The sequence below is a fragment of the Arabidopsis lyrata genome (genome assembly GCF_000004255.2).
Source record: "Arabidopsis lyrata subsp. lyrata unplaced genomic scaffold ARALYscaffold_2, whole genome shotgun sequence".
NCBI lineage: Eukaryota > Viridiplantae > Streptophyta > Magnoliopsida > Brassicales > Brassicaceae > Arabidopsis > Arabidopsis lyrata.
In genome coordinates this window covers 11,283,244-11,340,813 of record NW_003302554.1, presented here as the reverse complement: position 1 = coordinate 11,340,813, position 57,570 = coordinate 11,283,244, and the positions used below count along the sequence as shown (strand labels likewise).

The window sequence follows — 57,570 nt, the reverse complement described above, 5'->3', positions numbered from 1 at the left end:
AATGAACTCGAAGAGTTATTATCTCGAGGGGGAGAATTAAAGGAATCCCATATCGACAATAAGTCGATAAATTTTGGTGAGTTTGACATCCCAGAGCGAAATAACTTTGGTGAAGTCATATCCTAAAATTTATCACTTTTTGAAAAAGTGGAACATCTAAAAATGATGTTCACTCTCAAAATGAGCTTTTAAGCGAATCATTCATAGCGCAAATCTAAGAGATTTCAAAACGATTCATGGTGATTTAATCTCTATGTTTTAACATGGAGCATGTAGTTTTGCATGTATTAATAATTTTATATAAGGCCAATGAGTTATAAAAAGTATTTCTCCAATGTTATATATACATGATTGGAGATCAAATATTTCTCTGAATTTTATGGGTTTGAGATATATATAAATGCTCATCTACACCGCATAAAAATTAACATCCTAAAAGGATGAAATATATAGACGCTAGAGATGAGTCTCTGCTCTATAATATTGAGCCATCTTATGAGAGATGTGCCTATTGCAAGATTTACATATCATCTTGTTGATGATAAAAGTTTTCCATTATTATGGGAGAATCATTGAATAATTAAGATCTTTGAACAAATGACTATAATAAATATGAACTTAAGAGTTCAAAGTTCAAATAGATCACTATTCATAATAAATTGCAAATCAAATGCAAAAAGCTGATGGATGAGATTTCATAAATTATTGATCATCGTATAAATACATATGAACTTAAAGTTCATAGGAAATCTCTTGTCCTAGCTAAAAATGCTCTACAAAATTATGTCTCTGGCGGATAACATATTATTGTCTATAACACGATAAAAACGTGATAGACAACTTTGGTTCCAAATATAAAGAAAATCCTTGAATATAAAAAAGAGCATGTTAATACTAAAAAGAGGATTATACTCTTAAAAGAGGAGCATATAGACTTCTAAAGAGGTTCATAGAGACTCCTAAAGAGGAGTAAAAAGACCGATTGGCATGGTTGAAAACGAAATCAGATACGATTAAGAGATCTCGATTAACCATGTCATTACGGCAAATTTGGAACCAAAGACAACATAATGTCGACAAGAAAAATGATCTAGCGCGCAAATAAAATTAATGAGGATCATAAATCTCTGCCCTGTGAGCGTAAAAAGATATATATTGGCCAATAAAAAAAGACGCAGCCAAGTCTATATTAATCTCGTATAAGAAACGAGTAAATCCTGGACACATGGTCCAAGCATCAAAAGAGTATTATGATACTTAAGACAAGACAGTGTGTCGTGCCGGATTTTGTCAAAATCACTCGATATTGAGTTGATGAATAATTGACTTGAATTGCGTCTCATGGGATGTCTGTAGGACTAATCCCTGAACGATATATGATATCATAGTTATATTCCCGGGAACTTATAAGCATGATGTTTTTGAACATCATCAAAACTCTTAAAGAGTTATTTGGAATAAAAGATCTTGGAAAGACAAAAGTGTCTCCAGATATTCCAACTAAACATCTAAAGCAACAGATGTTATATTAGTCACTCCTAACGGAAGTCGACTCTATATATTTGATCATGAAGCACTATATATAAATGCTGACGAGTATTTATATATTTTGTGAATTGTAGCTAGCATATATAAATGCTGACGAGCATTTATATATCTAGTGAATATATTGTACCTAGTAGTTGCTACTGATCTACTTGCAGGATTAATTGATCTTCTCCGACTAGACCTTGAATGAGTTCAAATGTGTCTTCCACTATCTGCAAGCCATACCAAAACTGTTGAGAATCTGTATGCCTCAGATTGATGCTTTCAACATATACAAGTAGCAAGAAATATATGCACCAGTGAAGAGCCAACAACAAGACGTTGTTACATATGTTACCCAACTCAAAGGAAGATATGTCAAAAGCGAGATGACAAGACATATTTCTCCAATATTCTTCTCATGCACTCAAGAATCTGAGAAGAAGCAAGAAGTTGATGTTCAGTACATCCGGCCAAGAAACAATGTAGCAATATCAGTTCAAAGGCGCTTCCTGCTGCAACATTAAGAAAGCATCTTCACAGATCGAAATGCATCCTTTGAAGATGATGCTTTCAGGGGGAGACATATGATGGTGAGCGTGGCTGCACTCTTTTTCCCTTATCATGGTTTTTATCCCACTGAGTTTTTCCATGACAAGGTTTTTAACGAGGCAGCAAATAACACGCAAAAGATAGACATCAAAGTGAAGGTCTATCTCTCTTCAAAAATCTTTGTCATATATTGACGAGATCAGAAGAAGCAAAAAGAATACTCGAGATGTATCATTTACGAAAGCTATGAGGAGAACAAGATTCGTCTGTTCCAGGGGAAGTTTGTGTCACTGTACTTTTTTCCTTTATCATGGTTTTTATCCTATATGGTTTTTCCATGATAAAGTTTTTAACGAGGCAGTACGCAATAATGGATAATTAAGGGGGAGTGTTGAAAAATAATGGATAATTATCCAATATTACTTACTCCCCACGTAGTTGAAATTGCTTTCTCCCCAAGTAGAAATCCTCCTATATATATGTTTCATCGTTTCATTGTAAGAGAGAGAAATAATAATAAGAGTTCTACTTTATGTTGTTTTCCTCTCCACTGGTCTGCTCCTTCTCTCTATAGTTCTCTTATTTCTTTCTATAAAATATTATCTTTCCATTATACACTTATATTCACATATAAAAGTTTATTCCGTTATAATTTTGTAACACTTTCGACGTTTCATGATTCATTTTATAATACAATATTAAATAATATAGATGAATCCATGTGAAAGCCAAATATTCATTAATTTGACGTTCGTGAATCGTGAAGTTAGTCTTTTTATGCACAAGATCTTACCAGTTACGTTACCAAACTGATACATATATAACCTACGATGCACGGAATCGCCGGTGAAGCTCCGATTCCCGCTCCGGAATCGGAATCGGAAACGGAAGCGGTCGGAATCGCTTGGAATCGCAAGGGAAGTGCGGTTCCCACAAAAAGGCGATTGGAAACGATTTAGAATCGTGCGGTTCTGTATTGGAAGCGTGATTAATTTATATCGGAATCGTAGTCAGTTTCGTCTCGTTGCGGTGGTTTTATAAAAGTAGATCCAAAGGTAGAAGACTACTAATTCTCATCCACGTGCGTTTTTTAATTTTCCATGTTTTGGGCCAATTTATGTTTGGTCAGAGAAGCCCAATTTTTGCTTCCACTCAATTATGTTTTAAACACCTAATTTTCTTTCTAACTTATTTTCTTGAATACAAAATATAACTTTTTAATTTATTTTTTAAAATCATAAGACTTTTGTTTTACCTTCTATAATAATTGTGATTCCACTTTTGTATATTGTAATTTAAATACTTCAAATTTTATATTTTAGATTAATATATTTTTGTGTCATATATTTAAGACTAATATATAATATTAAACATATGTTATATATTACATATATATAATGCTAAGTTTATAAAAACTCAAAGAATTTCTTCTTTGCTTTAAGCCTTTAACGCCTATTTTTTTAGGTTTTGAAATTTCGTTTTTAACTAATTTATTATTATATGATTATTATCATGATTATAATCTAATTTATTCTAAATGATTTTATGTTTGGTATTTTATGATATATATATATATATATATATATATATTAATACATATATGTATACGCTTCCAACACGTACCCGATTCCTAAATATTTTTAAAAACTCGCTTCTACGATTCCAAACGCTTCCGCTTCCGCGTACCCGCTTCCGATTCCATGCAGCTTAGTATATAACACAAATTATTTTTAGTGTATTAAACAATCGTTTGAATTAAGATAGCTTAGCACATTATGTTTAAAAATTCTTTTTTTAATTTTACTCTAGTTCTTATGATAATGAATATTATTTTAAGAAATTTGTTATATATGAATTGCTGCGTTTATTAAAAAGGAAAGAGAAAAAGAAAAACTTTGGTTATCGTATCTCTAAGTCTAAGCAGCTCCACCTATCTGATGAATTATGATAAACAATGAAATCATCGAACATGACAGAAATAAACGATTTTTGTCTACTTTGCCATTGTTTAGGAAATTGTTTTGAAAATGCCAATTTTTTACTAAAATTTTACGGATTTTTCATTTTCTAACACTTCAATATATATGTACTTACTATTTTTTTTTGTAAAAATACGTATTTAATATCAAATATTAAACCATATAAACAAATAAAACCGACTAAATCCAAACATAACAGATAAAACGCATGTTAAATCACATTTTTGTAATTTGGAAAAAAACAAAATTCATGAACTATTCAAAAAATTGCAAAATCTATAAATACCATTAAAATGGCAAATCCGTGATTGATTTCAGAAATAACACTTTGGTTAGTTTAATAAAAGAAAAACTAACCAAGAATAAACGATTGCATAAAACGTCCACGACGCGAGACGAAAAAAGACAATGCAAAAAATCAATAAAATAAGTTGGGTGATTTAGGTGAATAACCAAAAAAAAGAAAAATTAGTTTTTTAGAAAGAAGGTAGAGAGAGATAGGAAGAGAAAGAGAGTGAATAGGGGGGTTAGAGGTTAGTTTCTTAATTATAGTATTTTTGTTGGTTAGTTTTGCTAATTTCCCAAATAAGTTTTACATAAAATATATGAAAAAAAAATCATTAATTAGATATAAAATATTGCCTATATAGCTATATTCTATAACGACTTAACGTAACGAGTGAGACACGGCACATATACACACACAAATTGGCTATTTTTATTCGGCCCACTTTTAATTGCCCAGAACGAGTGACGATCCTATAATAATATTTGAGAAGTACATTCTAAGCATCATAACGTTGATTTTGTAAGAAATTACAATATATGCCACTAAAGAATTCTAATCACAATCATTTTATTCCATGTCACTAATATATATTAAAGGGTCAACGAGTCAAACGGGTTTAAAGATATTAAAAGATTTTGTTTATATAATTCATATAATTCAAAAAATATTTCTTCAAAAGATTACACAATTAATATAATTCGAAAATATTATATACTAATCAATTCGAAAATGTTACAAAAATAGTATAAATGTTATATACTAATCTATTATTCGAAAATGCGATCGCAAATGTTAATGAAAATGTTATATAGTAATCCATTATTCGAACATGTTATCAAAAATGTTATTGAAAATGTTAATGAAAATGATATATCATTGAAAACATTTTATATCAATCGAATTTATAAAAAATGTTATTTTGAATTATAATACTCATATAGTTCAAAAATGTTATTGAAAATATTATATACTAATCCATTATTCAAAAATGTTATTAAAAATTGAAAATGTTATATCACTGAAAAAATATTATATTCTTCGAATTTATCAAGAAACTACTATTTTCACGACTATAGTTAGCCAAAAGATATTATTCGAATTATAATTAAACAAAAGTTATTATTCGATTTAGTGCATTACTACAATTCGTAATCTTTGAGAATATTTTCAGTTTCCTTAAAATCTTTTATCATCAATTATTGATTTCGTTTGTTATATTCTGTTTCTTATAATTTAAAAACGCAAAATCAAATCCCCTGTATTAAGCAACTACAACAAACACCAGTAAAAAAGTCAACAAAATATTCGAATTTTCCTAAAATATATTTATCATTAACTATAAAATCTAAAATCTTTCAAAAATTGTTGACCACGTAAAGATTTTGTAGTTAAGGAAACAAAAATTTATTTTTGAACATAATTTTGATTTTAAAAAATATAAATCGTAATGTTTCTTGCAACTTAGGATTCCGTATATTATGGGAATCAAAGATTTTTCTTTTTCAATCATAAATTGGGTTATATATAAGGATAGTTTTTAAAATTTAATAATAAAATCACCATATTTGTTAAGATCTTAGTAGTTAAATATATTTAGATTAGTCGGCTAAACCTAAATTATGTACAAACTATATATCTCTCTATAAATAAAGGCATTTCAAGCTAACTCGGTTTGATTTAAGGTTTTGTTGTCAAAATAAAGTTAATAATATTTTTTTGGTTTTGTCACTGCAGATAAAAACTCCAGTACTTATCTACACTTATGGCATTGATGTGATGCGTAAAACATCTAAAAGGGAGATTGTGGTGATTCATGAAGACGCCTGTTTCTGTTGATGGCTAAGAGCCTAAGCCAACGATTGGAAACTGTTTAATGATCCGTTTAAAGGTAAAACCAAAGACATGTGTTTTTTATGAGAGAATTTGATACCAAAAATGTGTGAAACATAATTGTGAAAGATTCAGTGCGTTTATTTTACAGTGCAACGAATGCAACATGGTCTATGTGTGATGTATTGGTATACACGTACGTAATAGTATTGTTCTAATCCTCTTAATTGAATATTTTATTTTTCAGATGTAAAGATCTGGTCTTCAACCCGATGTAAAAGCACATGAAAAGAGCTTGACGAGAGAAAAAAGCCTTAATTCGAAATAGTATATTATTGTTTATTTACCAATTTTTCTACATAATTGTAGGAACCATACCTATTAAGAAAAAAAATTCTATATCTAAATACACATTTTAATGATGAGAGATATTTTCTTTATACTTAAATCGTTTATAGATTAATTTTTTTTGTATAAATATTGCTTCTATTGACAAGTCGATTTTTCTAATTAATTTATATAGATGAATTTGAATACCTTTTATTTTGTTTATTTTCACATGTCTTGACTTGATGGTTTGTTTCAGATCTTCATCCAAAGAGTCTCATCCAAAGAGTCTGATTCAATGAGCCTGTGTATTGGGAATCTGGAAGCAAAAAAGAAATTCAAGGTGAAACAATTTAGAAGGTTTGTGTGTTAGTTATATCTTTTTTTTCTACTTAAGGAGATATATAAAATTGAAGTCACTATGAAACATGATTATGTCACCTACTGAGAATTGAAGATTAAGATGGAAGGTTATGCTAATTTCATGCTTATATATATGAGTATTATCGTTTCTCTAATACGAAACAACACTTAAATTTATAAAGTTGTTTTCCTTTACAGGTCAACAGATCACTATAAACACAAGGAAACAAAGAGACATCATGGATCAAGGAATATTGAAGAACTCATTGACAGCGTAAGTCTTATCTTTTGATTTATAAATTTATATTGCATCTAGGTCCAGATCCTGTGAAATAACACAGTTCACATTATGTAGAAAATTTGAAAAAAAAATTAGCAGATGAATATGTAAGTAGACAATAAATATTTTCGAGTCTCAATCTAAGAACTTCCCTATAATTGCACGAAAAAGAAGCATTTGTACCTTATGATTTTTCGAGTCTCTCTATATTTGGTATCACCAAGGCAAGTATTGTCAAATGTCAAACGGTATTATGATCATCTTAGTAAGAACGATGATCTAAATTTCGGATTCGGAGGTCACATTGAATCTGCATGTCTCGATGATGTCCTTGATGTTGAAGATGACTTCTCCCCTCCCCGATTAAGCTTTCTTCTTTGGGTCTAAATGATAAATGGGCTTTTTAAGACCTCAAACTACAATATGTTTGGTTCTAAATTATGTGTTTAATGGGTTTCAATTTGAATTTAGCCTTCTTTTGTTCTTTTTTCGTTTCCAACAATTTAAAATCATTTGACTCATTCGAGATTCGACTCTTCATATATCCAACTAGATTATATGTGTGAATACTTGCAAATTTAGCACATTGATATTATATATATCTACCAATTCTGTTGCTATTTACTTTCGACCTCATAGTCAGGGTTATTACATTCGATGTCTTACATCGTATTTGTTTTTAATTTATTGTACAATGATTAAGAATAAAAACATTTTCATATTATTTTATGCAAGCATCCTATACATAACCTATAAATTAAACTCAATTTATACGAAGAAAAAAAAAACAGATTGTTTAGTAATGAACTAAATTCAATAACAATCTCATGAACCTGAATTTATAAATTGAAATCATAGTTACAACTCAACAAGTATTATGTACGCCACAATCTTTCTTATAAATAAACTATAATTAAATGATATAACAGAAAAGTGATTTAATACTTGAAATTCAAATCCGGTTTACATTCAGTCATGGTCTGACCGCTGGGTCAATCCTAGTTTCAAGATACACATAAAACTATTATCATTTTTAACATTCATAAACAGGATTAAACCTAGACCGAATACTAAACTGAATACCAAACCAATATGTATACAGATTATAAATGTTACACCAAATTAAATGTTTATAAACATAACTTCGCACGAACGGAATATGAATTACGGATAATAAGAAAGTATCAGATATTTTGGGTAGCTAAATTCAGTTCTTAATATCTCACTAATTTGGATATTATCAACTTCGGGCCGGGTAAAGGTCTATTTTGGGATGAAAGTTTCGAAAAATTCGAGTGTTTTTTTAAGATATAATTGAGAAATATATATAAAGAACATGTGGATCATTTTAACTAATTTTGTAAAACTTAAATATCCAAACAAAAAATACAAGAAATACACGTATCTCATACGAATCCTAGACCTATTCTCTTACCCGTTGAACTGAAATATAAAATTTCAAACGTGTAAATTATTTAAAAAGAAACGGTTATAAGATGGAATAATTCTGACAGATTTGGGTTGAGAAGGGTTTTCCGTTCCGAAATGGAATTTCCTACTTTTTCTCATTTTTTTTTTATATAATTGCGTTTACTGATAACAAAAACAATTCCAATACTCCTTCTCTCTAAATTGAATCGAAACCGGTATGTATGCACGTTATAAGTGCTACATCAAATTAAATCTTAACAAACATATCTTCGCACGAACGGGCGATAATTACGGTAATATGAAGGTAACATAAATTCAGGGTAGCTGAGTTCAATTATTTAACTCTCACTAATTTAGATATCTATCAATTTTGGTACGGGTAAAATTAAATACTCAAATGGAAAATACAAAAAATATAATACATGTATCCCATCCGAATCCTAGACCTATTCCCTTACCCGCTGGACTAAAATTTGAGGACCAAAATGCATGTGTTAAAATAAATTCTATAACCGCATAATAATTTCATATTCCAAAATAGAAGTATTTGTTTAATAAAAAAAGAATGGGCTGCCTATAGCGTTACACCTATACTATAGCGTTTCAACTCCTATCCACCTGTACTTTCGACCTCTGCCCAATTCACCCTATACTTGTTTTAAACTTCCTAATTCCACCTAAACTATTAAATTCTCCATAATTAACCAAAATCAAGAATTCTCTATAATTGCGATTAAAAATCGTTCAAATCGCGTTTACTGTAGACCAACCCGAGTCAGATCCGACCAACTTCGAAGACTTCTTTCACCATAAGGGTTTGACTCGTGTTCATTTGTTTTGTCGGGTCAACCTCGGATTCATATAAACACGGATCAAAATATTTTTTGATAACCCAGTATCCAGACCACACAGTGATCTGACTAGCCCACTGGGCCTAAGCCCGCGTCACAGGGATTTTTAAGCCTCCACTTAAGGGCCCCCTGATAAACTGGTGGTCTGGGGCGCCTGAGCAAGTCCGCAGGTAAATTCCCAGGTGGCCACAGGAGTGAGAGAGCGAAACTGCGTCTGGGGAGGATCGATCCCTGACCTAGACCAACAGGGCGATCCTTCCAACCAAACGAGAACCACTCGCCCACCACCATGTGGTTACGGATCAAAATATGTTTTTTTTTCCTTTCTTTTAGCAAATTATTTCGTCAGCACTTAAGGAAAGGAAGATCAAATGACTTAATGTCGACAAGGACTTAAACAACATGTCGATGTCTTTTAACAAAAAGAAAGAAAGAAAAAAAAAGTCTTTGGGGGTTAACGGGACTACGGTACAAGTGTTGTTTACGAGTGTTTGAAGATAAAATGCTTATCTTGATCATTCACCGAAAACTTCAAATAAAAGTAGTTGTGATGAAAATATTAAAATAAATACTTTGACTCACTTTCGGGTAAATGCTAAAATAAATTATTGAATACGTCATTTCGAACGTACATGTGTGGCTTTCTAATAGTGGTTGATTTTTATTTTATTTTAAGTGCATAAAACAAAAACATACATGGCTGTAAACAAACAAAAAAACAAAAAAGTACATGTTAATTTTGTTGACAAATACAAGACTATTTTTCTATATTATACACACATTTTGGATTAAACTATTAAATTATTTTAGAAGCTACAAAATGATATATACAGACATTAATAATGTTGTTATAATAATTCTAATGAAAATTTAGAAACTAAATAAAAAAAAGCATGTTAGAAAAAAAAAAACATATAGTAATTTTAATATATTTATTATAAAATACCTTTCTATAATTTTTGTTAAGTACTTTCTTCCATTAGTGAGTGTCGACATACAAAACCTTCTTTGTTTTATTATTCTGGAAGTTTTCCTATGTTTCATCCTGTTTTTTTTTTAATTATTTTTTTGATGAATATTATTTGTAAAACGGATTAATCATAGTAAAATTATGGAGAACCGCATTTTCGTCTAAAGAAAAAATCGTGTATAAAGTACAAAATAGTGTTTTAGTCCCCAAAATCTTCTGTACAAAAACAACAATACGTACACGTTCATTTCATATTTTTAAAATAAAAATCCTAAGAGAATTCAATGATACCTCATATATTAATTAAACTATTTCTTTAAGATCTTCTAAGATGTATAAATGACTAGATAAACCTTGGATGAAATACTCATATGAATCTATGCATATTGAGTATTGACATCAAGTATAGTGTGTAGATTAAAAATTGATGTACACATCACTAAAAGCTCGTTTAAAAATATGTATATTTTTCTACTAGTATGTGATTATTATATGGTGTTCAAGAATAAGTCCGTCGTGTGTTCTTTGTGGACTTGTGAAATATCAATAATTATATCGGCGAGGATTGATGGGGCCAAGTCGGCCAGTTTCAATTCTCTCTCCACCGAAAAATTGTGGTTTCCACATAATAAAAGTAATAAACGTAAGACCGAAAATCTAATGTGAACAAGAATTTTTGTCTTATAAAAGACATAACTAGACTGAAGCACAAATTATAGTTCAAACCAAACACCTCAAACACAAGAAATGGTTTCCAACATTGATCACAAGGCTATGGAAGCACTCCTCCGTGGACAAGGATGCGCTAACAGCCTCAAGATTCTCCTCGAAAACGGCGAAATAAGCTCAGTTTCAACAGAACCACTCATCAACACCATTCTCGATTCTTTCTCGCTTGCTCTGTCTTTTGTGGATTCTCCTAATCCTCCACCATACTATGAGTATTCTTCTTAAAAATTAGCAAGTCCTATGCCATGGAGATCATCTAAGGCGTAAGTTACCAGCAAAAATTTAAACTCAAATTGCATATGTTAGTTCTATGCAAAGTTTCATGAGATTTTAATTCCAAAATGAAGTGAAGTAGCACATTTTTCTATATGTTACTTTATCATATCTTCTATAACTTAATTTTGAGTTTAAATGCAAGTGTCTTCTATATTTTCGATAATTTCTATAGTGCAACATCGCAGAAAACTTTGTGGAGCACAAGGTTTAGTGAATTACAGAGATGATTCCCCGATTCCGTGTCCCAATGATGGCTTTGCCTGGAGGAAATATGGACAAAAAACCATCAAAACCTCACCGCACCAAAGGTTAGTCAATTAGGTTAACTAGAAAAACAGAGCAAATGCTCTGTTCTTACAAAAACGAAAGTGAATTCTCTTCTTTGTTCTATGAAGGACATGTAAATAGAGTAGCGGTTATTTCTTTATTTTAAACGGCGATAGATAAAAGTGCTATATTTACAGGTGTTACTATCGGTGTACCTATGCAAAAGACCAAAATTGCAATGCTACAAAGCGGGTGCAGAAGATCAAAGACAACCCTCCAGTGTACAGAACCACGTATATGGGAAAACATGTGTGTACTGCTTCTGTAGGTCATGATGATACACACAGTTCCAAAATGATCCAGTTCGACCAAGTTGTTTCTGAATTGGTTATGCCTCAGCTCACAACGATTGACCACCAAGTAATTACCATGGAGGACAAAGTCACACACTATATCATGAACCAAGAATGTGATATCGATATTAATGATTATTTGGTGGGTTATGACCAAATTTGGGTGAATGAATTTCCCCCATTTCCATCAGACGACACAATGTTTTTGGACAACATCGCTGCTTTTGATTAGAACCCTATCTAGGTTTGAACAACATATCTATCAAGCTTTTTATGTTTTCATGGTGGAGATTGATTGATTCTTCACTTCTTTTAATTTCAGGTTCATGTTTTGTAATTTAGATTCATATGCTTTAAATTTACAGTGTCTTTTTGTGTAAAGAAGTTTCATCTATCATGTACTTTTGCGTTTATTCAAAAAATAAAGAAAGGAAGAAGTAATATCTAACAAATGATTCGTTTATCACTAATACTTCAATGTTTTGGGCAAAAAAGAAGTTAAATTTTCATGAGGAAAGTAAAGCATTTTTAATTTGATTTCTGCCTATCATGCGATTACTAGTGCAGTATATTCGGTAAAATTATTTTGTAACATCATCACTTCTGTGGACAATTCCGATTGCTTGAGCAATAGCTGGAAGAACTTTATCTATGCCATTATGACCAGTTTATTCAACCGAGTGACTAATCCTGCTAAATTATCAGGAAATGGAAACTTGTCTTACATCATCAATACATGATCTTCGTGGGATGAAGAAAGAGACGAAAATAGTACAAAAAATCTATCATTTTTCAGCCGAGAACCTCTTCATTATTAAAAAGAAAACAATGGATCATTTTTATGTCATATCCTTATTTATACTCTCTCTCTCCATTTTAATAAGTTTCAAATATTTTAGTTTGTTGTTTGTTACACTAGTATATATTATGTTTTAAATATTTAGTGTAAAGTAATGTTGTATTTCCTAATTTATCTACACCACTAATATTCAACAAAATAGAAATTAAATTTAAATTTCTTATTTTGGAATGAAGTGAGTAGGCGATACTTTTCTTGAATTGGCCTTTACACATCAACGACCAACCTCAAGAACAGAATAGCAAAACTTAACTTTTTTCTTTCCCGTTAGCACTTATATTATATATTAGATAGATAATAAAAATAATGTATACGTTTAATCTTTGAACAGAGTGTGTTTACAAAAATGATATATTTTAAATTCAGTTGATATATATTCAGTTGATATATAACCAGTAAGTATGAGCAAATGAACCGGATCTGATAATTTATGTTGGAATAAAGCCCAATCCAGTAATTGATTCATGTTTTAATAGACTATATGCAATAACGGGAGGATGTTGGAGACTTTGCAAAAATACCATTAGTTTGTGCATTGTTTGCAAAATTACTACAAAATTTTCCTCTAATTTTAAAATACCAGTGTTTTAAGTATAAACTTGCCAACTTTACTTCATAACTAATTGATAAAACTATTTTGAAAATTAAATGAAAGAAGTGTTGATTAAAAATACATCAACAAGGAATTTTTTTTTTTTTTTAAACCTCAATTTCTTTCTCAAATAGTCAAAACTCAAAAGTTCTGTTAAGATGGTATTTGCATGCAAGTGGGTATCGACAGGAGCGGACCCATTTACAAGAAAGGTGGGTCACCTGACCTGGGTTAACTAATCAAATATATTTTAGTGTATGTAAGCAACAAAAGTTCCAACAGCATAGTTGGTATTTTCCAAGTTGTTGACACATCTAAACCCGAATTCAAGCATCCCAAATGACATATTTGGTCTTTTTTTTTTTCCATTTTAACTTAAATGCATATCTTTTTGTCTTATATACTTTAAAAAATTAAAAAATAACAGCAGTTTATATACTCTTTTTTTATTTGCTTATGAAATTTTTTTTTTTTAATATTGACCCGGGTAAAATTTATTTCTGGGTCCGCCATTGGGTATCGAGAACATTCGAAGTCGGCAGAGTGCCTGATTTGGATAACGAAAACTTTGCATATTGTTGTAAGAAATAGAAATTGACTTGGTCCAAATACTTGAGTTTGGTTTCTTACACGTGCTTTCCTTCTTTCTTCACGTGCTTTATGACAAACTTTCTCCGCATCACGGTGACATACATGTAATGACGTTGTAATTCTTTTGATCATAACCAAACCAAATGATTTTAATAGTTTTGCCTTTAAGCCTTCAAAGATTTGCTCTGCGTTAGTTAATTAAACTATTATATTTGTTAAACATGCATGTTGTTAGACTTTAAACGTTGGTGGGCGTGTTGTATGGACTTTTAACAAATTCTTTGGAAGCAAAGGAAAAAAGACTATGAAAATAATATAAATTATATATATATATATATATATATATATATATATGTTATGATTCTTAAATATTTAATAACAAAAAAAAAATGAATTCTTTAATATTCTGTAAATTGATCAACGAACACGGCTCTGCTTACTTTATTGAAAGAGACATAGATAGTAATATAGTATCATAGTAAGTTTAGTAGACTTTCTTTATATCCACTAAACAAAAAGAAGAAGATTAAAAACTCCAACTTCTAGAAACTCTCCATCTCTCATTCCTTTAAAGCCTTTACCATCTCTCATTCATCAAACTAACCAAATTCAAACACAAAAAAAATGTCCTCCAACATCGCTCAAAAGGCTGTAGCTGTACTCCTCCGTGGCCAAGGATGCGCTAACAGTCTCAAGACGCTCCTCCAAAACAACAAATCAAGCTCAGTTTCAACCGAGCAGCTCATCAACACCATTCTCAATTCTTTCTCACTTGCTCTCTCTTTTGTGGATTCTCCTAATCATCTACCACACAATGAGTCTTCTCTACAAAACATGACAAGTCATGTTCCCCAGAGACCATCAAAGAAGTAAGTCACCAACGAAAAGCTAAATACTCATTGCATATGTTATATACAAAGTTCATGAGTTTTTAACTCAAAATCAAGTGAAGTAGCATTTGTTTTTTCTTGTTAATTTACGTCTCGTATAATGTTTGATATGCAATTATGTCTTCTATATTTTTAATCATTGCGCTAATACATCATTGTAGAAAAAATTATGGAGCAGAAGGTTTAGTGTTTTACAGAGACGAATCCCCGACTCCACGGGATGATGGCTTCACCTGGAGGAAATATGGACAAAAAACCATCAAAACCTCTCCGCACCAAAGGTTAGTTAATTACATACCTAGTAAAACAGAGCCAATCCTCTGTTCTTACAAAAACAAAGTGAATGTTTCCTCTGTTCTATGAAAGACATGTAAATAGCAGAGCTCTCTTTTATTTATTTCAAGTGGCGATAACTTCAAGTGCGGTATTTTCAGGTCGTACTATATATGCAGAGCCGGCCCTAGCCACAAGCTAGGGAGGCATGTGCTTGTGGCCCCAGATGTAGTTATTAATATATCGGCCCTCTTTTTTCTAAAATTCTCTTATAGCTCAACTGGTTAAATGCTGGCCAGAAAGAAGTGCAAGGTTGAGGGTTCGAGTCTCACACTTGCTGTAATGCTTTTAACAATTTTTTTGAGAAGAAATTAGGCCTCTCTTTTTTTCTAAGCTTGTGGCCTTCAAAATGTTAGAGCCGGCTCTGTATATATGTGCCTATGCAAAAGACCAAAACTGCAATGCTAAAAAGCGGGTGCAGATGATCCAAGACAGTCCTCCAGTTTACAGAACCACTTATGTGGGAAAGCATGTGTGTAAAGATTTTGCAGTTCATGATGATACATACGGTTCTGAAATGATAAAATTCGACCAAGTTGTATCGAAATCGGTTATGCCTCAACTCGCAACGATTGAGGAACAAGAAATTACCATGGAGGACGAAGCCACAGACCATATCATGAACCAAGAGGGTGATATTAATGATTTTTTGGTGGATGATGACCAATTTTGGGCTACTCAATTTCCTCCATTTTCATTGGAAGACCTGATGTTTTTTTGACAAGATTGCTAATCTTGATTAGAATCCTTTCCAAGTTTTTGAACAATAAATCTATCAACTTTTTTAATAATGTTCCCATGGGGGAGATTCATATTTACCGCCTTTTTTTGTTGTTGTTGCAAGAAGCTATTGTTCTAAGCATTTTCAAGCCAACGTAACAAGGTTAATATATTGTAATAGAAAACATTTGTGATGATATGGTATTCATTATGATATTAGTAGCATCTTTCCATTTTCTTCAATAAATATCGATTTAGCTTCTACATCATCTTGATATTGATAAAAAAGCTTATGTAAGACAGCATCATATGCAAGAATTATTTTTTTGGATCTTGATAAAAATGACAAAAAAAAATTAACAATCAAAATCCAAGATTTGAATATGACGAAAGTTTATCGATAACGTTTCTCGAGGATTCTTGCATGTATCATTGAGTTTAAGTGAGTTTTATTTTTCATATTTAACTAACTATTACAAAATTTTGTTTCATTAATAATATTTTTGATACAATCAATATTAGTAAAGGCATTAAACATTTGTTAACAAATCGCTGGAGAAGAAACTTATTTATCTACCCAATATTCATTCATAGGTTCACTACAATTTTATGGCGAGTGGATTGATATCTCTGATTGATAACCATCTAAAACGGTCTTTTCCATGTCGAGACACAATTCCTTTGCTTAGAAATCGTTTGTATTTGTTTTTTTTTTCTTTTTGAAGAGAAATAGTTTGTATTTGGGAAAATCATGGATCATTTTGAATCTTTCAAAATTTTGAGAGTGAGAAAATAATCGGGAAAAAATCACAAAAGTATCAAATGCATTTCCGTTGAGAAAAAACCCTCAAGTTTTGTATCTGGTGAAATAAATAACTAGTTTCTTGTTAATTTTTTTTTATTAAATCTTCTATTCTTGTTGAATTTACTAATTTAGGCACATCATAAAGTCTCAATAAACGAGGTTATGTTTTCATTATTAAGGTTCCATTAATTAGCAAAACAACGTAGTATAAAAATAAATCTAGAATTTTTATTTGGAACTTTTGGAGGAATATAAATCGATGTGGTTGGGGACTTTGTACTATTTTATATAACATCATTTTGCTTATAAATGAAAGCTCATTAACAGAATCGAAACATGATTTGTTTGTTCCGTTTCATCACTTTATGTTGTCCCTAAATTGGCAAAGTCAACAAAACTTTACGATGTATTGGAGAAGTCGATAGAAGTTGGTTATTTATTTCACCGGATAAAAATTAGAGGTGTTTTCACCGAAAATGTAAAGTTAAGACTTTTTCTAAAAAAATTCCCACAAATAATTAGAATAAAAAAAAAATTATTATTTCCAAATATCTTAAGATTTTAAATGAATATTGTATTCGTTTATCAAATAAAACCTTTTTCCAAATAAAAACTTTGAATATATCATATGTATCAAGAATTCAAGACTTCTACAACGGTTACCATTCTAAAACCTTGTTGTAAATTAAAGTAAACAAGGAACTAAATACAACGAAAGTTACAGAAAATAAAATAAAATCAAGGCTTATCCACTTCAATTTGCCTACGACAACAAGTCAACATATGGTTGCGTAGCTTTTTAAGGACCCAATCAGATTGTATATGAAAAGATCATGCCTCTTTTAGAGGTATCACAAAATGGGAACATTTGTTGATTTGATTTACCCTATCATCTATGTACCTTTTCTTGTCTATATCGGTCCTCTGATGGTCATCTATATGTCAAGAAACTAAATTTTTTTTATCGCATCATTCGTTTATGAATGAAATCAGGAAATTAAAGTAACCTCAAACCTGGTCCACTAACACCATATTTTTCGTCGCTAATGTTTGATGAGATCTCGAGTTGAATTGAAGACAAGACAATCTAATAAAAAATTTGAATTCCGGAAAAGAATTTTTTTTGGCTATAATGCTCAATTACATTCACACTTACATTTTTTTATTTTTCATAATAAACAAGTTTTTAGCCGAAACCCATACATTCTTTTAAATTCGAAACATTTTTTAATTATTTATTTGTACCAATTAACACTTAATTCTATAAAATTTGGAATTACTTTACGCTATTTTTCCAGTAGAATTATCTGCATCTGGTTATACATTTACATTTACCAACTTACTAAACAATATAATTTTGAAGATGAAAAAGCTAGCCCGACTATTTGTGCATACGATCGACATGTTGGATATTTAAGTGTACGTGATATTGAAGTGTACGTACATCGTCGGTTATTCACGAATGTTGGATATTTAACTGTACGTACATCGACGGTTAGTGTACGTACATCGACGGTTATTCACCAACCATCGCACCTTTTGGTACAAACGGTTATTATATTAAATGTACGGTTGCAAACGTACGTGAAGACCGTTGATCACTATAAAACTCGGTTTCTCTTGTGTCAAACAGATAGAAAAACACAGAGCACGAGAGTTTCACAAGATCAAAGATTGAAAGAATCTTTGGTGATAAACACATAAACAAAACACATAATCTCTATTTGTTTCTCTTGAATCTTAGCCTAGAACAAGAGAGAACTTTGATTGTCTTATCCTACAAGGGATTTCGTGTAACCCAAGGCTTGATAAGGGTCGAAATACTCTTTAAGGAAAGTGCTCACGTGCGCGATTCAATCATTATCCAAGTTCACATTCGTTACTTCCCGGAGTTACAAATCCAATTTCTACAACATGACATCTTATCCACTTGAATTTGGCTATATAACAAGAAGTCAAATATAGGTTGCGCAACATTTCATGGGCCTACACAAAAGGAACATATCAGAGTGAGTTTAATGGTTCTTTTAGAAACATCACGAATTCACGAAATAATAACATGTGCAATAGATTTGTAACAAAAATGACGACTTTCCGATTTCATCTTTCTGTCTTTTTCGGTCGTGTGATGGTCCTTGGCCTGGGTCCGCCTGTCTTTTGTGATCAGCACATAAAATATAAAATAAAATGACACTCACGAAAGTGACATAATGTGAAACGGTTCCGAAATTTTCTACCATTTAGGTTGTGGGATGAAAAAAACAAGATAAATCCTTCCCGAGAAAATCGGCTAAATCATACCCCCACAGTTTTACTATGTTCAATTCATTCCCGACTATTTGACCTTGCTAAATCATACCTTCACTTTATAAATTTTTGAATTTAATACCTGATTTTTTTGTTTTTGCGCTAAGTCATACATACCGACTAACATTGTTACGGTGCCGTGAAATAGTGATGACATGAAATACACGTGGCAATAACGTCGTTTTAGACTAAAACCGAGAATAAATGATTTATCTTCTTTTTTTTTCTCTCTCTTTTTATATTTAGAATGTAACTGGTAATTAACACTAATTAAATAAAAGGAGAAAAAAAATAATTTTTTCTTTACATACCAATAATAGTTAAATTTATAGATAAATTTTTTTTTCCAACATGCAAGTTTAATTTCAGTTTATAAATATTTATTTATTTTTGATATTATAGTAAATATTTCTTTGTCTTAAGTTCAAAAGATAACCTAAAATATAAATAGGTGCACCAAATAATTTGTCCTTCTAAATAGTTTCACAATTTATCAGTTTATATAAATATGTATTTTTAAATATCATTAAAATTTATTTGACTTAAGAAAAATTTAATTTAAACCCTGAGTGTACTTGTAAAACATAATATACAAAATAAATTCAAATATAACATATTAAAAAATAACTAAAATTTATTGAATGGATGCATTAAAACTAAAGGTAACTAGGGTATCCAAAACAAAATGGGTTGAATAAAGTGAGAGTGGTGTTGGTAAAAATGATTGTTATATCTATACATAGTGTTTTGACACTAATAATATTTCCACACTTTGAGTTTTGATAAAAGTAACTCAAATTTTATGACCAAAGTGAAGTATTATCATCAATGCAATTTTAAGTCTATCATGTAAATTTCCATGCAATTTAATTGGTCTTTATATATAAGAGATATTTTTCATACCATTTTATCATCATCGATTATATAGACAATTCCAATTGCTCGAGCCATGAGCAATAGCCAATATGACCAGTTTGTTTATTCAAGTCTCCTCTTATCTTTTTGTTGAAAAGTTATCTTATAACGCCAACTACAGATCTTGGCAGTGAATGGCGCCACAAATGGTGATGGTGGAAATCACTTGATAAGCTTAACCATGGATATACGCACCATGGGTTGATCGCTTGGATGAACACACCAAGAAATCGATAAGTTTCCGAAGGAAAAAAAGTGAGAATCATTTTGAAAGGGTTTCAAAAATAAAAAGAAAGTATTATTCTTCTCCAATGCACTTATGTGATGATTTTGGTGATGAGTCGGGTCTCATTGTTTATGTCCCTTTGTTCAGTTAGACATTTTTCAATCTCATTGTTTATGTCCTTTTGCTTAATGGTATTTCATTCTGATTTTAATTACACTAGCTGAAGCATGATGAGTGATGAACCTGAAAATCAGTAAGCAATTTTAGAACCACCAGAGACATATGCGTATGTAAGGAACCATGCTTTACGTTTGTTTCATCTCCATTAGCACCTCTAGATGCAAGTTTTATCTGTTGCTCATGGGTCATGAAATTCGAATATGTTTCTATCTTTGTCACTGTAGTTTTCTTGTTTACCAAAACGTGACGTTTTGCCTTGTTAACGTCTTTTGCATCAGTTAACCTCAAGAGTCGTTTCCCACAATTTCTTAAGGTCAGGTTCTTTTTTCTGTTTTTAAGAAACCTCAGGTTTTTTTTACCCATTTTCCCATTTAAAACAAAAAAAAAAACTTGGAAACAAAGCCAAGTATTATTGTTAAAAACTTAAAAATAAAAAAGAGAGTTGAAAAACTCTTGAACTTCAAATGTGATACTTCAAATATGATTCTTGAACTCCATTTTCGTCACTCCTTTTGGGCTGCAAATAAAGTCATTATTTTGGGCTCTTCTTGGACTTATAACATTATCAAAATAGACTGGACTTATAGTTAACAACATAGATGAATTTTTGAATGTTCTCCATGTCCAGAACTTCATAAATTAGTTCAATAAGTCCATTTTTGAGTTGTTAAAATTGTGCTTTTGCTTTCTCTTCTTGTCATTATTGTTTCCCATGATCATATCATAGACTTATTTCTTACTAGAATAATCTTTTAGTGCCTGCAGACTTTTCCTTGGCAGATTTGTTTATGTTAATTGATAGCAGTTTTTATATGGCAGAGTGATGTGAGTCAAATTAAGACCTAAGACTACTCTCTCAAATAAGAGATCGTTGTGTAGCACTTTAGGGTCGAATTCCACAAAGCTCTCGTGTTCACACAATAGACTAACATGTTTTGAATTAAGCTAAACAGAAAATAAGAATATTAAAAATAAAGAAAGCAAGTAAAATCGGGTTTTAAATCAGATGAGGAAAACGTTAGGCTTAGAGATTTCTCAAGAAATAAATAAATAGTAGATCTAGCAATTTAATTAGGATTATTAACGAACCGTTCTAGAACTCAAAACACTAATGTATAACCAACCACCTCTCGAATGTATTGACTAACTAAATCTAATATCAGGAAGTTCCACCTCTCGAATGTAAACTCCTAGAATTAGACTAGCATTAATAGCAGGTTTGATATGTTCACAGATATTCCTAAACCACCTCTCGTATGAATCTAGTAATTTATGCCCACCTAAGATAGTTCCAGTATAGATGCCCTCTCGAATCTACCTATTATCCTATGATCAAATTCTAGGTGATCAAGCTAGAATTAGCATTAAGAACAATCTAGATGAAGAACTCTAAAGATATTATCCTAACAGGTTATCGATCTACTAATTCATCTAAATCCCTAATGAGAATCCTTAAACCTAACAAGCAAACTACTCAGACATGGAGATTGAAACAAACAACATGTTATGAATAGAAAGCATAAAGAAATTCAATAAAAGAGATGAGTTAAGAAAGATCTTCTCTGGAGGAGCTCTCTCCAATTATCTCCCAAAGGGTTCAAGCTCCCAATAATTACAATAGAATAAAAGATTGATAGATTTCTAAAGAAAAACCCTAAAAACTATTTATAAAGTCTCCAAAACGTGCAGGGACTAAAGTTGCAAATAGGGATGTCTTCTGGGTTGATTTTTCGGGCTTTAAAACTCTTAAACCGTCGAGACTTTTGCTGGGCCGCGTGTGGTGTCGAGCGACACCAAGGGGTGTCGGTCGACACTCATGCCTTGATCTGATACCGAAATCGTTCTTTAAGCTCTAAATCTCCGGTTTAGCTCCCAAATGATCCAAAATCTCCAAATTAGTCCCGAACGTGTATAAACCTGAAAAGACTCAAAAAGACACTAGAAACAACAAAAAGACTCTAAAAAGAATACATATATCATGGCTAAAAACGGTAAAATCCATGATATATCACAGAGTTATTGAAATCGTTGGAAATTTTTATAGTATTTTTACAAAAATGACCATTTCATTATAGTAAATGGTTTGGAGTTTAGAGTTTACGATTTTAGAAAAACGGCCTATTCCCCCACAAACAAAGTTGTTTGGCCTAATTCATCCCTTAAACTTTGTCTCATACCTAAATCCACATGAACTAGCATAGAATTGGACTTTTCTACATGAACAAAATAAATCCAGACTAAAACCACAAATCGTTAAACACCGTTATTGTTCCATCAACGAACAACTGACTGGGATGCCACATCATCGATCTAAACGACTGCGTTTTGAGGGGAAAAAGGCTTATTCCTCCACAAACTAAGTTGCTTTGGCTAATTCACCCCTATACTTTTATTTTGTGCCTAAATCCACATGAACTAACATAGAGTTTGAATTTTCTACATGAACAAAACAAATCCAGACTAAATTGATGAATGTGAAAAAACAAATTGAATGGACAGTTGCTTGGACTAAGGGTGTTTTAGGGTATAAATTCTAGGAGTTTGGATGTATTTACGGATGTGTACTTGGATTATGATGTAATATTCGATTAATTCTAAGATTATGGTATAATTTTTGATTAATTCTCGAATTATAATGTTATTTTGGAATAATATGATGTTATGTTTCAGATTATATTGTTTGCATGAACATGTTTTGTTGGATCTGAATTCAGCATCTTCGAATCCACCAACGAAAATAACAAGTGGGAGCTACATTAGGCTCATCAGTCCAAAGTAAAGAGAAACGGAGCTGCCTGCAAATCAGGACTAAGTTAGGCGAGGAACTTGAGATGTTGGAGAGGTAAACGTTGACTTCGTACCGAATAACGTAGGAAGAATACCTATATAAAGACGAGAAAAGGCCTAGAGAAGGCACCTACTTACTGACAAACTCACAACTACTTTACGCACTTGTATTGACAAGATCTAGTTTGTATTCATCTCATTAAGCATAAAAATTTTATTCGTTCTTAGCAATTCAGCTATCAAATTTTCATTAAAGATCTAGCCCTCTTTCTCATAAAACCTAAGTACAAATCTCGAGTGTGCATTCTACAGATCTGCTCAAAACGTAGACGTTAAGATTGATAATGTGGCATCCTAGTCAGCTGGTCATTAATGGAACATTAACATCGTTTAGCGATTTGTGGGGTTAGTACAGATTTTTTTTGTTCATGTAGGATATTCAAATTCTATATTAGTTCATGTGCGTTTAGGAACACGACAAAGTTGCGGGGATGAATTAGCCAAAACAACTTAGTTTGTGGGAGAATATGCCGTTTTTCAATAAAATAGACTATTTTATATAATTAGTAATTTTTTAATTAGGGGTGTCAAAATGGGTAACCCGACCCGACCCGACCCAAACCCATATGGGTTCGAGTGTTTAATGGACGGGTTTAACCCGACCCATATATTTATATGGGTTGAATTTACATACCCAAACCCATTATTGTAGAAATCCATTGGCTTAATGGGTTATATGGGAACCCATATATATGTATAATAAAATATATAAATAATAAAAATCCAAAAAAATAACATAAAATTGTAAACCAACAAAAGTTTTTAAATAATAAATTAAAAAAATCTAGATATTAAAATAGAAAAGCATCCTAAAATCTTAAAACCACAAATCCAAAGAACCATAAAACCAAATAAAAAAAGAAAAAATAGTCTTAATTTAAAGAACATTTGAATCTTCTTTAGATGCATCCGAATCGGATTTTACTTTTTACTTTTATTTTTAGGTAAAATGTAAACTTTAATAGTTATTGTAGATATTTTACATATATAGTTGTAAAGAAAAGAAGATATTTTACATATATTTATATAAATTTTACATAATATATTAATATAGATATATATAAATTTTACTTTTTAATTTTGGTTATGAAACCCATGGGTAACCCATGACCCTAATGGGTTTTACCCATTAAACCCATAACCCTAATAGAGTAACCCACTAAAACCCATTTATATATATGGGTAAAAAAATTCTACCCAAACCCACTAAAATCATGGGCGGGTTCGGGTTACTCATGGGTATTAACCCATTTTGACACCCCTATTTTTAATTGATCCCCATAACATTTTTATATTTTTTAATTATAGGGTTAGTTTCCTAAGAATTAAATGTTTTGGTTCAAAGTATGAGAAATTCCTAAAAATGGCCCTAAAACAAGTTTTATTGACAATAATAGCACACACTCCATAAACTTCCAAAAATAGCACTAGTTAACTTACTATTAGTGTTTTTGTTCTAAAAATTTTATCACTAGCTTTTTTTTTTCAATAATATCACAACTTTTATATAAAAGCTATTCAACAAAATAAATTAGAAATAAATTTAAAATATTATATTTGGGTTCTCTATTTCCAATTTAGGGTATATATTTCCACCATTTAAAAGAGATTTTGATTCATTTTAATATTAGTTTATGGTATTATATTTGGGTTTCCTATTTCCAATTTAGAGTATATATTTTTACCATTTAAAAGAGATTTTTTATTTTAATATTAGTTTGTAGTATTATATTTGGGTTCCCTATTTCCAAATTAGGGTATATATTTCTACTATTTAAAAACAATTTTGATTCAATTTAATATTAGATTAGTGTTTGCTCTCTTTTTTATTTTCTATCTTATATTTTCATTAAGTTTAATTGAAGTTTATGGTGCTATTTGTGGAACTTTTCAAATGAGGTGCTATTTTTGGAAAAAACAAGTTTTTTGGGGCTATTTGTGTCAATCTCCCTTAAAGTATTCACAATAATGACCCCTATGTCATGTAATCAATTCTTGTTTTTTACCCATGCATATTTATTTTGTCACTTAATCTTAATGTCCGTTCCATTTTTGTTTGGCTAAAAATCTATAAATTCTTTTTATAATAAAAGATCTGTAATAGTCATTTACATATCAATTTTTTTCTTGTTTTTAGACATTTCCTTTATTTTCCTACATTCTTTTCAATTTTTCTTAAAATATATTTTTTCTAAAGGTTATGAACAAGATAAACACAACAAACTAATCCATCTCCACAATCTATATTATATATTTTGACAAAAATATTTCAATGATAAGAAAAAATTTGATAGAACTAATAAAGGAGGAATGTGAGTATTCTTAATTTTAAAATTGAAAAAATATTTTTGTTATATATATATTAGTTGATGAAATATTTAAGTTATATATATATAGAACAATTTAACAAAAATTAATTATATATATATATATATATATATATATATATATATATATATATAAACAAAATTTCTAGCTCCTCCACTGTGTATATATAACAAATAAAATGAAAAGATTAAGGCAAAACAGTAAATGCCACAACACTGCTGATTGCCGCTGCAATAGCTCCAACAACAAATCCTGGTAAGTTTCCACCTCCAAATAATGCATCAATAGGACCAACTCCAAACGATACAATCATTTGTGGAATCACTATTGCCATGTTTAAAACTCCTAGAGATAGTCCAGCAGAGATGACAATAAAAAGAACACATCCATATTAATTTGATAGTTTAATATTTATGTTACACAAAATTGTTACTGTTTTTTTATTGATACAATTATGGCAAATTCTTTATGGTGAATGAAAACTAATTCCGTAAAAATATCAATTAATCAATCTAATTAAGTTAGTAGAGGTCTTAATAATATTAAGAAAAAAGAGAGGTTAAGATACCTTGACCGGCGCCGGAGCTGCTTGAGATTATGGAAGCTAGTGCAAACGGAATACTGAATGTAATCTATAAAAAAATACCAAAATTTGTGATTATTATTGTTAACAAATAATAAACCATGGATAATAATAGCAACAAAAATTGGATAAAAGACATGTTGGACTTACAGCAAGAGGAATTCCAAGAAGAGCAAAGAGAGTTAATGCTCCAGCTCTGATGCCATCGGTAGGAAGGGCCATCGGACCGGCGATTCTCCGGTGCTCCTCCTCCTTTTTAGTAATCAAAACCGTCATTGCCAAACACACGGCAAGGATGATATTCACAGCTCCCCAAAGCCTTTTAGCTCCTCCCATTTTCTTACTAATCCCTTCAATACCGAGCGACATGAATCCAAGAACGATAGAGTTAAGCATCAATCCCAACGAACCAACTTGAATTCCTTGGTTGTATAGTTTCTTCATTTTGTCATCTCCTTTTGAGTCTCCACCGTACACTTCACCACCCACCCAATCTGTATCGTATAAAAGAAAAGGGAACCACGCGATCCAGTTCAAGGCCGTGACGATTAATAGCATCCACATTGGACGTTTCATCACCTTGAAAGCTCCAAAGATCTCGCCGAAGAACGGAGTTTTATCATTCTCAGAGTCTGCCTTTGGCGACCATTGCTTGTCTTCCACGTACCAAAGAGCTATGATGGTGACGACTAGAAGGAGAGTGATGGAAATGATGAAACAGCTCTTGAGATTTGCGCAATAGATGTCGTATGCTTTAGTCACCGTGAAAGGGAAGATCTTGTGGAGGTTAGTGTACGATCCTGCAGCGTATCCCAAAACGTTTCCAACGGCCATGAAAAAAGAGAAAATTGCGTTTGCTGTTCGCGTTTTCTTAGCGTCTCCAGCTGCTAAATCACCAAGAAAAGCGCGACAAGGTCCTTGAAGAGTGTTGTTAGCCACGTCAAGGATCCAGAAACCGACAACGAAGAAACCAACGGCTCGCATCTTGACAGCTTCGTCGAGTTTGTCTCCCATGGTGTGCCCGAAATCAGCCGCGAATCCGATTAGTATAACAGCAAGGGCGACAAGCAAGGCACTCGTGGCGATGAAAGGACGACGACGACCGAATCTTGACTTGCATCTGTCGCTGAAGTAACCAACGGATGGCTGGACAAGCAAGCCGGAGATAGGACCACAGAGACAGAGCCATATGAAAGATGACCATTTATGTGGGACTCCGAGAAGCTGAACGTATGGAGTTAGCAGAGATAGCTGAAGAGCCCAACCAAACTGAATACCGGCGGCGATAGAAGCCACCGATATCATCTTTCTTAGCGGCGATGGCCCATCAAGAACCATCGACGAGGAAGAAGACTGTCTATCCCCAACCGCCACATCTTTTTTTGCTTGGAGGTCACTCATCTTCTTCACCTTGTCTTAGAAGTTGTGTTTGGTGTTGGTGATGGAGGAGATGAAAGAAACAGAGCTTGTCTCTTAAAGACAAGGTGAAGAAGAGGAATTAGATTTATATTTATGTACTCCCTCCGTTTCGTTTTAGTTGTCGTTTAAGATTTTTTCACACAAATTAAAAAAAACATTTAATTTTCTGTTTTACCCTTTATTAATATATTTTAAAAAAAAATTCATTGGCCAAAACATTAAAACAGTAGGGATAAAACTGGAATTTTCACCAAACATTTGCATTGAAAACCTAAAACGACAACTATTATGAAACAAAATTTAAATCCTAATACGACAACTAAACTGAAACGGAGGGAGTAGATGTTTTGCTTCTGTGTTTCAAACTTTCAATAGTTTGGAAAAATAAATCTTTTATAGTAAGGCTTTAACACATATATCCTTATAGGATTGGTGTAATAATGACAAGACTTACGTTAATATAACCAAAATCAGTTTATTATCTTATCCTTATATCATTTATTTTGAGATTGTGACAGATTTTTTAATTTCTTGTTTCTGTAATATGACTTTTATAAAAAAAAAAACATTAAATTTTATCTTAAATTGTATCATTTATAATTTAGAATCTATTGAACCATGAATATCTTCCAACATATTTTATCAATTAAATGTTAAATGTAATGGAATCATGAATTATATCATTTTTTAAGAGTTTATTTCATTTTTTTCAACATTTATCGTTAAAAAAAGAAGAAAAAAGATAACCAAAAAAAAAAAAAATCCCGCGGCATAGCACGGGTATTTACCTACTTTTGATTAAAAGAAAACTTAACTGACACTAGGATATGATTTCACTTTGATAACACAATTCAAAATCCTTGAAAACAAAAAAAAAAAAAAAAGTTGGAAGTTAATGAGAATTGTCTTTCTAAAAAAAATTAAGGACTTTAGGAAAGAAAAAGGACTCAAGGAAAGAAAAATAATCGTAGAGACCATAATTGAATTTGCAGATGTGGAAAACTTGGTGGCCAAGTTGCTTCTTCTGTATTAATGAAGGGTTGGGTGGAGAAGAAGTGAACATCACCAATTCTTCAATTAGGGTTTTCATTCTTTCTTTTCAATTGCTTTTGGCTAAGATCACATTCATGTCTCTGCTTCTCGGCCACCCTCCCAAGCTCTGTGTTCGGAAGCCGGTGTTGGTAAGAGCATCTCCTCTTCTCTCTAATGGCATTTCATCATCCTCGGTGCAAACCCCTCCTTGTAACATCATAGGCGCTAAACAATGTGAAGAAAATGTCGGAAAACTCATCATTGCCAACGCCAATGAACGTAAATGGACTTATTTAGATAAGAAGGTGCCTTTGGATTTGGTGTATAATCATCCTTATAATGAAATGGTAACGATCGGGTCATCTCATGGCTGGGTAGCTACTTTGAGATACGATGGGATTCTGCGTCTCCAAGATGATCTAAACCCGGTTGCATCGGATTCAGATCCAAAACGCATCTCGCTGCCTCCTCTTGTAACTCTGCCTTATTGCCAAACCCAAATCATCACCAACGTGTCCATGTCCGCACCTTCACCGGAGGAAGAAGACTGTGTTGTGGCTGTCAAGTTCTTGGGACCTCAACTCAGCTTTTGCAGACCCGCTGCTCAATGCAACCCGGAGTGGATCAACATCAGAATCGCTAACCCTTGCTTCTTCTCCTCCCGAGTGATGTTTTCCAAGAAAGATGACATGTTTTGCATACTCGGATCTGGAGGCGACATCATTGGATCATGGGATCTCCGCAAACACAAGCACACACCCAAGCTTCAGAAGTTGCAATTTCAAAATCTTCCCGAGCTGAAGAATACCACACGCGAGGTTTTGAGTTCGTGTTGTTGCACGAGCGAACACTTGGTGGAGTCAAGATGCACCGGTGAAACGTTCTTGGTTAAGCAGTACAAGAAGACCGCCGAGATCGTCTTCGGTATTGCCAAAATGAAAACAGAAGCTGTAATGGTGTTCAAGCTAGACGAAGAAGGAAATGCGGTTTACACTCAAGACATAGGAGATCTCTCCATTTTCCTCTCAAAGTCTGAACCTTTTTGTGTCCCTAGTAGCTCCTTTCCGGGCATGGACCGTAACAAAGTCTATATTTTTGACGTCAACGAAGTTGGAATTTTCAATCTGTCTAAAGACCGCTATTTTGGTGGAATTTTTACACCCGCTTTCGGGGCCCCTTACTATATTCCACCACAAAAAATAGACTAGTAAGTTTTGAATTGAGTTTCAGTCTAGAGTCTGTCTTTTCTCTAGGATCTTTCAAAGGTTCAAATTAATCTGTTTTTTTATATATGCTTTGTGAGTGATATGCATTAGCTATCAATATGATGTATGCCTACCCCAAGTAAAATGGTTTGCTTATTAATGAAATGGTAGAAAACTCGTTTGTTATCAGATTTTGGCCAAAGATAAATGAAAATATAAAGAAAATTCCCCTCTGTTGATTGATCAAAGTTGATTAATCTCTAGATAGAGAAAGAGGTTTTCTCATCAGAACATTCCAACTAATGATGCCAGTCTCGCGTTCTTCTTGTTAAAGAGCTGGTAATACTTGAAACAAACCCATATCGTAGATGCAAATGCGTGTTGGTTCTCAATCTCAATCTTGCTAGGTATCTTGTTTTGTCCTTTGTTTTCTTGGGTTGGATTTTTGAGTCAAAGGGATTGGAAGTGAGCTGTTGTTTCTGAATCAGTATGGTTAAAGAACCTTCTCTATAGGAATGGACTTCAAGAGCTGATCTTACACGTGCCGGTGGGTCTCAGCTTTCAATAACTCCTCCATAAACCGTAACCTCAATATCTCTTTCTTAACACAATAAAATCAATTTACAGGCCTCTTTGATGCCTATCTCTCTGTCTTGAAGGTACAACTTACACATCACGAGTTCCTTGGCTCAGTAAACTTACATTTGGATAACTTGTTTAGGCTCTCTTACATGCTTCTGTGGCTTGTCGCAAAAAGCTCGAAGTTGATTGGGTTCCAGCTTGTGATCTCGAAAAGGAAACTGCGAAAGAGGTCATGAGACATGTTGATTACACATGTATGCATTTGCTTGTGTTCACAAGTTTTTATATCTTTCTTTTTCGTTTAAGTAGAATCCAAATGCGTATAAAGCTGCTTGAAAGTTGCTCAAGGTTTGAAATGTTTGGCATTTTACAACTTCAATCATCGAGAAGCCTTTCTTTATGTTTTTCCTCATCTCTATTAGTATTATATATCATCAGGGTGTAGATGGAGTTCTTGTACCTGGAGGTTTTGGTATTTGGCTTGGAATGAAAGTTGCTGTCATCAAGTTTGCACGATCAGAGAAGTTATCTGCTTGCACGATGCAATTATGCAAACAGCACAGAGCTCAAACCTGATACTAAACATACATGCATCGTATTCATGCCAGAGGTTCTTAGATTCTCTCTCCTTCTCGCTTATGTAGCTTCGTTTCTTGGCCTGGCTTCCTTTATTCGTCCTACTAAGATCTGTTTTAGAATTTGTTTTAGTTTTACTCCTCACAACTATGTGTCTCTTTAATCCAATCTATTTGCTACAAAGTCAACTCAAATCCTTGACTAATCTTGTACTAAAACTGCAGATTGTTGAACTTCCAAACCATCCTTTCTTCATCGGTGCTCAATTCCACCCAGAGTACAAATCCAGACCCGGGAAAGCTTCTCCTCTCTGTTCATAGGTCTGAGCCTATTTGTCATCGATCACAAAGTTCCAAGCTTTATATCTCTCTTCTTTTGAATCAACACAATTCTTCTAAACAATCTTTGTTTATTTTTATTTTTTTTGTTGCAGGACTCATTGCAGCATCTTGTGGTGAGCTAGACACAGTCATGAATCAAGCCTCTGTTCATCAACATCTGATTAGTAACGGTCCGAAAAACGTTTTTGTCAGTGGAACCTCCAAGAAAGCTCCTAATGGCTTGGCTGATGTAAGATACAATAACGGATACTGCAACGGCCTCTACACTAGATAGCTGCAGCCTCAATGGAGTGCGTCTTAGATCATAGTCCATTGGTTGACGGTGAGATCTTCCTTGAACCTTAACGTGTACCATAATCTATCCTTGAGAACCACTAAAGTTGTGTCTTTGTGGATTATTAGCATTCTTGAAATGACCACTTTGAATTTTGTGACGTAAGAGCAGAGTGAATATTTTGGACCTTGAGAAAGGACCCAAAGTTCTGTCCTGGACACCGTCTTCTAGATGAAGATCGACTTAATATTGTTTTAGAAAACTGATTGATACTAACTAGTATAAGAAATTACAATTGTCTGATTGCTCTTCTAAACGTGCAAATCAGTCAAAAGCGGTTTCCGAGAAATTAATGTTCAGCAAATATCTTTCATTACATATCATACTTATTGTATTCGATAAAGGACCCGATTGGTAACGACGGTTACTTTAATTTGGCAGTCGAAACTTTGCATATATAATACGATGAACTTTAAAATTATGTAATCTACAAAGTTACCCATATAACATGATGAACTTTAAAATTATGTACTTAATTCCTTCTTAAGTCGTAACGGAGAGGTAATTACTAATTAAACCTATCAAATTTGACTAATAATTTTCTACTGAATTTCAAATATTTCGCTTATGAAAACTTCCAGTATGCATTAGGTTTTGAAATTAGGGAATTTGGTCTGGAGTGCCATATGGTGCCGTAAAACTTAGTAAAATTGCCATAAAACTATTTTGTTTCTAAATGTGCCACAAATTCACTTTTCAGAATATAATAGAAGACGAAAATACCCTTGCCTTGTGAAAAATTCTCGTTGCAGGTTGATGTGACGTGTGCTGTTTGGCATTTATTGATGTACTATGATAGCCGTTTGGCTTTTATTGGGCACAATGCCACATAATGTGTGTGAAGAACTGATGGATATGTCTTAAAAATGAGCAATTAAACCAATATGTCTACAAAAGTTAAGAGTGTGATTTTACCAGAAAGTAACGGAGAAGATAGATTTTTTTTGAGAGGATTGCTAATATGGAGAAATGAATTCCGTTCAAAATTGTCTGGGTTTTCTATGTGGACAAATGAGCTGAATACAGATAGTGGTGGACAAGATTTGGCACGAAGGTATGGTCCGTCATAAATGGTGGTGGTTGAGTTTTTGTCTTACAAAATCTAACAATTTCCACATGCATTTAGTGATGCATTTATGGGTACAAGGGTATATAAACCCTAGAAATCGACATTGGCCTTTGTTTTGATGATGAGTTTTTGTAATTTTTTGGCGCAGGAGTTTATTTGTGAAGTATGGAGGATAGTGTGACATTGATTTTGGGGGAATGGAGCTGTTCTGACACAGGGGAATGGAGATTCGTTGTGCGTAATGGGGAAATGGCGCGATGTGTTGCTATGAAAAAAAGATTCAAGTTTTAAAGACCTGGAAGGGGAAGTAGAAAGGGTATTCGGAGTTAAGAGGAAAGAAACTAGTATTGATTTGAGTTTCTGGTGCGCTGGTGAAACGACGGTGATTACACAAACGAAAATGCCACCGGTGTTGATAAAGAGCGATGTGGAGTATGCGTTATTCAAGAAAAAAAAAAGAGAGTTGTGGATCTGTTAGTGTTGATGTTAGAGAAATCGCGAGAGACGAAAATGAAGAAAACTTGATGGACATGTCAAGTAATTAGTAGACAAAATATGAAAACGTATTTACATGTCCATCTTAACTATGTAGGGGAAGACAAAAAGAGTGACCAAATGTGGGAGATGTGGAGGAGTTGGGCACAACCGGAAAACATGCTCCACCCTTATTTGAAGCTGTTAGTGGAGATATTTTGTTGAGATTTCCTTTTTTGGGATGAATTGTTTTTTGGAGATTTCACATGGACGGGAATGTTGTGTGATTATAATGTTTTGTCTGAAGTTGGAACAGTTTCAACCAAAAACTATGTATTGGATTATTTCTCTTATTTAAGACGGTTTTTGTTTGGATTGCGTAATAGCACTGAAGACAAAAAGAAGTAAATGTCGACGTGATACATAGTATGTCAATAATGTCCACATTATTTTAAATTGCAAGTTGTGAGGTCATTTGTCTACAAGTTCAGATGTCAATTGTCCATCCTTCGTGACTAGTTTGTCTACATATTTCTTGTCCCAAAGAAAACTTTGAATTGCAGTATAATACTTTTATTGATGTGGACATTAATAAGATTGTTTTCTGGAAGAGAATAAGATGTAGACTAAATGATGACATATTGTCTACGAAAGGAGGAGGACATTGTGGATGTCGGATTCACACACTCAAGTATTTTGTTAAGTAGGAAAGATTATTCTTGAGGGACAAAAATGAATATGTAAAAACTTATAAATTGTTACGAAAGTTGCTATATTGTTTCTTTCTTGAGAGGAAGATCCCCTTTACATGGCCATTGGCCTCTATATTTATACATAGAGAAACGACATTAAAATGAATAATTAAGTACAATTATTCCTTCTTAAATGTGTCCGTTTTGATTCTTCGACTTTAATACTCAACGTCTGAATTTGAGTTGACTATGATCTTCATGGGCCTCGCCTTTTTGGCCCAAGTATCCTTGAACCGACTTACCCGTGTCTTCTACACCGAACTCGTGTCACAATGCAGTCACTTCGGATTCTCGAAATGGTGACAACCACTTCGACCCTCCCTTCGGCTCACGGGTCCAATGGGCTTCATCCTTTATGGGCCATTGTCTTGACTACGTGGCAATCTTTGGTTGGTCTCGTACTTCTGGTGCGGGATCCGACACCAACAATTAGCCCCCCAAGTTCTTCGAAGTGCTATTCCAATTCGGAGGACTTTAAATGCTCAAGTGGCCAAAGATTGCGCTCGAGAATCTTTCTGATTTCCCGCCGAAAATCTCATCACTCCTTTAATTTCGGCACTAGCCATTTTTAACCAAGTGACATCTGTCATCATTATGACCGTATATTGATTAATTACTATTAAAACGGGAAAAACCTTCCCACTTCCCACACAACTTCCAAGGCGGTTTCATCATTAGTTTGTGTGAGGTAACTCCTTTTCACCATTACTTCCTTCTTTTACTTTTGTGCTTTAATCAAAACTTCTCTCTACTTTTCTTCACTGAACCTCCCTTCGCCGGATCTTGAATTTTTCATTTTTATTCGATGTCTTCTGATTCTGAAAGACCTGAATCTCCGTCTTACGACGAGAGGCGTTCTAGCAATGACGAATGCACTCGTCCTAACGACATCGCCGGTCCTCATTACAAATCCACCTGTACTCTTCAATCCCTTGAGCGATTGAAGGGGCTTTGTCAAATTCCTCCTGTAATTATAGCGGAGGCGCAAATAGCCGACCCTACGGAATCCCCTGAGAACCACCGTGTCGGCTACTTTTGTGTTTACGAAATTTACTTCAAGGGCTGCGGATTGACCTTCCCCCTTCCCGAAGCCCTAGTTCGATTCTTGGCGGCTCTTGAGATCGCTTTACCTCAATTAACCCCCAATCTCCTCCGAACCATCCTCGGGATTATAACCGTTGCGGCGGAGGCTGGCTACGTCATCGGAGTCCCCGAGCTGAATGAACTCCTAAGCGTAAGGAGTTCATCAAAGAAAACTGGGTACTTCTCGGCGTATCCAAATGCCAATAGAAACGTCATCTCGCACCTCCCAAACAAGGATGAGAACTGGCACCATCCTTGGTTTCTGATTAAGAAAACTCCTGCTTCGATTGGGAATCTTTCCGATGTACTCCCATCGAAGTGGTCTGCGAAACCTGGTAGAGACTAGGTCGCATATTCCTTTATTGTTTATTATTATTTTTTACTAACCGAATTCGTTGTTTCATTTCGCAACTTTCATCGCTTCAACTCTCCCGACTGAAGAATTTGTCAAGTTCTTCAAAACAATCCTTGAAGGGGAAACCCTTTGGAATTCTTTCACCCTCGACCGGTTTGTCGAGGCTAACCGGAAACTCAGGATGAGTCCTCCCAATCTACTTCATCGTCTTCCGCCTCCTCCCTCAACTCAGGGAATGTCAGCTCGGGCCCTCGCTGCCCAGCGTAAGAAGCTCTCCAAGCCGATAGCAGAGGCTTGTGATGAAAACAAGGCGTTCCTTGCGACCGCCATCGACAAAAAAGATTACAGCAGGACCCTGCTGGTTGATGACAACAGCTCCGAGGGAGCCAGATCCGTTACTGCTTACAGGTTAACACCTCGCCGCGAACACCGCGACGAGCGTTCTCCTCGGAGAGTGCGGTCTCCTCGTCGTGATTCTCCTCGTCCTCCCCAAGACGATTTCAGCAACGAACCACTTAAGAATTTGGTTCGTAAGAAGAGGGACAAGTCGTCCCGTGATGACTCGTCTCCGCGAAGGGAGAAATCAAGGGCTCGGACTGACCGTTCACCTCGATCATCCCCTCCTACTGAACCAATGGGTCCTCCCCGACCTGTTGACATGTCTTCTTCTTCCCAGCCCGTCAGCGAAAAGACTACTCGGAGTGCATCCCCTAAAAGTGGAGATTCTGAATCTCGTGATGCTTCCTCGAGGCTGAAGCCTGCTCTTGTCCCTCAAGTCAAATCGCTTTCAGGTTTGGTGATTTACACATACTTAAACTTTTTGTCTTTATTAAATTTCCAATTTTTACAATTCTTCCTTCTTCGCAGCTATGGAGATAGAAGGCAGCGTCTTCCGATGCTTCAAGACCCGATCGGGTTCGATCTTGCCAGATTTCAACAAATGGCGCCCTGCGATTCGTGAACGCTATTTGCTTCACGCTTATCATTCATCTCGGGTTAGTTTCGTTTTTTTTTTTTTTTTTTTTTTTTTTTGCCATTCTTCAAACTGACTCGCCATCCCGGGTTTATAATGCCAGGCTCATAGCGAACTTAACGATATGATCGAACATTACGAAGGGTTGGTCATTGGACGGGAGAAGGAGATTGACATGTGGAAGAAGAAATTCTCAGCTCTTGAGGCTGAACTCAATTCTTCTGCTGGCTCCAAGCACGATCTGGAGGATAAGGTTGACAGGTTAACATCCGAGCTGGCGCAGGTAAAGGGGGAGCTGCAAGACTACTACGACCGGAATTACAAACTCCAGGACAAACTTTCTGGTGTTCAGGGTAGACTTCATGAATCCGAATCAACCGCCGACACCCTGAACAACCAACTTATCGAGCTTGACGCGAAATACAAGGCGCTAGCCAAGTTGCGTGACTCTGAGTTGGCAAGGTCGGCATCGAAGGCCAGAAAGGAGGTTAAGGGACGCGGGATGGAGTTGATCCAAGGGGCCATTCGCTTCATGCAAACTGAGAAGGCTAGGTCAGACTTGGAGTCAGACATCAAAGAGCATGAAAGCAACTTGATTCTGCTGGATCAAATCCATGAAGCAGATTTCTCTGAGGAGCAAGAGAGGACTGAGCTGTCAACTAATCTTTCTGAAAAACGGAGTCGCTTGGCAGCTCTTCCCACTTCGACCTTCAACCCGCTTGACTTCGAGGAATTCTTTACTGAATCACCTCCTATAAGTGAATCGGGTTTAGACTGGGCAGGTAACGCTTGGCTCCTGAGGCTTACCTTTTTCTTACCTTGTACCTTTGATTGACTGGAATTATTATTTCCAGGTTCAAGTGAGACGGAAGGCATTGTCCCGTCCGTAGCTCCTATGGTACCGGAGGTCACTCCGGAGGTTGGCTGTACCGCGGAGGGTGGTCAGGGAGCTTCATCTGATCAAGCACCAGTCAAGGAGGTGAATGAAACTTTGGTTGCTGAGCCGGAGTCCGAGGTGGAGATCACTCCGTAGTGGCTGTGTCCACTTTAAATTGGGGATTGTCCCTTTAATTTTAAGACTTAATTTCGAACTTATTTTTGCCTAAGGAGGCTTTATTTTCTTTTGAACAAGATATTTGCCTGAGGAGGCTTTTAAACCTTTCTAGGTTGTGACCCAAGGGGGTTTGGTTAAAATTATATGCGGGTTTGCAAAGTCCGCTTTTAACCTTTTGTGGCCTTGTGGTTATGCTTTTGAGATTTTTAGGCTGATCAGACCTTTCTCTTTAGAATGCGAGAACTGAGCTCGGCTTAAAGCGAGTTCCCCACTTTGGGTTTAGTCAACTCGATAAACTTGTTGGGCTTGGGCCTTAGAAACTTTTGTAGTTAATGCGACGGTTGTGCTTTCCCTTCTTATAAGTAAAGAAAACGGCGCATCTTTAATGCAATAACTGCCTTTTCTCGATTTCCAAAAATGGTTTAAACCACTCGGACACACTACCATTATTAGGTTTATGGTTCCAAGACAAACCCTAAATCATTATAAATAAAGGCTTACCTACTTCTAAGCTTTATTTACACACGATTTTAGAATCTTACTTGAGAAATATTTCGAGAATGGAAAACGAAGGAGTAGCCCCCATCGACCCCGGCAGCCCACTTTTCTTGTCCGGCGACGGATTTGAACCGGCCGGCGTTCTCTTTCCTCACGCCGTCTTTCACTTCCCTTCAAAGGAGAAGAAAGAGGCTTGCGACTTCATCGACAAGGTAAGTATTTAAAGTTTTTGACTCAAAAACTTTTTGCTTCATCTTATTCACTCATCTTTATGCTAGGTCGCCGACAAGCACCGTCGCTTGTGTGAAGAGAGGCAGCGGCTGGGGCTCAAAAGGCAAACACTCGACGCTCGCATCGCTCGGGTGGAGAGGAAGATACGGGCCTTGGAAAGTGATCCCTTCCAATGGGAATGGCGGAACTTCGACTCCGTCGCTGAGATCCCGAAGATGCTTCGGATGTATCTCCGCGCTAAAGGAGTCCCGGGTCCCGTGAACGCCCCTGTCTGCGCCGTTCCATCTGACAGTGAAGAGGAAGACGATTTGGAGGAGGAGGCCAGCAACTGTCGGAAACGCGTTCGGGATCGTTCCGAAGTGGATGCCAAGAACAAGGCGTCCACTTCGAAGACTAAGCCGGCGATGAAGGAGCCTGTTCCTGAGCCTCTCCCATAAATGTTTTTTAACTTCTTCACTTGTTTTAAACTCGTAATGGGCTTCGGCCCCTTTTTATTTTATGGAAATATTTGCAACTTTCCTTTCTTTTCAAATATTCTCGGAGATGCGCCTTTTTAATGCAGGATCTGTTCGAGGGCATAAATCTCTCCGCGAATCACTCCATTCCTTGGATAGAATCCGCAGCTTGTTAGGGATATGTCGTTCCTATAAATCGTAGTCTCAATTTCCCTTTACTCCTCACCATTCTTTTCATTTTAGTAGGTATGGAGTTCAATCTTCGCTGTTCAGAATCCATGCCCGACTTCTCCAGAATCGGAATGATAAACGAAGATGTTCCAAATGAGCCAAACAGGCAGCCTCCTCCACTTCGCGGCTTCTTGAGATCTCAGATCCGAGCCCCATGTGCCTTGATCAGGGATCTCCCAATCAGAGACCAAGGAACAGCGACGGCGTTCATAGAGACACTCAAGCTTCAACACCGGAAGCTTATGTCGGAAAAGAGGAGACTTTGGAAGAGGATTAACCGGATGCAACGCAGGCTTACAACGGTGTCAAGAGATCTTCACATCCTTGAATCTCACCCCGGAGAGTGGATTGAGCTTGGAATTTCAGACTTTGCTCGAATTCCAGACTGTATGATGCCGATCCTCGATCTTGCTGGTCAAGGAGTTGAAGTGTTCTGCTCATCAACAAGGTTTTCATAGTCCGAAGTGTACGATGAGGGACATTCCATCTTTTAAATAACGCTCTATTTCCAATCTATTGTATTTTCGCATGGTCGAGCCTTTATTTGCTTCACTTGTTCGCATAATCGAACCTTTTTCCTTTAATAAAGAAATAAAACAAATTTTTATTAATAGCTGAACTCGTTTTCGAGCTGCCTACGTACCCATCTCGGGATCAAGCCACACCGTAGTTCATGTACAAAAACAATGTATGTAGCTCTAAACATAAAACTTCTTCAGGTTGATCACATTCCAAGGTCGCTTGACTGGACTGTCTTCTAAGTCTTTCAACCTATAAACACCGTTTCGAACCACTTCGGTAATAATGTAAGGTCCTTCCCAATTAATACCGAGTTTTCCGGCACCTTCTTCTTTTTTGTTGTCAAAGACGCGCCTTAATACGTAATCTCCCACAAAGAACGGCCTACTTTTAACCTTAGAATTGTAATACCGGGCTGCTGCCTGCTGGTAATTCTGGATCCGAATTAGAGCTTGATCACGCCTTTCATTTATGGTATCCAACGAATCATTAAGCATTGCTGAATTTTCTTCCTCATTTAACGGTGCTTCTGTTCGACGAAGTCCGGGCACATTGAGTTCAGCTGGTACTACCGCCTCCATGCCATAAACCAAAGAGAATGGAGTTTCTCCTGTAGGTCGCCTAGGGGTTGTACGATAGGCCCACAGGACGGGTTGGAGTTCTTCATACCATCCTCCCTTTAAATGACTTAAGCGTTTCTTGAGATTGCTTAATATTGTCTTGTTCGCAGCTTCAGCTTGACCATTTCCTTGCGGATATCGTGGAGTAGAATAACTAACTTTGATTCCCCAGTCCGCACAAAAGGCATCAAACTCGTGTGCAATGAATTGCGGTCCATTATCAGTGACTATTTCGTATGGAACTCCATGTCGACATATAATGTTTTTCCAAATAAAGGTCTTCACCGCCGAATCCTTGATACCGACATACGCCTCAGCTTCAATCCATTTTGAAAAGTAGTCCGTAAGGACTAAAAGGTACTGTACACCTCGAGTTGATTTGTGCAATGGCCCAATGATGTCCATTGACCACCTCATAAACGGATATGGGGCGGAAATGGAAGAGAATAATTCTGACGGTTGATGGATCAATGGTGCATGGAGTTGGCAGCGCTTGCATCTTTGAGCGAACTTAACACAATCTGTGATCATAGTGGGCCAAAAATACCCCATTCTTTTAACTTTAAAAGCCATAGCTCTTCCTGATGAATGACTCCCACATAATCCTTCATGCACTTCGCTCATGACGATTTCGACTTCGGGCCCAAAAATGCATAATAGGTAAGGGTCACTGACACCTCGTCTATATAACGCATCCTTTGACAGACAAAATTTCGCGCTAACGACTTTCATTTTCCTGGCCTGCCATTTATTCTTTGGGAGCTCACCTGTCATGATGTAGTGCTTTATTGGCTCCCTCCAGTCAGCCCCCCAGTCTTTAGCCGGAATTTGATCAACTTTTTGGAATATTCGTGGCTCTGGTTCGGGATGCTCGTTTGGTTCAAGAACATCTTCCTCGATTAATGGCATCGTTTCTGGAACCACTTCTTCAGCTAAGACAACAGGTTCCTTGTTAGATGTATTTGATCCCTTTGATTTCCTGCGTTTGTTGGGTGGCGGTTCGATCTCTGGTTCGCCACGGTCGCGTGCCGCTGCTCGAGACCTTGTAACGACGAGGGTTTCCTTGATGTCTTGAATGCTTCACTCCGAGATGCATTCTACTGGAATAACTCTCTTTAACTCAGGATCTGATGTTGACGCCAATGCGGCAAGTGCATCCGCAGTTGTATTCTCTCCCCGAGGTATGCGGATTAATTCGAATTTCGAGAAATTTCTAGATAAATCCTTCACCACTTCAAGGTACGCCTCCATTCTTGAATCTTTGGCTTCATAGTCTCCATTAAATTGGTTAACTACTAATTGCGAATCGCAATAAGCCAATATTTCCTTAGCTCCAACTCCTTGTGCTAGTCGAAGTCCGGCAATAAGGGCTTCGTATTCTGCCTCGTTGTTGGAAGCATTGAATAACAACCGGAATGATTGTTCCAGAATTTCTGATGTTGGAGATTTCAATTTGATTCCCACTCCGGACCCTTGTTTTGTTGAAGACCCGTCTACGTGTAATTTCCAAGTTTGGTTCTCCGGTTGCTCAATCGTTCCAGGTATTGGTAGTTCGGTCAGGAAGTCTGCTAAGACCTGAGCCTTCATACTGATCCGGCTTTTGAACTCTATGTCGTACTCGCTTAATTCCACTGCCCATTTCGCCAAGCGTCCGGACTGACTTGGACTATGAAGTATTGTTCGGAGTGGTTGGTTAGTTAATACTTCAACCGGATGGGATTGAAAATATGGACGCAGCTTCCGAGCCGAAGTTACCACCGCGAGTGCAAGTTTTTCCATCATTGTGTATCTAGTTTCTGGATCCGTCATTGACTTGCTCACGTAGTAAATTGGTTTCTGCTCTCCACGGTCTTCCTGAACCAAGACTCCACTAACCGCGTGGTTTGAAACTGATACGTACAAATAAAGTTTTTCATCCACTTCCGGTTTGGACAGTACAGGCGGAGTGGTTAAGTATGCCTTAAGCTGCCCAAAAGCTTCTTCACACTTCTCATCCCAAAGGAATCCTTTGTTCCCTTTTAGAATTTGGTAGAAGGGCAACGACTTATCTGTTGATCTCGAGATAAAACGATTCAAAGCCGCAATCCGCCCAGTCAACCCTTGCACTTCTTTGAAGTTTCTTGGAGATGGCATATTTAGAAAGGCGTTAATTTGATTTGGATTGGCTTCAATCCCTCTTTCTGTTACGATATAGCCAAGAAATTCTCCGGATGGGACTCCGAATGTGCACTTCGCCGGGTTCAGCTTCATTTGATATTTATTGAGAATATCAAAACATTCCTCCAAATGTTTAACATGATCTTCTTTCTTTAACGATTTAACCAACATATCATCTATGTAGACTTCCATAGTCTTCCCGAGGTGATTGTGAAACATTTTGTTCACCAACCGTTGGTAAGTTGCTCCTGCATTTTTCAAACCAAAAGGCATTACCTTGTAACAATAGATACCTCTATCAGTGATGAATGACGTCTTTTCTTGATCTTCGGGGTTCATCATTATCTGATTGTAACCCGAGAAGGCGTCCATGAATGTTAACAGCTCATTTCCAGCGGTGGACTCAACAAGTCGATCTATATGCGGGAGCGGGAAACTATCTTTGGGACATGCTTTATTCAGGTCTGTAAAATCGATGCAAACCCTATCTTTCCCATTCTTTTTCTTGACAACGACAGTGTTTGCTACCCATTCCGGATATTGCACTTCTCTTATGGACCCTATCTTCAATAGTTTATCCACTTCGTCATTTACCACTTTGGCTCGCTCTACTCCGAGCTTTCTTCTTTTCTGTTTCACCGGCTTGAAGCATGGATCCACGTTTAGCTCGTGACAAATTATACTTGGATTTATGCCAGGCATGTCCGCTGCTGACCATGCAAATGATGCTTTGTTTTTCCTTAAGAGTTCGATCAAAGCTTCCTTTATTTGGCCAGTCAACGTTGCTCCAATTCGAATTTTCCGATCCGGTTTGTCTTCTTCCAATACCACTTCGACTACCACATCCTCTTTTTCCTGCCCACTTGGAAATTTTTGCCTTAGTCCTTCTTTTGCGGGCTTTGTTAATTGCTATTGGATCTTCAAACGGTGGCTAGCTAAGTAACACGTCCGTGAAGCTTCTTGATCTCCCCGAATCGTTTCCACTCCATTTGATGTTGGAAATTTGATACATTGATGGTATGTAGAGGGGACTGCTTTCATCCGATAAATCCAGGGAGTCCCGAGGATGATAATGTAAGCTGCGGGCTTATCGAAGACAACGAAGTCCACGATCTTCGATACCTTTTTGGCAAGGACCGGTAGCTTGATTGTTCTGAGAGACATGGCTGACTCGCTTGTGAACGCAACTAACGGAGATGGGGGTCCTACTATGTCTCCTCGGCTGATTCCCATTTTTTCTAGAGTACTTAGAAAGATCAAGTCGACCGAACTGCCTGTATCTATAAGGATCCTTGATACTTCGAAGTTAGCGACATCAAGAGTAATGACTAGAGCATCATCATGCGGTCTTTCGAGATGCCGCGTTTCTTCCTCGTTAAATGATATTGAGGCACCTTGAAAATCAATTTCTTCACTCAAGCTTGCTTTGAGCAAGACATTTCGTCTATGCTTTTTGATGGAACTTATTGAATCTCCGCAAAATATGGAACCTCCTAGAATCACATTGATCTTACCCTTAGAACTCCTTGGTTCTTCCTCGTTGGATAACCTTGGTCTTTTGGAATCTTGATCTTTGGAGTTTTCCTTTGCTTCGTGGTATTCCTTCACAAAATCTTTTATATCAAATTTAGAAAGATCGCCACTAGCCCAAAGCTCTGCGAGGTGCTTTTTAAGAACGCTGCAATCCTTGGTTAAATGTCCGGTTACTTTATGAATGTCGCAATATAGACTTTCATCACGGACCCAAGTGTTTGATCTTCCTTTCCCTTGGAATTGCTTTCCGACGGCATTGTTGAAGAGTTGCGACCCAAACTTCTTTGGTCCTTTGCTCTCCCTAGGCTCGAACTTCCTGGCAGGGACGGTGATTGCTGGCTTTTCTTGCTTATTTCTTTTGGCAAAACTTTCTTTTTCGTCCTCTGCCTCCATCTAGTTGTTCGCGCGAAAGAGTGCATCCTGAATTGTGTCTGGTTTATGAAGTATTAAGTCTTCTTTAAACCTTGAATCATGTCGCAATCCTTTTCGTAGGGCAGATAAAGCTGATTGCTGCGAGATTCTTGGGAGTTTTGACAGCAGTCCTTTGAATTTGGTGATGAAAACTCGAAGTGACTCATTAGATCCTTGCGACAAGTTCCAAAGATCAGCATCCGAAAAACTTTTATCCATAAGAATGGAGTATTGCTTTAAGAATACGGCTGATAGTTCGTCGAAATTGCTGATCGAACCCGGCTCTAATTGGGTGAACCACATTAGAGCTTGGCCACACAGATTCTCCGAAAAAAGCTTGCAGTAACCTGCATCCTCATCAGCTTCATCCAATTCGACTCTTCCAGCAGCGATCAGAAAAGCTGCGAGATAGCTTTTTGGATCCTCCAATCCGCTGTAAGGGTCCAATTTGAGCTTCCGGGAATCTTTGATCCTCAAACTTGCAATTCGCGGGATGAAAGGGGTTCGCCTAGCTTCTTCAATGACTCGATTGATGTCTGGCTCTGAACTTGTAACTTGATGAAATTTTGATTTCATTTCTTTTAATTCCTGGCTAACCTTCCTCATGGTCTCGAACTGGTCGAGGTTCTCCTGCTCGTACTGAGCTGCAAGTTGTTCTTCATCCTCGAGCTGCGTCTCTTCCTCCAACGTCTGAGCTACATTATTAGTAGCACCGGGAGTTGTTTGTCCGCTGGTTTCATTTCATGCAGCGGAACTTGGCGAGTTGAATATCCCTCTTCGGATTCCCACCGGGTTTCCTGCACTTAAAGAGCGAACACGAGTTTGTATAGTATTGACGTTTTGACTAAGAGATACCTGGGATGTTTGCAACGTATCGACGGCCTTTTCCACATCCGAGAACTTTTGTGATATGTACGACATGGTTTGCTGCATAGCTTTGAGGGTTTCGGCCAATGATGTCTCAGCGGCGTCTCCTCCGGACATTGTTGCTTATCTCGGAAGTGTGATAAAGAAAAAATCTGACCACTCAAGAACTAATCTCCCCACAGGCGGCGCCAAAATGTGGATGTCGGATTCACACACTCAAGTATTTTGTTAAGTAGGAAAGATTATTCTTTAGGGACAAAAATGAATATGTAAAAACTTATAAATTGTTACGAAAGTTGCTATATTGTTTCTTTCTTGAGAGGAAGATCCCCTTTACATGGCCATTGGCCTCTATATTTATACATAGAGAAACGACATTAAAATGAATAATTAAGTACAATTATTCCTTCTTAAATGTATCCGTTTTGATTCTTCGACTTTAATACTCAACGTCTGAATTTGAGTTGACTCTGATCTTCATGGGCCTCGCCTTTTTGGTCCAAGTATCCTTGAACCGACTTACCCGTGTCTTCTACACCGAACTCATGTCACAATGCAGTCACTTCGGATTCTCGAAATGGTGACAACCACTTCGACCCTCCCTTCGGCTCACGGGTCCAATGGGCTTCATCCTTTATGGGCCATTGTCTTGACTACGTGGCAATCTTTGGTTGGTCTCGTACTTCTGGTGCGGGATCCGACACCAACAGACATGTTGTTGTCGCATTAAAGAGTGACATGACATAATTGATACATAGTCTACAAAGTAAGGACATAATGTATACGATACCAGAGGACAAGTTCATGTGATAGAGACCAAATGGTTACATACTGAGCAAATTGTCTACATCATAAAGTGAGGGACATAGTATATGAATATAAGAGTACAGGTTGTTGACAAAAAGAGACATAGTCTGTCGTAGATCTCCACATCAAATCAAATACATATTTGTCTACAAGTTCGGATGTCAATTGTCCATCCTTCGTGACTAGTTTGTCTACATATTTCTTGTCCCAAAGAAAACTTTGAATCGCAGTATAACACGTTTATTGTTGTGGACTTCAACAAGGTCTAGCAAATACTCTGGTCTCGAGTATGAATTGATACGCCCTCTGACAGGATACCGATCAGTTGCAAACAACCAAGGAGGGAGAACATCAGGAGAACTCTCTGAAGGGATACGAGAAGTCGATGGAAACTCTTTGTGGACAAGATAGAAAAGTATGCAAAGGACAAAATTTAGAATTTGTCCATTATATGAGGAAACTTTGTCTATGCAATTGAAAACCAATAATGTCCACAGCTATACCTTGCTGGTATTGTAGATTCCGAGGGGAGATGGTTGTGGACTTCCGTGGAATTTGGGCACAAAATGGGTGAAGCAGAACCGGCGCATATTTCCGGATCTGTTGTCTTCGATCTGTTGAAATAATGAACAAGTTATTTTACAAGAAAACAAATTTGTCTACTAATTAAAAAGTCTTGTAGACAAGATCTTAAATAAACAGACCTAGATGGAGAGGAATTCACTAGGAGATCAGGCGCCGATTTGGATGGATTGGAAGAGGCGTCTTCACTCGGGTTTGATGTGTTAGATTTGAGGTACAACAGAAGCGAAATAATGGTCAGAGGGGAGATCTGGGCAACAGATCCGGAAGTTGTCTACAAGTTCGCGAAAGTGTCCATAAAACAAATTGTCCGTTAACTATAATTGCTGAAATTTACTCACCTAGATGGTGAGGACATCACCGGTAGAAGTTCGTTCTGGGCGTCGGAGGCATTAGTCGGGGGAAGGTTCGAGGTATCAGCGATGGTTTCAGAATTCGATGGATCAGATCTGAGGACAAAATAATGAAAATAAATATCAGAAATAAATTGTCTACCGTTTCACAAAAGCGACATACTTTGATGGAGAAAAAATCTCCGGAGGCAGTTTGTTGAGGGATTCAGAGGGATTATTCGCGGCTTGTGAAGAAATTGAAGCGGGTGCTTTTTCCGGATCTGTTGTTTTCGAACTGTGGAAACAAAAGTAATAGATTGATGGTTAGTTAAACATAAACAAAATCAAAGGGATCAAGAGAGAAGGGTTTGTTGAAGAACACTTACCCAGAATCAGTGTTGGTTTCCTGGATGGAGGGATTTTGATGTGATCATGGGAAGCTTGGGTCAAGGAACTAAGGAACAGCTTGAACCAGAGGAGGTACTCGACCACGTGCTCGACCACCAGGAGGACAACGCGATCGAGTATGCTGATGCTGAACCAGATGATGTACTCGACCACATGCTCGACCACCAGGAGGACAATGTGATCGAGTATACTAATGCACCAAGGAAGTACTCGACCATGCAGGGAGCTAAGGAGCATGATTCACTTGGAGCTGAAGAGGATATGTCATTGCAAGTTACTACTGGACCAATGACAAGATCCAAGACTAAGTTGTTGAATCAAGCTATCAACACACTTCTACAACACATGGAAGGCAGCCTTAAACCGGAAGCTTATCCAACAACGTTGGTTGTGATTCAAGCCGTTTAAGTGACATCATTGGAGGTGTGTGACTTTCACTCTTTTTCCCTCCTCTTGGTTTTGTCCCAATGGGTTTTCCAAGAGAGGTTTTTAACGAGGCAAGCTCACACACTTATACTCGAGCCCAATGTTGTCTCGCAGCCCATCGCCAAGGAGAAGCCCGTTTTCTTTAAAATTCGAATTCAGTCTTTGTGTGTTTAATTTCGTTTTCTTTTCCTAGGTTGACTCTACAACTTCCTAGACCCTCTTCTACCTCTTTAAAAACACTTCTTCTCCTTGTAATCGAGCATCAAACAATTTCTTATCAAAATCTCTTTCTGATTCTGTTTGATCACGAGATTGGTGTGTAATATCCTTTCTCACTTGTGAATGCTCTTGGTGTGTCATATCCAAGCACGAACAAGCCCAGAAGTTCAAAGGAAACTCGCAGCCTTTGGAAGTTCTACTCGACCCTTCACCTCCTCACCATCACTCGATCGCATCATCACCATCATCACTCGATCTCACATCATCACCATTCATCATTCCATTCAATCCGCTTCACCGATCCATCACTCGATCGCATCATCACCATCATCACTCGATCTCACATCATCACCATTCATCATTCCATTCAATCCGCTTCACCGATCCATCACTCGATCGCACCATCACCACCATCTACTCTATCACAACAACTACTCGATCACATCACCACTCTTGATCATATACTCGATCACCACCACCAAAAACAGTCAATCCGCAAACTGTTTTCATCCAACCTCACGAAGTGTATTCAAGGGACATAGATCTTCATCCAAGATCATATTAAGTGGTATCAGAGCCACTTCGTGTCAGGTTGTATCAATTCCGACTTTTCAAATTCTGATTTGTTTTTGATCATTTTAGGGCTTAATAATGTCGAACTCGGTTTTAGAAATCTGTTAGAACTGTTAGATCCACTTGAAAACGATAGGAAACTCGAGTTGAAATTTTTGGACCTTTTAACTTCTATACTCGATCTCCCTGTTAGCTTTCAAGGAACCTTTTACTTGTTATTTCGTTTTGATCATTGCAGACATATCTGACAAAGACAAGGAAGAAAGCAGTCAAGTACAGAGCAACAAGCTGTTGATGGAAGCTCTTACAGCAACTCTTACAGCTACTCTTACTGCTAACATGGCAAAAATGATGGACGAAAGGTTTGAAGCTAATGAGAGATCAACCCAGGGCAGACAGAACAGAGATACAAGAAATCCTTCTGATCAAGAGGCGGCACATAACTATTACAGCCAAACCTCTACTTGTAACGGCCATAGAAGGAGAAGACATCACAGAGAAGAAAGAGCTCCGCCTAGAGATGACCTAGCTGGCTTGAAGATACGAATTCCTTCTTTCTAGGGAACCAGTGACCCTGAGGAGTACTTAGAATGGGAAAAGAAGATTGAGATAGTATTCGGTTGTCAAGGTTATACAGAGGAGCGTAAAGTGAAATTAGCACCAACAGGATTCCAGAACTACGCATTGAGTTGGTGGGATCAATTGGTCACCACAAGAAGACGTGCTGGAGATTATCCCATTGAGACATGGACTCAGATAAAGACTATAATGAGGAAGAGGTTCGTTCCCAGTCACTACCACAGAGAGCTACACAATAGATTGAGGAATCTAGTCCAAGGAAGTAGATCAGTTGAAGAATACTACAAAGAGATGGAGACATTGATGTTGAGAGCAGATATTCAAGAAGATGAAGAAGCTACAATGTCTAGATTCATGGGAGGTCTGAACCGAGATATCATTGACAGAGTAGAAGTTCAGCACTACGTGGAGCTAGAAGAGCTGCTACACAAAGCCATCATGTTCGAGAAACAACTTAAGAGAAGAAGCTCTAAGCCTAGCTTTGGTTCAGGAAAGCCTAGCTTTGGTTCAGGAAAGCCTAGCTACCAAAGAGATGAGCGATCAGGATTTCAGAAAGATTACAAACCCTTTTTCAAGCCAAAGGTTGAGGATCAAGATCAGAAAGGAAAGGGCAAAGCTGTTGAGACCAGAACCAGAGACATCAAGTGCTTTAAGTGTCACGGACATGGTCATTACGCTAGTGAGTGCTCAAACAAGAGAATCATGATACTGAAAGATACTGGTGAGATAGAGTCAGAGGATGAGCAGCAAGAAGAGAACTCATCACCAGAAGACTGTGAAGCGCCATCTAAAGGAGAGCTGCTAGTTGCCATGAAGACTTTGAGTGTTATTGCTAAGACAGAAGAGCAAGAGCAAAGAGAAAATCTGTTTCACTCAAGATGTATTGTCAATGACAAGGTCTGTAGTTTAATCATAGATGGAGGAAGCTGCACCAACGTTGCCAGTGAGACCATGGTGGAAAAACTTGGTTTAAAGGTTCTGAAGCATCCGAAGCCATATAAACTGCAGTGGTTGAATGAGAATGGAGAAATGAGCGTGAGCAGACAAGTGAAGGTACCATTGTCTATTGGAAAGTATGAGGACGAAATTTTGTGTGACATACTGCCTATGGACGCTAGTCACATTCTATTGGGAAGACCATGGCAGTCAGACCGAAGAGTAATGCATGACGGTTTCACCAATCGTCAAATCTTTGAGTTCAAGGGCAGAAAAACCATACTGGCTCCAATGACTCCGCATGAGGTATATCTTGACCAGTTGAGCATGAAAATGAGGAGGAAACAGAAAGAAAAATCACCTAACCTCATGATAACCGAGAGTAAGCAAAAGGGAAGTGATTTACATTCATCTAAATTACTCTTTGTTTTTAAAGAGACTCGCGTGAGCATAACTAATCCTGAGCAGGCCATTCCTAGCAAAATTAAGTTTCTATTGCAGGATTATACTGATGTGTTCACATAGGAGAATCCTCAAGGTTTACCACCCATCAGAGGCATTGAGCACCAAATAGACTTTGTTCCAGGAGCGTCCTTGCCAAACAGACCAGCATATAGAACTAATCCTGTGGAGACCAAGGAGCTAGAAAAACAAGTAACCGAGCTAATGGAGAGAGGTCATATTCGTGAGAGTATGAGTCCCTGTGCTGTACCTGTATTGCTTGTACCTAAGAAGGATGGAAGCTGGAGAATGTGTGTTGACTGCAGAGCCATCAACAACATAACAGTGAAGTATCGCCATCCTATACCTAGATTAGATGACATGTTAGATGAATTGCATGGCTCTAGTATCTTTTCTAAGGTAGATTTGAAAAGCGGATATCATCAAATTAGGATGAAGGAAGGCGATGAGTGGAAAACTGCATTTAAGACTAAGCAAGGGTTGTATGAATGGTTAGTGATGCCATTTGGGCTAACAAATGCACCTAGTACATTCATGAGGCTGATGAATCATGTTCTTAGAGCCTATATAGGACATTTCGTTGTAGTGTACTTTGATGATATCCTAGTCTACAGCAAGAGTCTAGAAGAGCATGTAGATCATCTGAAAATGGTTCTAGAAGTCCTTAGGAAGGAAAAGCTTTATGCCAACCTTAAGAAATGTACTTTTGGAACAGATAACCTTGTCTTCTTAGGTTTTGTTGTGAGTACAGATGGAGTAAAAGTCGACGAAGAAAAGGTTAAGGCAATCCGTGAATGGCCCAGCCCAAAATCTGTAGGAGAAGTGAGAAGCTTCCATGGACTTGCTGGCTTCTATAGGCGGTTTGTAAAGGATTTTAGCACTCTAGCAGCTCCTCTCACTGAAGTTATCAAGAAGAATGTTGGATTCAAGTGGGAACGGGCTCAAGAGGATGCTTTCCAAGCTTTGAAAGAGAAGCTTACTAATGCCCCTGTCTTATCTCTCCCTGATTTTATTAAAACTTTTGAGATTGAATGTGATGCCTCCGGGGTAGGAATTGGTGCTGTCTTAATGCAGGATAAGAAGCCAATAGCTTATTTCAGTGAAAAGCTAGGAGGAGCTACTCTCAATTATCCTACTTATGACAAGGAGCTTTACGCTTTGGTGAGAGCACTACAGACATGGCAGCATTATCTCTGGCCTAAGGAGTTTGTCATTCACACAGATCATGAGTCCTTAAAGCATCTTAAAGGACAACAGAAGCTCAACAAGCGGCATGCAAGGTGGGTTGAATTCATTGAGACCTTCCCCTATGTCATCAAATACAAAAAAGGTAAGGACAATGTAGTTGCTGATGCGTTGTCAAGGAGGTATGTTCTTCTCTCATCTCTTGATGCTAAGTTACTCGGGTTTGAGCATATAAAATCTCTTTATGCAAATGATTCTGATTTTGAAAAGATATATTCATCTTGTGAGAAATTTGCATTTGGAAAGTAATATAGACATGACGGGTTCTTGTTTTATGATAACCGTTTGTGTATTCCTAATTCTTCTTTGAGAGAGCTGTTTATAAGGGAAGCACACGGTGGAGGTTTAATGGGACACTTTGGAGTCTCAAAAACTCTTAAAGTCATGCAAGATCACTTTCACTGGCCGCACATGAAAAGAGATGTGGAAAGAATGTGTGAAAGGTGCCCGACATGTAAACAAGCTAAGGCTAAGTCACAACCCCACGGTTTGTATACTCCTCTTCCTATTCCTTCGCATCCTTGGAATGATATTTCTATGGACTTTGTAGTAGGTTTGCCAAGGACTAGGACAGGTAAGGATTCGATTTTTGTGGTTGTGGATAGATTTTCTAAGATGGCACATTTCATTCCATGTCATAAAACTGATGATGCAATGCATATAGCCAACCTGTTCTTTAAAGAAATAGTTCGTCTACATGGCATGCCTAAGACCATAGTATCTGATAGAGACACTAAGTTTCTTAGTTATTTCTGGAAAACGCTTTGGTCTAAGCTAGGAACTAAGTTGTTGTTCTCTACTACTTGTCACCCGCAAACTGATGGTCAAACTGAGGTAGTTAATAGGACATTGTCTACACTCTTGCGTGCATTGATTAAAAAGAATCTAAAGACTTGGGAGGACTGTTTGCCTCATGTTGAGTTTGCATATAATCATTCTATGCATTCTGCCTCTAAATTTTCACCTTTTCAAATTGTTTATGGGTTCAATCCCACTACTCCTTTGGATTTGATGCCTTTACCTTTGAATGAAAGAGTTAGTCTGGATGGAAAGAATAAGGCAGAATTAGTTCAACAGATACACGAGCAGGCAAAAAAGAATATTGAAGAGAAGACGAAGCAGTATATTAAGCAAGCCAACAAGAGCAGAAAGGAACTCATTTTCAACGAAGGAGACTTGGTTTGGTATCATCTCCGAAAAGAACGTTTTCCTAAGGAGAGAAAGTCTAAGCTTATGCCAAGAATAGACGGACCTTTTAAAGTGCTCAAGAGGATCAACAACAATGCCTACTCGCTGGATTTGCAAGGTAAGTACAACGTGAGTAATAGCTTCAATGTTGCTGACCTTATCCCTTTTATTGCAGATAATACAGATTTGAGGTCAAATCCTTCTCAACTGGGAGAGGATGATGTGATCATGGGAAGCTTGGGTCAAGGAACTAAGGAACAGCTTGAACCAGAGGAGGTACTCGACCACGTGCTCGACCACCAGGAGGACAACGCGATCGAGTATGCTGATGCTGAACCAGATAATGTACTCGACCACATGCTCGACCACCAGGAGGACAATGTGATCGAGTATACTAATGCACCAAGGAAGTACTCGACCATGCAGGGAGCTAAGGAGCATGATTCACTTGGAGCTGAAGAGGATATGTCATTGCAAGTTACTACTGGACCAATGACAAGATCCAAGACTAAGTTGTTGAATCAAGCTATCAACACACTTCTACAACACATGGAAGGCAGCCTTAAACCGGAAGCTTGTCTAACCACGTTGGTTGTGATTCAAGCCGTTTAAGTGACATCATTGGAGGTGTGTGACTTGCACTCTTTTTCACTCCTCTTGGTTTTGTCCCAATGGGTTTTCCAAGAGAGGTTTTTAACGAGGCAAGCTCACACACTTATACTCGAGCCCAATGTTGTCTCGCAGCCCATCGCCAAGGAGAAGCCCGTTTTCTTTAAAATTCGAATTCAGTCTTTGTGTGTTTAATTTCGTTTTCTTTTCCTAGGTTGACTCTACAACTTCCTAGACCCTCTTCTACCTCTTTAAAAACACTTCTTCTCCTTGTAATCGAGCATCAAACAATTTCTTATCAAAATCTCTTTCTGATTCTGTTTGATCACGAGATTGGTGTGTAATATCCTTTCTCACTTGTGAATGCTCTTGGTGTGTCATATCCAAGCACGAACAAGCCCAGAAGTTCAAAGGAAACTCGCAGCCTTTGGAAGTTCTACTCGACCCTTCACCTCCTCACCATCACTCGATCGCATCATCACCATCATCACTCGATCTCACATCATCACCATTCATCATTCCATTCAATCCGCTTCACCGATCCATCACTCGATCGCATCATCACCATCATCACTCGATCTCACATCATCACCATTCATTATTCCATTCAATCCGCTTCACCGATCCATCACTCGATCGCACCATCACCACCATCTACTCTATCACAACAACTACTCGATCACATCACCACTCTTGATCATATACTCGATCACCACCACCAAAAACAGTCAATCCGCAAACTGTTTTCATCCAACCTCACGAAGTGTATTCAAGGGACATAGATCTTCATCCAAGATCATATTAGATTTAAATCGACCCTCTGCTTCATGAAAAAAAAGGGTTGTATGGCATGATAATCTGCTTTTCCGAATAACCATTTCAGTTTAAGGTTTTGAGAGAGAAAAGTAAAGTTTAAGGTTTTGAGAGAGAAAAGTAAGAACCCTAATGGTTTCGTCTGGGAATCTCTGGTGGAAATGATGAAGAATATGAAAGGTTTAATTTTTTTTAATTTTCGTGGCTAAAAATGTCAAAAACAGAGAAAGTGGGAGTTCCCGTTCTCGAGAGAGGGGATATGACGTGTCACTGTTTCGAGTCAGAGCGTTTGACTTTGGTCTATTGAAAAAGCATTCTCTCCAAAGGGGCAAAATGGTCTTTCCAATATGGATCTATGGCACGATCGAAAAGGAACGAGTGTATGTGGCAATTTTGTTAAGATTTTGAGGAGTCTATGGCACATTTCTTAGTTTTCTGTTGAAATTATACTAGTATTAATTGAACAAACGAAAACTAAAGCCCATGAAAGTTTGACTAATGAAAAAGGAAGAAAATGAAAGCCCATGACTTCTCGTAGCTGGGCCTAAGTTTTGGGTTAGCTAAACCGAATGCTTATCGGTTCGATGCAAAATCGGTGATTATCTAAATTTTACCTAAACAAATTACATATTGAAAAGTCAAGAAGAGTTAGTTAACCAGTGAAGCTTTCTTTCAGTTAGGTGTTTGCCGTAACTATAAGTGTAGTTGGAGGATTGTTCACGTCTAGCCCGACCACTTATAGTTCTTGTCCAAATCAAACTTATCAGTCACAGCCTAATTCAATTCAAAATTTTATTGTACATCTAACAACTTTTTTTTTTTTTTCTCTCTCTCTATGCTATTATGCTAATAACTTCTTCCTTGTAATTTGATTGCCATATTCTACATAATTACACATGTAAGATGGGTTTGGTCAATCTTTCCAACAAACAAAATCATACAACAAGTACTAACCACTTATCATGTCTTCATTGGTAATATTTTGATCTAATTTATCGATTTTCTCCAAATACAAGAAACAGATATAGGTTCCAGAATATAATTTCTACAAGGATTTCTCATTAATATTCAACAACAAAGGAAACAACCTAAAATTATGATAAATTAAATTGAAGAATAACAAAAACAGAGGTTACTAAAAAAGATCAAGAACTTCTAAAATTGTTGTATTACAAAGAGGACAGTCTCCTCTTTGAACTCGAAACTCTCTTGAACACAACCTACAAAACGTATGACCACATGGAATAAACGCCGCTCCTTTGCTTCTTTCATACACACACAACAACTTATCTCCGCCACCGCCACAGTCTCCGCCGCCGCCACCTCCTCCGCCTCTCCGTCAACACTTACCAAACTAATTTGCCCTTCATTCTCTTCCAACAACTCCATTAAAGACATCCTCGCCGGCTCCACTTCCCTCTCCAGCTGCGTTTCCTCTTCTCTAGCCGATAATGCTCTCTCCTCTGCCAATACAGCTCCTAGCTGAACTCTTCCCTCTACCGACGAGACTTCCTCCGTTACATTTCCGGTGGTAGACAAGAGGAAACCGAGTTGGTGGCTAACGTTATCCCGGGTAGGAATAGGATTATCCAAAGTCGGGATAGGATTAGACGAGATCCAAACAGTAGCGTTACGTTTGAGACGTAGCTTTTCACGGAGAGTTTCCCAAGTGGTTTTGTCTCGATTGTGTCGGTCGTCGTGTCGGTGGTCTCTTTGCATTACATCGAGAAGTGTCCGGTTCGATTGGTTGTTTGACGGTGGTTGCGGCGAGGTTGTGTTTTTGTCAGCTAGTAGAATAGCTTCTAGAGTTAATCCCGTCGATGAGCTCCGGTTAGTCTCAACCGTCGACATACGATCTAATAACGTCATTCTTACCCTATCTCCACCGTCCATTTGAATCATCTTTACTACAGATTCAGAGCACAAACCAATGTGAACTGAAACACAAAGAAAGAAACCACACTTTTGTTATTAAAACAGATCAATCCAAGATTTTCTTGAAAATTAAACTTCGTATTTCAGCTTCCTCAACTAAAGATTTCTATGAAATCGAAACTAAGGCTAAAGAATCAGTTTCAAACCATAAGTTCTCGTAGTGAAGAAATCATTACCTTCGTCTTCACGTTTGCAGGAGAATCCGAAATCCAAGAGCAGATCTGTAATGAATAGAATATACAGATCGCAAAACAGAGAGAGAAATTAAGATTCTCGCAAAACAGAGAGAGAAATTCCGATTCTTCTTCTTTTTTTTTTTTTTTTTTGTCAGACCACAATCATGAAGAATATATAAATCTACAAAAATAGATATTACTTACATATTTGATTGATATTATGAACTCTTGAAGACTTGTATACACTTTTGTTTTCGCTTTCTCTTTATGTGAAAGAAAGAGATTTATACAAAAAAAAAAAGTGTGTAGGAGCAGAAGAGGACCACGATTGGTGGTAACGGGTAAGCGTTATTTTAGAGAAATTAGTTAATAAATTTACCTTTTTACCCATGCAGTTACATCAATTCTATTGACTTTTGTGGGACATTAAAGGGTACATATGAGATAATACTTGCAGCTTGGCTTCGTAGTACAGTAACTAATGAAGGAATTGTTTATTACTATTTGTTAAGCAAATGACAAAGTGCACTTGATTCTTGTCGTTTTTCACTAACTAGTAGTTCCATTACTCAACATTATAAGATATTTTTGCTATTTTATTAACACAAAGTTACATGTTTAAGACTTAAGAGTAACTTACAGTTATAGGTAATGGTATAAATGTGGTTTGCAGTACATTTATCATCAATTTTGTGGGTTTGACTGTTAGGTTAAATTAAAAATCGTAGACCTTTTTGTTACACGAGTTAGATCCGACAAGGAAGAAACCCCACATTGTCTGGGCTGGAATGGTCAGTTTTTTTAGTACATTTCTAGTAGTCATGAGACAATGCATTCAAAAATCTCTAACAATGATTCATTGAATAGAGAAAATAGTTACCAAATAATAACTTCCTCCAAATAATTAATACTTAAGGTTAATAAAATGTATAGTTTCAATATTATTAATATTTAAATTTTAAAACAAACCAATTTTTGGTCCGAACATTTAAATTCATATTAATTCATAGAAAAAATATGATGATATTTAAAGACATAACAAATCAAAGGAATTTTATTAGTAAATAAAAATTAAATATACTTTCTTCAAATATTATATCTTCTCAAATAAATTCAAATAAAAAAATTATATATTATGGAACGGGTTATATAGCAGGACGAATTATATAGCAGGATGGATTACATAACGGGACGGGTTATATAGCAGGACGGGTTAGAATGAATATTATATAAATTTAAAATATCATTAAGACGGTGCTACAACACGGATTAAATCTTCAATTTATTATTTTGTCAACACTACCAAATC

At 36.4% G+C, this 57,570-nt stretch overlaps 4 protein-coding genes and 1 pseudogene across 5 annotated transcripts; 3 read left to right on the top strand and 2 right to left on the bottom strand.

Annotated features, from left to right (window-relative positions):
• Positions 1-11,539: 11,539 nt before the first annotated feature.
• On the top strand, positions 11,540-12,388 carry LOC9324571 (probable WRKY transcription factor 67). Its single transcript, XM_021010053.1, has 2 exons — positions 11,540-11,712; positions 11,869-12,388. The coding sequence occupies exons 1-2, from the start codon at positions 11,540-11,542 to the stop codon at positions 12,254-12,256; spliced, it is 561 nt and encodes a 186-aa protein (XP_020865712.1). The 3' UTR covers positions 12,257-12,388.
• Positions 12,389-14,622: 2,234 nt separating this feature from the next.
• LOC9323112 (probable WRKY transcription factor 64) lies at positions 14,623-16,224 on the top strand. The gene is given in 4 exon segments (XM_021035957.1): positions 14,623-14,935; positions 15,118-15,241; positions 15,648-16,001; positions 16,003-16,224. Coding segments are annotated over 4 exon segments (753 nt in total). The 5' UTR covers positions 14,623-14,690; the 3' UTR covers positions 16,033-16,224.
• Positions 16,225-25,804: 9,580 nt separating this feature from the next.
• LOC9324570 (sucrose transport protein SUC8) lies at positions 25,805-27,601 on the bottom strand. 2 transcript variants are annotated; one of them, XM_021036026.1, is made up of 3 exons: positions 26,351-27,601; positions 26,187-26,249; positions 25,805-25,975 (listed from the first exon to the last, which is right to left on the bottom strand). In XM_021036026.1, exons 1-3 carry the CDS (start codon positions 27,599-27,601, stop codon positions 25,805-25,807), a joined length of 1,485 nt encoding a protein of 494 aa, XP_020891685.1. The 2 variants fall into 2 exon arrangements, with proteins under 2 accessions (XP_020891685.1, XP_020891686.1); XM_021036027.1 differs by having other exon boundaries at positions 25,899-25,975; positions 26,187-26,238.
• Positions 27,602-28,601: 1,000 nt separating this feature from the next.
• LOC110231115 lies at positions 28,602-30,042 on the top strand. The gene has a single exon (XM_021035996.1). The coding sequence runs from the start codon at positions 28,612-28,614 to the stop codon at positions 29,857-29,859; it is 1,248 nt and encodes a 415-aa protein (XP_020891655.1). The 5' UTR covers positions 28,602-28,611; the 3' UTR covers positions 29,860-30,042.
• Positions 30,043-55,189: 25,147 nt separating this feature from the next.
• Positions 55,190-56,552, bottom strand: LOC9324568 (annotated as a pseudogene).
• Between the last annotated feature and the right edge of the window lie 1,018 nt (positions 56,553-57,570).

Coding starts and splice junctions, on each gene's coding strand:
- LOC110231115 (XM_021035996.1), top strand. CDS start 28,612: ATGTGGAAAACTTGGTGGCCAAGTTGCTTCTTCTGTATTAATGAAGGG.
- LOC9324570 (XM_021036026.1), bottom strand. CDS start 27,601: ATGAGTGACCTCCAAGCAAAAAAAGATGTGGCGGTTGGGGATAGACAG. Junction 26,250..26,350: donor TTCTTGGAATTCCTCTTGCT/GTAAGTCCAACA, acceptor ATTTTTTTATAG/ATTACATTCAGTATTCCGTT. Junction 25,976..26,186: donor GCAGCTCCGGCGCCGGTCAA/GGTATCTTAACC, acceptor GTCATCTCTGCT/GGACTATCTCTAGGAGTTTT.
- LOC9324571 (XM_021010053.1), top strand. CDS start 11,540: ATGCAAGTGTCTTCTATATTTTCGATAATTTCTATAGTGCAACATCGC. Junction 11,713..11,868: donor AAAACCTCACCGCACCAAAG/GTTAGTCAATTA, acceptor CTATATTTACAG/GTGTTACTATCGGTGTACCT.